The 60,948-nt window shown below is 38.2% G+C and overlaps 1 protein-coding gene across 5 annotated transcripts; it reads right to left on the reverse strand.

Moving 5' to 3' along the window:
• Window positions 1-20,800: 20,800 nt before the first annotated feature.
• Window positions 20,801-60,570, reverse strand: LGSN (lengsin, lens protein with glutamine synthetase domain). Of its 5 annotated transcripts, XM_059178348.1 has the most exons (8): window positions 60,364-60,570; window positions 60,226-60,312; window positions 47,877-48,000; window positions 36,482-36,607; window positions 35,680-35,806; window positions 34,778-34,975; window positions 28,459-28,625; window positions 20,801-22,878 (listed from the first exon to the last, which is right to left on the reverse strand). In XM_059178348.1, exons 5-8 carry the CDS (start codon window positions 35,765-35,767, stop codon window positions 21,679-21,681), a joined length of 1,653 nt encoding a protein of 550 aa, XP_059034331.1. In that variant the 5' UTR covers window positions 35,768-35,806; window positions 36,482-36,607; window positions 47,877-48,000; window positions 60,226-60,312; window positions 60,364-60,570; the 3' UTR covers window positions 20,801-21,678. The 5 variants fall into 5 exon arrangements, with proteins under 5 accessions (XP_059034331.1, XP_059034330.1, XP_059034328.1 ...); XM_059178347.1 differs by lacking the exon at window positions 36,482-36,607; XM_059178345.1 differs by lacking the exons at window positions 36,482-36,607; window positions 60,226-60,312; window positions 60,364-60,570 and having other exon boundaries at window positions 47,877-48,063.
• Between the last annotated feature and the right edge of the window lie 378 nt (window positions 60,571-60,948).

Raw genomic sequence — 60,948 nt, forward strand, 5'->3', positions numbered from 1 at the left:
GCATGCTACAGATGTAACCAAAATTTTATTCTGGTTAAAGAAAATCATAAATCATCATTTAAGAAATACAAATTTCAATTCACACGCATCATCAGATATGTTCTGGGAGTCCACTGTATTCAAAGCACTAAATATGAGTAAAATGGAAGTCAGACCATGTCATCTTTGCTCAAACCCTCAGTCTGATCCAGAGGACAGCAGAAATATTTTCAGGGGCTTATAAGGCCCCAAATGTACTGCTGCCAACATCCCCCACTTACTTGTCTGACTTTATCTGCTGCTTGTCTCCCTGCCTGCTCACATGACTACGGCCTCACCAGAGAACCTCCAGGCTGCTCCTTTGAGGACGTCGGTCAACTCAGAACCTTCCTCCAGGTACCTACTTAGCTAAAACCCTCACCTCTCTCCAGTCTTTGATTCCATCTCACCTTCAGCATGAGGCCTGCTCTGAACACCCTATCTGACACCACAGTGTGGCTCTTGGGCCCATGGAACCACCATGATTCCAATCCCCTCATCTCTGTTCTTTTTTTCTTCTCATGGTACTCGTGGCTTTCCAACATCCTGAACAACCGATTGTCTGGTTGATTGGTTTCGTGGTTGTTTCTCTCTCCTGCCCTAGAATCCAAGTTCCATAATGGAGTTGTTGTCTCTTCTATTTATGGATGTTTCCCAAGATCATACAACTGTGTCTGAAACAGAGCAAGCATCATTAACTGTCTGTTGAATAACTGAGTACAAACTGAGGACAGGAATTTTTTTTAATGAACCTTTATCCTTGCAATAAACTGTAAATTAGGTATCATTTATAACTTAACTTTCTACAGATGGCTAAACTAAGAACTTGCTAAGTTAAATGATTAACCTATATCATGCAGCTAGTAAATAACCAGGCTGAAACTCAGCTGAAAATCTTAAACATTTTCCAACATACTATACAGAATGCCAGTTTTCATTTTCAGTTCAGCAATTATTTTCTGAGTGCATAGGCCATACAAAGTCTACAGGAATTATAAAGAATCAGATATGGCACTTGTCCTCAAAGAGGTTACCGTCTGGTAGATTTTCAAATAAGAACATGCAAAGAATGGGATAGACTCCATCTGGTCATCCAGCTAAACATGCAGAATTCTTAAGCTTTTCCCTGACCCACCTATCACAGCAAATTTTGTTGTTCCTGGTTGGAAAGTTTCAGCATAAATAACACCTTCTCTGATATCCTACCTTTTATCGTCTGAGAAAATGGAAGGCCCTCTGAATTCTACTTTGTCTGGAAATGGTTTACAGCCTATAATTAGAGTATAGTTATTCTTCCATTACCTTTATCCTATTTGTTCCTCGGGTTTGGATAGAATGGGTTCTCATTTTCTAATGACATGGATTGTGGACAAGGAGAGAATAAATAATAACAAGTACAGTACTTTGGGCCAAAGTCTCAGACATCCTCCAAAACACCTAGAACTTGTCCTGGAAATGTAGCAGGAGAAATACACTAAGACAACTATGGACTGAATGAATTTGTCCCTTCAAAATTCATATGTTAAAGCAATAATCTTTGGGGTCTTTGGGAAGTAATTGGATTTAGGATAGGTCATGAGAATGGAACCTTCATGATGAGATTAGTGCCTTTAAAAGGAAAGGAGGACAGTCCTCTCTCTACAAGGGCATGCACTAAAAAGGACTATGTGTGTGCAAAATGAGATGGCAGCCATCTGCCAATCAGGAAGAGAGCACTCGTCAGGAACCAAATCTTCCGGCACCTTGATTTTTGACTTCTCGGCCTGCAGAATTGTGCAAAACTAATGAATGTCTGTTGTTTGAGCCCCCCCGTCTATGGTATTTGTTAAAGCAGCCTGAACTGACTTAGACCATGAGACATTTTTTATGTCTTAGTATGTCATAAGACATATTTTTTATGTCAGAGTAGTAGATGAAATAACTAAAAAGAAGTATCAAAAAGCTTCCCCCCATCTGCATCCCCCTCTGACTGTTAATAACGGACACTGTCAAAACAAGGATTTTCCTGCTATGGGCAGGGACGTTAACAAATATGCCTTTTAGAAAAGACACTGGACCGTTAACATGGAGATTGTCCGTACTAAATGTGAGAAAATGTTTACTCCTTTGAGTCTAGATGTTATACTTATTACCCACAAGATTCTGACCGGGTTTGTGAGTCCATAAAATCTCCTATTGTGCAAGCTAGTCTATGAGTTTTAAAAAAATGTATTTTTAATTTAGTGTGTGGCTTAAAGAAAGTAAGAGATGGAATGGAAAAGAATACCAAAGCTAGCTTGTGAAGGATACAAAACCGGGGCAAATAAAGATGTGGACAAATGGAATTTCAGATGAAAAGAATGCCAAAAGCAAAAGGAGCCACAACAGTGCAAAAACACCAAGTGAAAATTAAAAATTGTGAATAGTTCAGTTTAGCTGGGCGATGGGGTCTTTGGAGGGGAGTGGGAATGGTAGATACAGGCTAAGGAATATAAATATTGTTCTATAGGCAGCTGTGAGTCCCTGATGTTTTTTGTTTGGGGGAGTGACAATATCTGAACTATATTTCAAATACTCATCTGGGGGCACCTGGGTGGCTTAGTGGGTTAAGCCTCTGCCTTTGTCTCAGGTCATGATCTCAGGATCCTGGGATCAAGCCCCGCATCAGGCTCTCTGCTCAGCGGGGAGCCTACTTCCCCCTCTCTCTCTGCCTCCTTGTCATCTCTCTCCCTCTGTCAAATACATAAATAAAATCTTAAAAAAAAAAAAAAAAGATGATAGACACTTACTTTGTCATCAAAGAAGCAAAATAGGGGACATAAGGATGGATTTCTGCTTAGGTTACCTAAATTACACCCCTCATCAAGAATGACTAGGTGTATGCCACCCTGTTAGAACTCAAATGTTAATAGGATTTTGGATTATTCATTATCCTCTCTGAAAAGTTCTCTGGAGAACCCACCTACTGAGAAGACCTGAATCCTCCAGGCTAGAGGAATCTGTCTTTTTGTTAATTATATGAATGCAATCCTCAGAGATCTTACTCTTTTGTGTGAGTAATGAAAAACACGTTAAGCTCCCATGAACAACTGCTATTCGGATGTCAGAAGAATATGTGGGCCTCTTAGCATGCCTTAATGCATAATTGCTCTGATCCAGCCCATTCTGGGGATCTCTCAGAAATGGGGTGCGCCACTGGAGAATAAACCACATACTTAAGCTAATTATTCTACAGCTTTGATCAAATACAAATTACTTTTAATAAGCTATTCCCCATCAACATTACGATGTTATACAATGTTATAAAATGTCCTTCATCCGAGAAGTCTTTGAAATCTTCCTTTCTTTCCATGTCTTTGAAACCATTAATTTCTTAAGTTTGTTTTGCAGTATCTATTGAAACTTGAAGCTCTCACTCCATACCCTTAAGCTATTGTGTGAAGTCCACATCTTCCACTCATTCTTCCACTGGACTTACTGCCCTTGAGAACCGATTTCTATGGTTCTCACATCCCTATACCCTTGGGCCTTGGAAGTCTTCTTCTGTTCATTTGTTTGTGGATTTATGGGCCTATGGTGGTTACCAGTGATACTTCTTTAAGTAGGTCACCAGTACTATATTTTTATAAAGGGATAACGATATTATGACTCACTCATAGGTCTTGGGGACTTTGTGTGTGGGGTCCATACTAAGTAAAAAAAGGAACTTCTGCAATGGTAAAAACATGTCTTCCTTGTTCTCTCATTCTCTGAAACTAGGCTATGAGGAGAGTACATGTGATGGTTTCCTATTGCCAGATCAGGAGATATTTTAAGTCTTCTTGCCATTTATAATCATAGGCTTTACCAATGAAGCCAAAGAAATGTATCCAGCCTGCTGTTCATATTCACATAGTCTATAAGAGGCTTGAATATATTAAAACTGATACATCGGATCAAATGGGTAGCCTATTTAATAAATATCAGACTCAAATTCACTCATTATGTTTTCCTGTAATTTAAGAAACTTATAGGATTTTGGAGAAGAATAAAGAAAACTCAATATGATGAAGCCAAAATTTTATCTTTTAAGCTATTTTTGCATATCTAGGATACAAAAGTAATTCCGTGGATGATGATTGCAATATCAGTGATAATTGCACATGTTCTTGGATAGATATGTTCTTGGTTAGATCAAAGTCACTAATGATTTTAAAATAAAATGTTTCAAAACACAAAATTGCATTTTTGAAATGGCCTACATTTTTAAAAGCAGTGTAATAAGTAAGACTCAAATAAAAAACAACCTTGAAATTTCTTGTTTTTCTTAATCGATGGCAATTAAGTTTTACAACTGTTCCAGGCTTGATATGCTTCTGCTTAATTATCCTCTCCTTGCCATCCTCTCTACATGTATTATTGCTCAGAAAAAAAAAAAAAAATATGTGCCATAAAAGTAATGGCTGCCTCTTACTATCTCCCACACAAAGACTGTACTAGACACATTACATATGTTATTTCACAGTAACCCCACAAAAGTTTCGTTCTTCTTATGTCCATTTCATTGCTGAAGTTTACACATGGATAAGTGGCAGTCCCAGGATGCAAACCCAGTTCTTTTGTATCATTAGAGACTCACTTGATTGATTTATACTTACCTCAAGAGTGGTTTATCAATAAACAGGATTAAAATGGCACAAAGATTTTTCTCCTCCTTTTCTATAGTCCCTCCTATTCTTCTTCCCATCTGGAAGGTGTTTCCAGCATAAATTCCACTTCTCTGTAAACTGGAAACCCTTCCCCTCCTCAGCTGTGAACAGTACTGTCAGGAGTCCCCACGGAACTTCAAGGACACAAGCCAGTAGAAATCATTCCGCAGTTGTCAGGACAGATAAGCAATTCTCAAGTAGCTGGCTGTGTAAAATATCACTGAGGAGGTATTTCCTTATAAGCAGATTTTTGGGGACCTGCCCTCAAGTAATTCTGTTTAGTTGAGCAAGATGAGGCCAGGAATCTGTGTCTTTAATAGCCTCCCAAGGCGATTCTCATTCACAGGCAGGTCTGAGAATTATTGGTTAAATCAAAAGCAGAACTGATAGTCAATAAGTCCTTAAGGCCAAGATTAAGGACAACTCAGCTGCACACTAGAATCACTTCAGGAGGTTGTTTTGGGTTTGTGTTTTTCTTTTTTGTTTTTTTAATCTGATGTTCAGGCCCCACCCCAGACCAATCTCAGCAGGAATGTTTGGGGTGGCACCTCATCAGGGTTTTTCAAAGCTCCCCAGATAACTGCAAGGTGCAGCCAAAGAGAGAATCCCTGGGGTGGAAATAATCAGTCAGAGCCGTTTGGTTTAGTTTTCCCCCAGTTCAGCGCTCTCTCTGTGCCTTCTTCCTTTCTCTGGGCTGCAGTCATAGAGTTATCACCTGAATGATGACATATGGATATCTGTCTGCAGCTTGGGTGTAGCCCCCACAGGGAGCAGAGAACTGGGTCGGCAGCTGCCAGAGAGCCTGCCTTCCACCAGATCAGACGCTAAAGTATCCAAAGCGGAAGTGACAAACAGAAATGTATCCTAATTTCACTCCTTTGCCCAACAGATATAAACTAAGAATAAGCATTTCCTTTCACTCATGTAAAAAAATATGTGGATGATTTTCTATTTCTAACTTACTTATACGCATCCACGCACAAATGCTGAAACACACCCTCACACGCTTACTCATGGAATCTCCATTACAAACTCTTGCTTAAAACTTTGCCCCCTTGTGTATTTCAGGACTTCAGTGTGGGGAAGGAAGGTAAAAATGTTAGGAGCTCCAGGCTGGACTGGATGCAAAGTAGATGGAATTAAAATCTCAAAGGTCATTGAAGCTTAGAGGTCACAGTGCCCCAAACAGAGCCAATGTGTTTACATAGTATTTCTCCAATATCCCAAAGGATACTGTCAATAAAAGCTTTAAGATGAGTGAGCAGGAATGATTCAGGTTCCTGGGAGAAACTAGGAAGCCAGCAGCCGACTCTGACATAGCCATAAGCACCCAGGGTCAGGCAGTCAAAAGCTAATGAGGTGAAAAAGGACTGAGGACTATGCGTCATCGACACCTGCTGGCATTTTTTTCCTGGAACAAGTTTGAATATACTTTTGATACTAAAATCTACCACTACTCCTTTTTTTTTTTTCTTAATGTGTGTGAATCCAGCCCAAGGTTTTCTAAATCACCTCAGGGGTTGGGAAACTTTCTTCAGTTTCTGTCATAAGAACGTAGAACAGGATAGCGGAAGTCTGACTGGTGATTGGGAAGTAGAGAAAAATTGGAAATTACCTCCAGTTTATGTCTAAGTCAATTTAAATCAGGGGATGGGCTCAAACTCAAGCAGGACAAGCTCACAGTTTTATGAGCCAATTTGAAATGAGTTTTAAAACAAATTTAGAACCCAAAAGGCAATTTAATTCAAAATTCCTCTAGGCAGAAAACCAATGGGGCTTTAAAACATGGCAAAACGCAAATAAAAGGGCATATTCAAGGGCAAAAATATTTTACAAGTTCCAGTGACAGCACAAAAATTCTATTTAAATATGAGATAATAGGAAGATGACATCGTACAGCATAAAAAAGGGGGAAATAAAAGACTGGAAATTAGCAGATCCTGATATAATTTTTGTTTTGCCAGTAACTAACAGCCTTGGGCAAGTCATATAAAATTTTCTGGGCCTGGTTCCTCATCCTTAAAAGAAAGGTGAGGAATAACTGGTATCTGGTACCTAAACTGGTACCTAAAATGTTTGTTCTGTATCTGCTTGGAAGACTCACACTTTGGATTTTCTGAAAGGTCTACCTCATTTGATCATCATGTAAGTGAAAATCTCTTTAAAATCAAATTTGATATTTATAATTCTTCCCCTCTACCATACACTAAAACCCAATCTGAACTCACCCTATTTAAATTTAGTCTATAAAATTAATAACATTGTGCCAAAAAGGCATGAAGTTTTCAGTATTGAGAAAATATTTCCAGATCGGTTAAATATTTTCTCCTGAAATGGTTTTTTCCCAATCCCTAAAATATCCTAAATAAAAAAGAGACTATGGAATCAAGTAACTATTTCTCTCTGGCAAGAAAGAATAAAATTTTTACTAGTTGTAGATGGGATTTTCAATCAATGTTTGACAAGCATCCCATTCTCTCCCATTTTACAACTTCTTCATTCTCTGTGAATCTTTTTTCCCATCATCATCTTACCCTTAACCAACAGAAAGATTTCTTAGCCCTTGGTTTCTTCATGAGTTTGTGGTTCAGAAAATTGTATTGCCCCTTCCAGTAAGTTTTGCTCCTTTTGTCCAAATGGCCCCAATAACTGACATCCTAGAAATGCCTACCTTTATTCTTGAGAAACTCACTAACTTGCCTCATGATCTTGAAGCAAGTCTTGGAAATAAGACTTCATTCTTATCAGAAATGTTATGCCTATAGCCATATTGCCTAATGTAATAGCAACTCTCCAGTTTTAAAATAAATAAAGATACTTGATTTACCATGCAATTCATAGAAGCTAAAAGGTGAATCCTATTGTGAATCTCCATTGATTTAGAGTAAAGCACAGGGAAGCTTACCATATAATTCTGTTGTAAAATGCTATTGATTTACTGTACGATATATAGAAGCTCATGGTGTGGGTTTATCGAGAGACTCTTATTCACTGTGCAGTAGCATGAAACCAACTGAGTCACTTGATAGTGAAACCCTCTGATTTAATATGGATCCCAGAGGATTTTATTGTGTCACTCTATGGTAACAAAACTTGAAATTTCATTAATTCATTGTGAATTTCTCAGTAGCAGCCCTTCGTAGCCTGAGATATGGCTCTAACCAACCATGAACAATAGCAAACAGTGTTCTGTATGGAATTCATGAAAAAACAACCTCAGGAGAACAGTTCCTGGCATAAGATGTGTGTTGCTAATCTTCCTCCTAGGAAGAAAGATGAAAGATTTTGTTCTCACAAAAAACAGTGTTAATACCAAAGTTCATAATATAAATTTGAAAGGAGAAATAACAATGTGATCATTCGTTTTAAGATTAACTATATTTTATAAATACTTTGAGATTACTTTGAATATCTTAATTTGCCCATTTTTTTCCTATATAGAAAAGACTGTTAATTACTATTTGAACCATGTAGAACTAAATGAGGTAGCACAAAATAGATTACTAGACTGAAGATGATTTTTTTTTAAGTCTTCAGGAAAGAAAGTCTTACAAGGTTTTCAGATTTGAAAATTATATAGGAAACATAAAATGTGTAATATTATGTTTCTTGATCTCAGTGCTGTTGTTAATTCATAATATTTAATTTCTAAATTTATAGATATTCCTCACTGAGAACAATTTTTGTTTAAAAGGCTACTCTTTAGAATGAGCTTGATTTCCTTGAAATCTAATAAAATGAGCTCTTTTCAGAGAAACCTCGGTGTCAAACATTGTTTTTTGTGTGTTTTTGTCCTTTATATAAATTATTCAAATCTGTCTTTCTCTTAACCCTGCATATTTCTTCTTTGACTTAACATGAAAATTGTACTTGGTAGTAAGCAAATGAATGAATAGTCTTGCATTTCATTCCTTTGTATTGTTCAAGAAACACAGTGCGATTTGATATGCTAGAAAGATTCCTTTCAACTTCACAGGCAGATGAAAATCCATAGTATGTGGGATTTCTTCCAGAAAGTTCCACTTGCAAAAGTCGTCTTCTTCTTACATGTATATAAAATATAACCATGAAGAATAATGTTTGGAAGGCAGCTATGCTCACCACTATATCACCAACGCAGACCCCAAGAATAATGTTTGAAGGACCACTTGAATCTGATATACTATTATATTTTCTGTCAGTCAAAGACTACCTCTGATGGGGCACCTGGGTAGCACAGTGGGTTAAGCCTCTGCCTTCGGCTCAGGTCATGATCCCAGGGTCCTGGGACCAAGCCCCACATCGGGCTCTCTGCTCAGCGGGGAGCCTGCTTCCTCCTTTCTCTCTCTGCCTACTTGTCATCTCTGTCTGTCAGGTAAATAAATAAAATCTTTAAAAAAAAAAAAAAAAGGATGACTTCTGAAGTGTATTACAAGTAATAAATTAAATTTTTAAAAACCATACACTAAGAAAACAAAGAAAGGAGAGGAGAAAAAAGAGAAAAGAGAGGAGGGAAGAGGAGGGAAAAGAGGAGGGCACTCCCATAATCCTGTCCGGGAATTATTTACAATGGGAAAGAGGAAAACAAACACAGAGGCCAGAAGACATCAGGGTTAAAGCCTAAAACTGGTCTCCATATGTGCTTCCTTTTTTTTTTTTTTTTTTTAATTTTATTTATTTGACAGAGAGAGAGAAATCACAAGTAGGCAGAGAAGCAAGCAGAGAGAGAGAGGGGAGGAAGCAGGCTTCCTGCAGAGCAGAGAGCCCGATGTGGGGCTCGATCCCAAGACCCTGGGATCATGACCTGAGCCGAAGGCAGAGGCCTTAACTCGCTGAGCCACCCAGGCGCCTCCATATGTGCTTCCTTTATACAAACCTACCATAAATGTCTCTAAGAAAACTCCTTTTTTTAAACCATAGCCGCCAGCTGGGAAGGTCTCAAACCACAGGGACGGGTAAAAGGAAATCCATGTTTTCTCTGTCACAAGAAAAAATAATAATACTATGATTTGTTTGCAAATATTTACTTCATGTTTAACAAATATCAGGCACTATTTCAGGGGCTTTCCATGCATTAACTAATTTAATCCTCACGTTGACTTTTGAGATTTTATTTTGAGCCTCCTTTTACAGATGCAGAAACTGAGTACAGAAAGTTTACAAAATCTTCACAAGGATACAGAGATAATGAGAGATAGGGCTGGGACTCAAGCCAAGAGTCTAATTTCAGACTGCATCATGGAAGATTCTGCACTAGGCGGTCCCAGTAGGCATAATGACTGCACTTTGCAAATCGCACATTTGTGTATGTTTTTACGTAGAGGCTTAGATCTATTGTAGATAAATACACGTCTCTCTCTCTTTTATTCCTGTGTGTGTGTGTGTGCGTGAATCTGATATGGACAATGCATTTCAGAAATTTCAGAATCTTTTATAGGAACGTGGACAAATGCAATGTATACAATACGTTTCCTATTGTGAGTGTATATCCTGACCTAGCTGTTTCTGTCCTATGAGAAAAATGTGCTTATTATCAGAGAGAACTAAGAGGCATTGAGAGAATTAAGAGGCGTTGCATAACCCCAACTAGTACCAAACAAATGCCATGTAACTTCTTGATCATGCAAGAATTTTGCCTGCTGCAAATATCAGATAGCTTAACAAGGTTAAATGTCCTGCCAAACTTATATTCTTAATATCCTAAACCCAGTAAGTTGGGAGCCATTCAATCAGAGACTATATATATATTTTTTTAAAGATTTTATTTATTTATGATAAAGAGATAGGGAGAGAAGGAACACAAGCACAGGGCAGTTGGAGAGGGACAAGCAGGCTTCCCACTGAGCAGGGAGCCCGATGCAGGGCTCGATCCCAGGACCCTGGGATCATGACCCACGCTGAAAGCAGAGGCTTAACAACTGAGCAACCCAGGTGCCCTGAGACTATTCTTCATATAGAGTCTCTCTCCATCCTTAAAGAAGGAAGTGAGGAACTGAAGTGAGATCATTCACCTGTCAAGAAGCTTTTCACTGTCTTAGCTGCAAACGTGATTAATAGTCATCACATTGGACCTAATAGCACAGCAGATAACGTACTTTTTTGAAGCGTGTAAAAGCCTTTTTAGAGTATTAAGAAGATATCCTAGGTGTGAGAACAGCTGTTTGGCTCTGTAGCAGTTTAGAATAGCAAATGTTAGCCTCAGGGGCACGAGGAACTAGAAGCAGGGGAGTAGCTTCTCAAAAGCCACAAAGACTTCGTGTATTTTCCCCTTAGATTTGGGCCTTACGGAAATCTCCCGAACTCCTGGGCAGGTCTCGTTCTTGCAGGTCAGTGCTTTTCAAACCTGAGCTTGCAGAGAGATCGCCTAAAGCGCTTATGAAAACACACATTCCTGGGCCTGAGAGCTCGCATTTCTGGAAAGCTCGGAAATGACGCTTCTGCTGTTGCAAGGATCCCTTTGAGCAGCTCTGGGCAGCGCTGTTTTAGGGCGTCCCTGTAACCAACGTGATTCTCAAAGCTGCCTCACTATTTTTTTTTCCTTCTCTCTCATACCGTCAGGGAAGAGTAACAGCTCTGGGAACTGCAGGACTCGCAGAAACAATTACTGTGCCCTGACCAAAACAAAGTAGAAGGCCACCATGCAGGATGAGATCTCTTTGACTGGGTACATGAATATGAAAAATGAGTATCCCTGAAGTGAGAGTATCATTCTATCCCACTGTCTCTAGGAGCTCCAACTGTGGCAAGCGACCTTGCCAATCGAAGCCTTAGGTTGTTGTTTTGTACTAGAAAGAGAAGCCAAGAAGATTTGAAGTAGGCGGCCTGTGGGGTCCAATTCAGATGCTCTCTGCGGATTTCAGTCAAGACATTTCTTTATTCTCCACTCAGCTTTAGGTTTCTGTTCATCTAAGTCTTAGCAAAATTTTCAGTTAACTGTTAGAAGACCAAGTCATATGATCATTCATTTAGTGTTTTTCTTTAAAGGAATTTTTAAAGGAACATTTTTAAAAAGGATAAATGTTTATTTATAATAAATAAATATTTATTTATTATTTATTATAACATGTATTATAATAAATAATAAATAAATAAAAAGAAACATTTTTAAAGGAATATACAAAGAAATCCGGAGATCAAGAGTCGGATGCTTTTTTCTCTTTTAGAGAGAGCATGACGGGGGGCGGGGGGGCAGAGGGAGAGAGAGAATCTTAAGCAGGCTCCATGCCCAATGCAGAGCCCAACATGGGACCAGACACAGGGCTCCGCCACACAACCCTGAGATTCATGATGTGGGTTGAAATCAAGAGTCAGATGCTTCACCACCTGAGCCGCCTAGGCTTTTTAAGTTAAAAAGGTGGGCAGGAGGACGAATTATTGTAACAGGCCTCCTGCTGTGGTGAAGGAGGATATCCTTATTTTATCAACCAAAGAAACGTGGCTCAAAGAAATTAGGTTACTTGCCCAGGATCACATGCCAAAAGCATAGAAAGAAATGACAGACCAGCTGTGAACCAGTGTGTGGGATGGGATGAAACCATAGCTGACTCTGCCCAGTGGACTGTGTAGGCCCATCGGGGATGGAGGACATGACAGACTCAGAAGACCCTTTAGACCAGAAAAAGGTGAAGCAATGCTAATGTGGACAGATGAGAGGGATCAGCGGGGAGGGGGAGCCCTGACTATTTGAAGAGAAGAGACCACATGTCTCACCAGGTCTCCTGGGCTTAAACTATGGATGGCAGCAAATGACCAGTAACTTGGCGTGACAAGGAGCTCTTCTAGAAGGAGACCAGTGAAGACTGAAAGAATAATAGAGGTCTGATATGGAGATTTTTAGGCCAAAGGTCATGAGTTAAATACTGGATTTTGAGTTTAAGTTGGGGGGTTGGTGGGGAGGCATTTGAGTGGAAATGCCTTTTGAAGAATCAATTTGCCAGCCATCTGCTTGTAGATGACAACGGAAGTGATGTAACTTACCATGGACAATCACTGGGTTTTTCCCATCATCCTGCAAGGATTCCCCCTTCTCTGTGCCCCCTCCATGTTGTAATAGAGAAAATAGTCATGATTGTACATTGTCACTTCTCCCTTGCAGGCCACAGTTAACTGCATGTGTGGGCACATTGGCCAAACTGAACCAGACAATTTGGAGTCAGAACTGGAAAGTTCAGCTTCAGGCAGGGGCTTATTGAACATAAGAGATAAGAATCTGGTCTGTGGTCCCAGAGCCATTCTCCATTGCACAGAGAAAGAAACACAGAAAGCCAGGCTATGGCAAGAGAGAAAGCACAATGCTGGCATGAAGAGAAACACAGATGAGAACAGCTGTCCTGGTTTATCTGCAGTGTTTTGGTCCCTGATTAGACCCATTTCTGGGACCTCACTGCATCCAAGTTTTTATGGCCCATGAGGCATACTTCTACATCTACCAGAAAAAAAACCAAAACTCCTCTTTTATTTAATCAAGTTCAATGTGGTTGCCATTACTTCAAACTAAAACTGTTAATCAATGAAAAGTAAAACTAATAATAGATAAGATGTTACAGGGACACATTTTAGAATGAGGAGAGGACTTTTGAGAGAGAGGAGAAGGATCCTGAATAATAGCCAACAATAAATATCAGACAGACAGAAGTTCATAGGAGATTGAGAAGTGAGGAGAGAGAAGAAAACCTGGAGCCTCTTACAAGTCAAGAGAAAACCATTTCAACGAAAAGGCAGAGGTCAACTGTATCAAATTCTACCTGCCTTGCAGGCTTGAAACATAAAGGAGACATGGCCATCAGGTTTAACAAGAGGGAGGGAGGTCACTGTTGACGTGGGTGAGAGCAGTCTGTTGGTACGGACCTGTCAGGAGTAAATGACAACAGGAGATAGAAAGAGCAAGGGCGGGGCACCTGGGTGGCTCAGTCCTCAGCCTTCACCTTGGGTCATGACCCTGGAGTCTCAAGATCCAGCCCCTCATGGGGCTCCCTGCTCAGCAGGGAATCTGCTTCTCCCTCTGCCCGTCACCCCACCCGCATGCTCTCTCTCACAAATTAATAAAATCTAAAATAATTTTTAAACATTTTTTTTTAAAAGAGCAAGGGTATGTAACCTAATCAAAAAGTTGATTTAAAATTGGAAAGTAGGGCGCCTGGGTGGCTCAGTGGGTTAAGCCGCTGCCTTCGGCTCAGGTCATGATCTCAGAGTCCTGAGATCGAGTCCCACATCGGGCTCCCTGCTCAGCGGGGAGCCTGCTTCCCTCTCTCTCTCTCTCTGCCTGCCTCTCCATCTACTTGTGATTTCTCTCTGTCAAATAAATAAATAAAATCTTTAAAAAAAAAAAATAAATAAATAAAATAAAATAAAATTGGAAAGTAGGAATGGTACTTGGGATTGATTGAGTTTCTTCCCACTCCTGGGATGTGTGTGCATGTATTACACCCGTTAGAAATGTGTCAACATGTTTAAATTCTGGTGGGAAAGAAACATCAAGAATGGGCCACACAGGAGATACAGTAAAGAAGGGTAATTGGTAGCATTGGAGTCTGAGAAGGCCAGAAGAGCAGGGCCTTTAGAATATCTAAGAGATGTCTCTTACATTAGGTGACAAAGCAGGGGTGAAAAGCCAGTTCCCTGTCAGGGAATGAAGGAAGGGGAAGAGCCCAAAGCAGGTGCTGTTTCTTCTCTCCTTCCCAGCCACACTTCTTCATGTCCTGGAGACATGGATCCTGATAACCCAGTCTATCCTGGTGAGAGAAAGATTGGAGTCAGGGACATACAAACAAGATACAGACAGACTTTAGTATTACTAGATCAATGGGGTTCTCCCCTATGCTGTTTTGTTCTCTTCTGCAACACTGTCCTCAATTCATAGACATTGAAAAATACGTCTTACTCCTTCAGTGAAGTTGAAAATTCTTTGTGAGAATGAAACATGTATTGTTCAGTTTTGCACCTTTCTCTTCAGTAATTCATGGACAAAGATCTCTCCAAAACAATTTTTTAATGAGTTAAATAGAAAAACTGTTTAGGATCTAAGTCAATAACAATCTAAAATCGAGCCACCTTTTTTTCACTTCTGACACTTAAGTGTAATCATACAAGGTGAGTTGGCATGTGTTTTCTAGTAATCTCAGAAAGAAAACTCTCACTTTGGGGAATTTATTTAATTTATAGATGTTTTAGAGGCTTTTATAGTCTGATTCATGGAAATGAACCTCCAAATAAGTAACAAATTATAGCTAGGTTTTTTTTTTATCATTCCTTTCATAGCTTATTAAATATTAAACATTTCTTCTTTAGTCCTTTTCAGAACTATTTATTCCAAATCCATTGCAGAGTCATCCAGAATTTTAAAAACCTGGATTAATTTCAGGCATCACATAATGAAGCTAATGTTTCCATGGTTTCATATTTCTAATGGCTCTTGAATCTACCCTTCAGTGTCAGGAATATTATATCCTTCCAGTGCTCTTTTCTTCTCTCCCCCCGGCCCCAATATTGAGCCTGTACTTAATATCTGTTAACCTGAATATATTCAAATGCAAGTCATGTGATTGGAAATGCATTTCTACTGTTAGTATGTCTAATACATTTTTTTTTTCAATTTCCATTCATTTAAGGTCTGGTTACTTTCATGTTTAATATTAGGTTTCGTGATGAATTCCAAGCCACTGGTTCTGAATGTTTGACGGTACGCTGCCGCCCTCTAGCTTAATTTTGCGAAGTTCTCCACATGTAACAATTTATTCAGCAAATCCCTTGTATATGTCCAATCCACAGACACTCATTCATTTTCAATGAATTGCATATTGGAAGTTCTTTGTACAGCTATTAATTAAAGCCATTCATTTCTTTCCTTTCCAGATAAATGTTCAGTTAATCAACTGGATCAAATTATAAAAGAAAGAAAAGTCTTAAAGGAAAAAAAGAAACCTTCTCATCATGTGCCAGATCCTCAGTGGATTCTCTTTTCACCTTAATTTACACCTTTTCCCTTCAGGTGAGCTGACTGTTTTAAAAATCAATGTGCTTTCTTATCCTTTATTCCTTAAGCAGCCAGAGAGAAGTATCAAATCTTCTGTGCTCTCGGTGAATGCTGAACACTTGTCTGTCAAAGGATATTTCTGAAGATGGAACAAAATAATTTCAGTTCAAATTCTAAGGACTGTGCGAAACCTGTTATTTACGTTCAAAAAATTATAAAACTATTTAAGGCTTTGATTACTATTCTTCTTTAAGAATAGTTCTGAAATAGATGCTGTTATGACCTGATACTCCTTTGTGATGAGATCTTCTGGCCTGGGTAGAGGTATCTGCTATCTGTTACCTGAACAATTCCACATCTGGTTTGCTGGGATTTATTTGTTGTCGAACATATTGACTAAAACTTGGTGCAATGACGTTAAATTGAACCCATATTAACGAAAAGGGAAGGCACGTTTATTTAAGGGTCTACCTGCACTTTGGTGCCCCAAAGCCTTAACATTAAAATATGATGGGCAGCTTCATTTTCAGGGTTGTTCTCAGCTGGAACTGTGTAGGGAATGACATTTGGGTAGAACACAGAGACCGTGATGCTCCAAGGATGGAAGGCTGGATTGGATTCTCAGTTCTGCCAACACTTAACTCCTGATTCTTACCTCTCTTACACCTACAACAATGAGCATACCATGCTCCTGAAATTGTAGAGACCGTCAAATGAGGCAGCAAGTACAAGAGCACCCGGATGATGCTTGGTACACGAAGCCTAATAAAACTTTGTTTAATCGAAACCTAATATAAACATCAACTTGTTCTACTCTTCAGATTAAGACGTACTCTCTGCCTTTTATCCCTTTTCCCCTTATCCAAGTTTTCCCCTTATGTACTGTCTCTGGGTCTTTTTGCAAATTCTAGCTATTTTAAGCAGAAAAATGAATTTATTAAGAGATATTAGATAAGTCACAAAATCTGAGAGGGTCAGAAAGTCAGGTTTAGAAGCTACGCTGACCGTTGCACGAGACCCTAAGGCACTGTCACCCAAAACTGTCCCACCAACGCCACCCCAGGATGCTACCACAGGAATTCTGGCCACTGCTCCCTCCTCGGATTTACCCGAAGTAGAGTCCATGAGGGTTGAATGATTGCATCTGATTGGCAGAGTCTGCACCACGACTGCAAGAAAACCTGGAAAACTGAAGTTCTAACTTCTACCTTGGGTGACAGGAGACAAAAGGTGAGGAATTCTCAAAATAAAACGCAGTTACTGAAGGATTCAGTGTGGCCAAAAAGCATGATTACTACTCCACTCTGCTCTCTGTTTTTATGATCTAATTGTTTACTCAAGAGTTCCTAGAAATGGAGAAGCTGAGGAAGTTCATCTAATGGCAGAAATTTCAGAGCTAATAACAAATCACAAATCAGGGGGCACTAGGTGGCTCAGTCGTTAAGCGTCTGCCTTTGGCTCAGGTCCTGATCCCAGGGTCCTGGGATGGAGGCCCATATCAGGCTCCCTGCTCTGCAGGAAGCCTGCTTCTCCCTCTCCCATTCCCCCTGCCTGTATTCCCTCTCTTGCTGTCTCTCTCTCCGTCTCTCTGTTAAATAAATAAAATCTTTAAACACACACACACACACACACACACACATCATTGACTCTCAGCTATCCCCATTTCTACTTGCTACTCTCTCTGGGCACGAGAATATGTGTGACCGTATTATACTGTACAAACATAGAACTGTATTCTGCTTATCCCATATACATTGATTGATTGATTGATTGGTTGATTAAACATATATTGAATTCCAGAACATTTGCAAGGAATAAGAAATACAAACACAAATAATAATCAGATCTGTGCTCTTCATTCTTGGAACTCACATCCTACTTGGGAAATCCATCCTGCCAACTCCAGGCAATCTGAGAAACACTTTAACAGAATATATAGGCCATTTTGTACGTATGTAATGTTTGGAGACACTTTGAATAGGAAATCCAAGATTAAAGGTACTGTCCAATAATACCTATATTGCAAACATATTGGGAAGTCTATTTTGTGAAACAGGAGACTGGAGGTGAGTCAATAAACTGTTGTTCATTGCTGATAAGTTCAGACCTTAACGGTACACTTTCAATTTTTATTCATATTAAAGTTTTCAGATCTTTCATTGCCTTCAAATCATCATTTCAAGCTTCGTTATTATTCAGACACTGTAAAATGAAATTTAAGATCATAAAGTGTCCTTGAAAATAGAAACTTCTCACTATGATACTAATGTTTTAGTTTCTAGTCTTAAAACATTATAGTTTTTCATTTACATTTCTTATGTATACTCATTTAATAACCAACTTTAAATTCAGTAATCACATTTTCCCCTAAGCTTTGATTAGAACAATTATAGCAAATGAAAATAAGAAAGTAATTTCTGTAAAGAGATTCATAAAGCGTCCTTTTCAAGCCATAAAGCAGCCTTCCAAATAAATAGTTTTTTTCAGCATTAGGTCTACCAAGAAAAAAAAAAAAAAAAAGATTTTATTCTGCTGAAGATAAACAGATCCAAAACGCTTTCATTGTCTGCTCATCTTTTACTGAGTCTAGCCTGGTATGAAGGCTTAGCACACAAAATGTACCCAATAAATGCTGTTGAGTGAGTATCTGGCTCTCTTGCTGAGGCTAAAAAGGTAGAAGCATCAGTAGAAAGTCCCCCTTCGAGGGGTGCCTGGGTGGCTCCGTTGACTAAGTGTCTGCCTTTGGCTCAAGACATGATCAGGGTCTTGGGATCAAGCCCTTCTTCCTGGTCCCTCTCTCCCCACCTTACCTCTGCTTGCACACCCTCCCCTCCACCGCTGGCGTTCTCTCATTCTCTCTCAAATGAATAAATAAAAAATTTTTTAAAAACTCTCCTCTGAAATAGAAAGCTTGTGAACAGATAAATGAAATAGAAAAGACAGGTGATGGAATGTTTTACATCTACACAATATTTCTTTAGCCCCCTAACTTTGGTCCATGTTTACTTTGGGTTTACCTTACAAAACAATATGCATCAGCACGCAAGGGAAATCTCTGCAAAGATGGCCATACCAACTTATTGATTGATAACACATGACTGAATATTTTCTGTCAACTCACTACGGCACAATTAACACTGAAGGTGTTATTCCTAGTTACATAAATCCCACACACCGCCATCCTGAGTATTGTGTTGTTTTAAGTTATGCCAATAGGATGTAAGGGGGAGGGGGTTACAAACAACTTGATTAGCAGAATTTTTATAACATCTTCTATTTGTTGTGGAAAAAACAAACCAAAGCACTAGCCATGTTTCATGAAGGCCCATGCATGACCAAGTTGCCTATACAGCTCTGTTAGGCTGGGAAACAGTACAGTTTTGTTTTTTGTTTTTTGTTTTTTGTTTTTTTTAATGTGTATGGATCCCTCTAATTCAGATTCTCTCTCAAAAAGCAGAAAGACTGGGCGCCTGGGTGGCTCAGTGGGTTAAGCCGCTGCCTTCAGCTCAGGTCATGATCTCAGGGTCCTGGGATCGAGTCCCACATCGGGCTCTCTGCTCAGCGGGGAGCCTGCTTCCCTCTCTCTCTCTCTCTGCCTGCCTCTCTGCCTACTTGTGATCTCTCTCTGTCAAATAAATAAATAAAAATCTTAAAAAAAAAAAAAAAAAGGCAGAAAGACTGAGGGGCACCTGGGTGGCTCAATCAGTTAAGTGACTGCCTCTTGATTTCGGCTCAGGTCATGATCTCCAGATCCTGAGATCAAGCCCCGCATCGTCAGGCTCCATGCCCAGCAAGAGCCTGCTGAAGACTGTCCCCCCTTCTCCTTCTGCACACGAGGGCATGTTTGCTCTCTGTCTCTCTCAAAAAGAAAAAAATAAATGTGCAAAGATTGAGGAAATGGTCTTTCCCTGTTTATTCTATCTTTATTCCTTCATCTCCAAATGCCTCAAATGTTTCCCCCCACACATACATACACACACACCCAGACACACGTGCACACGCAGACACACACATGCATATACACACAGTCACAGAAGCAGGAAGGAAGGTAAGTTTTGTTACAGTAACAAAGACACAAAATCACTGTGCCTTAAAGCAGATAGTTTATTTCTCTCCCAGGTAAAAATCTGAATGTAGGCAAATCGAGTTCTGCTTCACAAGGCAGAGCTTTTTCCTTGTTACTCCACTGTAGATGGGCTCCATTCCCAAGGGCATTTCTCTAGCCACAACACCTGCAGGTTAGCCAACTGGAAGGGCAAATGCAGAAGGATAGAGAAAGGGCAGGAAACAGAGTATCTGTCCTTCAAAGAAGTTTCCCAGAGCTTCCATACAACACTTCTACTTACAGCTCTTTGGCCAGACTCTAATAACACAGCCACGCTCAGCCACAGTGGGAACTCAGAAATGTGATTTTATTTTCCATAGTGTGTGTTCCCAACTGACACATTTAGATGGTATTCCTGAGAACAGAGGGAGAATGGATATTGGCAAATAACTAGCAAGCTGTCATGGGCTTGGTTCCTCCCAACTATCCTTCCCATGACAGAATGAATGGAATTTCATACTCAGACCACTCAGGGCAAATTCCTTTCCTTCTCCACCCACCCTGCTCTACCTTTTCCTCTACCTTTAATCCACCAAGAACATTATTCTTATGTATCCAGACACACTTCTGCTCAGAGGAGCAAAGAGGGGAGCAATTAGTGAAGGACAGATTACTTTCCCTATTTAAGCTACTGGGTACTACAAATTCAAATAGGAGGATCTGAGCCAAGTCTAATCCTCTGCTTTTGTGTTTGCTATCTAAATTGAGACCACTGTCAGTTTTAATTGAACATAAAATCTCCTGTTTGATCCTAAGCAGGAGAATAGGGTTTTCATTTGCTAGTCAGTGGATTTTGGATTTCTTCCCCAAAGAGGCTAAACTTTAGTGATAATTACAATATTATCTCATTCAAATGAAGGTCTGGAACATTTAATATTCTTGGGGACATAGCGACCTCTGTGGGCAGCAGAACCAGTCATTTAAATATATATATTTAAACTGCAAACATAGCCCTGGTTATGTAGACTGTTGTTCTCACACTTCACAAAGCACTACAGGTGCCTTTGAAATCATAGCTCTGAAGAACAGAACAAAGCATGAAGAGCCCACGTATCCACCTGTGTTTTATATCTGGGGCTTTATATGGGCTATTGTTTAAAGAAAAAATTTCATGACTTTCAAATATTTGACCTCATTGTTCTCCATCAAATTTTATTTCTTATGGATTTGTTTCTTGAACACATTGTAGCCTTGAACTTCCCAGGACTTTCAGGAGCTAGTAAAGAAGGGCACAAAGAAGTTGACGTACTGGGAAACCTTCCGCTCACTTGTCATCGTGACATATTTTTGGAACCTTACGTATTTAGAAAGATCACAATGATTCTGGCAAATTTTGCTCCATAAAGCAGAGCTTCCTCCTTGTTATTCCATCTTGCATGAGCTCCATTCCCAACAGTGTTCCCCTAGCCACATTCCTGGCAGGTGAGCCAATGGGAGGGGTAATGGCAGAAGGATGGGGAAAGGGCAGGTAACAGAGTGGCTGCCCTCTATTTATCTAGATTACTGATACTGTATAAGTAAGCATTTTTGTCTCCCTGGCTGTCACAATGTATGTGTATAATTGAAATTCTTTTTTTCTTTCAGTCGTTTACATTTTGCTTTGTAATTCTTAAGACTTTTTGATTGTATGAATGTATCTGTTGCCTGAAATAACTGAATATTTCTCTCTAGGTCAACATACATAGCGGAAACGATGACTGACCAACAAGACCTGGGAAATCTGCATATTACAGCTGCACCACAACTTTATTGTTTGCTTCTACTATCAGAATCCTCTCGGCAGTCCCACTTCATCCGTCAAATATTCCATGGGTACAAAAAAAGAGCGAAAGCCTATGTAGTCCTTTTGTCGTTGATTATAAAAATCCACTCTTTTCTCCCTGGGAGATCAGCTACTTAAAAAACACATCTCCAAAAGAATAGTTAAGGGTTCTAGTCTAAATAAAATATTCTAAGAATTTATTTCTCTCAGCATCTGTTTCTTCATTTTCCAGCTCATATTTTTTCATGGCAACAAAGTAGCGAATGAAAGTTTCCCCCAGGGCCTGTCTCAGACACTGATCTTCCTCCAGTGCTACAAGAGCATCTTCCAGTTTCAAAGGGATCTCTGCAGATTTGGCCTGACAGAAGTCCGTGCTGTCATTGGGACCGGCCAGGACACCATCACTGCTTTGAAGTCCATCCAAGCCCGCAGCAACCGTCGCCGCCAGCACCAGGTATGGATTTGCAGTCGCGGAGCCCAGTTTATTTTCTATTCGGCTGCCTTTCTCACCGTGACACTTGATATTAAAAGCACAGCTGTTGTCATTGTATCCCCATGTTGTAGGCACACTCTCCTTGAGGTCTTTACTCTCCTTGGAATATCGCTTCCGGCAGCTAACAGCAGGAGCCATCAGGCAGCTGAGAGCAGCAGAGTGCTTCAAGAGCCCTGCCAACCATTTTTTCCCAGTGATCGTGAGCTCCTCGACTCCAGAATTGCTGCAAAACATATTTTTCTTCCCCCCGACATCCCAGAGACTGTGAGACAAAATTCCTGAATTGCAGAATCCGGTCTCGATGAAAAAGCTGGCGATGTAATTATATTTCCTCGCCACTTCTTTGACACCTGTTCTGAGGGTGAATGCATTATCAGCTGCACTGATGCCAAATTCAGGCAAAAAACAGATTTCCATCTGACCGGGCCTGGTAGAGGAGGAAAAACTCTCAACATTGGCTCCAGTGTGATACAAACCATCAACGAGCTCCTGGATGAAAGGCTGGTCATGATTATTTAGCAGTGTTGAAGCAGGGAAAGAGATGGTCTTTGAATTGATAATTTCGGGCACAGCAAAAATGCAAAAATCATAGATGAAGGCGGAGAGCAGGGAAAAGCCAGCGTCCTGCAGCTGGCTCAGCTGCCTTTTGGCGATGTACCGTGGGGAAGTCAAAAGAGGCTCACCAGTCACAGTGAACGTGTCACATATCACTCTGGCAGTTCTCTCAGCCCATGGCAGAACCCGGAAGGTTGAGAGCTCTGGCATCAGGACGATGTCACTATTAAAACACGTTGCTCTTATGTGATCCACTTCATCATCCTTAGGATTCGGTATCAGTTCCAGATAACCTCGGGGCATGCAGACGCCGTGGATCACTTTTTCCTGAGGAAATTAAAGATCAGAGCAATCAGGTTTTGACCCTTGAAAGCAAAGGAAAGGGTGGGGGTGGGGAGACACATTGCTCATGAGGAAAAAAAAATGTCTTTAACATCCATTGGTTAACATTAGCTTAATATCAAATACATTCTAAATATTTTATTTTTTTCAGATGTATTTATTTAGGGGAGCCTGGGTGGCTCAGTGGGTTAAGCCTCCACCTTCGGCTCAGGTATGATCTCATGGTCCTGGGATCAAGCCCCGCATCAGGCTCTCTGCTCAGCAGGGAGCCTGCTTCCCTTCCTCTCTGCCTGCCTCTCTGCCTACTTGTGATCTCTGTCTGTTAAATAAACAAATATAATCTTTTAAAAAAATGTATTTATTTATTTGAGAGAAACAGAGAGATGGTGAGGGCCAGGGCAGAGGGAATGGGAGAGAGAGCTTCCTCAAGCAGACTCCCTGCTGATGGGGAGCCCCCCACTCAGACTTGATCCCAGGACTCTGACATCATGACCTGAGCTGAAACCAAGAGTTGCCTGCTTAACCAACTGAGCCACCCAGGGGCCCCCAAATTTAAAATATTTTAAAATAAATCCCGAGTTACTTTTATAAACAACTCTTAATATTTTTAGCCTAGAAGGCTTGATATGTTTGAGATCTGAAAATAGCAGTCATTAAATAAAAGGTACAATAATAAAGGAAATGTCTTTATAGCAAATGACAAAGGTAAAGCCTTGTGAAATTGTTTGAAATGATCATAACCTAGTCCTTTTTAAAGCACTTTTTATTTTATGGCATAGTTGCTAATATCTCAGCTAAGGTTTTATTTATGGCTTATTTTGTTGTAATCCCTATAGTTAATTGAGAATCTTCAGTCCTTCCAGGAACTTAACAGTCCCTGAAACTTGGCCTGTGAGCGTGGACCTAGATCTCCAAAGCTATAGTTCCAAAACGTGTTACCGCCTTCAAGTCAGCCACGAACTGAGTGTCAACAAGTCTGACTTCTAAGCCTAACTCTTTCATTCATCACTTGGGTGAAGTTAGGCAAATCACTGGACCGAGTGAGTCGGCCTCCATGTCTGTGTAACAAACGTGTTAGGCTCAATGGTTGCTTAGGCACTTTCTAGCCATAGACCTCTTGGGGTCAGTGTATTTGGTCATTCATTTAACTTTTGCTATGTTCCAGACAACAGGGACATGATGAGGTTATAAAGTTGAGCAGACACGTTAAAACAGTTTCTAGAAATTTTGTCATAGTGATATAACAAAGCTTCATGCGTTGAAGGTTACATTAATGGTAGGGGAGAAGCTAACTGTAAGGTTTGGTTTCCATTATGTCAGTGCGTATCATGAGGTTGATAGCACATGCTAACATTCTATAAGCCAAATTGTTTCTTCTATTACCTCCAGTCCCAAAGAAATGGCTACCAAAGATAGGTGCTAACAGGGACCACACTATTGGTCCCTCTTCTGCCTTTGACCGTGAGCCCCCGCACTTTCTCACATCTGTACATATACTTTCAAATGTCGTTTGACTTGACTGATCCAAATCTGCTTTTGCCAGTAATAAAGTTGAGAAAGTCAAGCACTATTCAGTGCCTGCTTAATTTTTTCACTTCCCTCAATGACCTGTATACACACAAACACACACACACATACACATACATACACACACACACACAGAGAGGCATTGTGGAATTTCAGAGTACTTTAGTATGAAATCCTTTCGTTTGAATTTTTACTATAAGAAATAATGATATGTCCTTACTTTTCAATTTTTTAGTTTGAAAATCCATATGTTAGTTCTGTATATCCCTAAAACAAAGGGTAACATTTTATCCAGGAGATTTCCAAGAGTTCCTGCAACTGAAATCTGTGTTTGTATTCACCTGGTTGTGAACAATAGGGAAGAACTTATTACATGTCATTCTACTAGGCCTTCACAGATTTAAACAATAGGAAAAAGTTGCACTTTGTTCTTCAAACGATTTAATCTGTATTTTTCTGAGCACTCTTTTTTAACACTGTCATTTTCTTTGTTCTTTTTTGAACATTCTGAATTCAAACGACTCTTTATTAGTAGTGGGAAATATATAAATATACATAAACATGTCTTGCTCATAACAACTAATGAAGTTATCTTCACAAGTGTTTATTAAATACAAAGTATTGGGACAACTTCACACTCTAATATAGATCACCAGGGATTCAATAAAAACTCTAGCAAAATAGCTCAAATCTCTATGATAACTGAAATTTGGATCACTGTAAAGGCCACCGAAGAATTAGTTATAAATTCTGTTGCAATACATCATGTTTTGATTAGATCAAAGATAGAAAGAATCTACATTATCTGCATATAATTTAAATAAAAACTAGTCTTTTGCTAGAACAGAGACAGTTGGTTGTAAGGTTTAATCAGCTAATGTTTGGAAGGCATTTAGCACAGTGCCAGGCATATGATAAGTTTTCTTTAAAAAGTAGATACCATCTGGGGCGCCTGGGTGGTTCAGCGGGTTGAGCCTCTGCCTTCAGCTCAGGTCATGATCTCAGGGTCCTGGGATCAAGCCCCATATCGGGCTCTCTGCTCAGCAGGGAGCCTGCTTCCCCTCTCTCTCTGCCTGCCTCTCTGCCCACTTGTGATCTCTCTCTCTGTTAAATAAATAAATTTTTAAAAAAAGAAAAAGGAAAAAAGGAGGAGGAGGAGAAGGGGAAGGAGGAATACTGTAACTGGAAGTGAAGAATCAGAGGTGGACATCCCAACTCTGCCTGTAATTCCTGTGTAGTTTGAGAACACCTTCTTTAACTTTTCTGGGCCTCCCTTCACTCATGTATAAATGAAGATAGGTTATGTTACCTCCTGTATTTCCCTGCATGGTCTAACAATAACAATAATTTTTAAATTGACATTTTATTTTCCACAAATAGAAAAAGTTTTAAAATTACTTTAGAAAGACTGAAATTACTTTCACTGTTATAGGCAAATTCAAATCATGGATCCACTCTTCATTTAATGAGTTCCCCATACAGAATTGTATTTATATCAGACTCATGTTGTTTATATTGTTTTGCACAGTTGAACTTACTTTTTATGTCCATTTGCAATGAATTTCACAAAATGAATTATTTAATTTTTAATTACAAATACTCATGATGTAAATATTCAATATTACCTATACCTTCACAAGTTCCAAAATGAATTCAAAGTGTTTTGTTAAAAAATAAATAGATACTCTATAATCATTAAATAAGAATAAAATAATGACTAGGTAATGAAAGGAGAAAGTGAGTTTGTATTTGCAAATTAAGACAAAAAATAAATACAGCAAATGAAAAGAAGTATGATAAGTTATATTAAAATTCTTATGGTAGACAAACTTTTTCCCTGCATAAACTCCAGAGGAAAAAAATTGATTCTAATACATTGGACATTGAATGAGATAATGGAAGGTATTTTCAATAGTATTTCTAAAAAGAATTGCAGACATTTTCTTTTTATGTCAATTTTATCAATCCCCAGCAAGTGGAGGGAGCATATTAAATTATATTTTCATTAAAGAGTTTCTTTGAGGAACTACAATAATACTCTAAATATGTAGCTTTGAGATGCCATTAGTGGAATAAATGATTAGGATTTGACAAAAACTGAATAGCAAGCAGTTTTATATTGAGGTCTCTGTCAAGTGCCTGAGGTGTCAGTTGTGTTTTCTTATTGATTGAAAGAAATTCATATAAATTAGATTCTCGGCCTGTTCACAGGAAATTTCACATTTTCTTGTCAAAATTAACCAACATGTATTCTTACATGGATGAAGAGAAAATAATGTCTGCAAACAGGTCTAAAGGATTTCTTAAGAGACAAATTTGGGGGGGGTCCATTTCCTTTTTTTTTCATTATTATTATTAAGTAGAGTTGACATAAATATTTTATCAGTTTCAGGTGTACACCACAGTGATTTGAAAATTGTACATGTTATACCGTGCTCACCAAGATAAGTGTATTCAACGTATATCACCATACAATGTTAATACAATATTATTGGTTCTATTCCCTTTGCTGTAATCTTCATCCCTGTGATTTAATTCTAATTGGAAGTTTTGTACCGTTTAATTGCCTTCACCCATTCTGGAAATGACCAGTTTGTTCTCTGCATTCATGAGTCTGTTTCAGTTTGTTTGTTCATTTGGTTTGTTTTGTTTTGTTTTGTTCGGTTTCACATGTAAGTGAAATCATATAGTATTTGTCTTTCTTTGAATTACTTCACTTAACCTAGTACCCTCTAGCTCCATCCATGTTGTCACAAATAGCAAGATCTCATCCTTTTAATGGCTGAGAAATTTTCCATTGCATATATACACCACGTCTTCTTTATCTATTCAATTATCAATGGACATTTGGGCTGCTATCATATCTTAGCTATTATAAATAATGCTGCAATAAACATAGGGGTACATATATCTTTCGAAATTGGTGTTTTCATTTTTGCAGAGTAAATACCCAGTTATAGAATTACTGGATGGTATAGTATTTCTACTTATAATTTTTTGAGAAACCCTCATCCTGTGATTTTCCATAGTGTTTCCACCAATTTACATTCCCATCAAGAGTACACAAGGGTTTCCTTCTCTCCACATCCTTGCTAACACTTGCTATTTCTTCTCTTTTTGCTACCAGCCATTCTGACTAGTGTGAGGTAATACCTCATTGTCATTTTGATTTGCATTTCTCTGATGATGAGTGAAGTTGAGCATTTTTAAAAAACAAATTTGAACCTGTTAGAATTCTTTTAAAAAGTGTTTTTGAAGGTGCCCACTTTTTCTCAACATAAATGAGAAAATTACAATTTTATATTAAAGTGGTAAAAATAATCTATACCTTAGAAATAAAGTTAGAGGTGGCTTAATTTTTGTACTTTCATATATCATACTGACTGATGTCCCTTCCTTCTAAGAAATGTTTCAGTGACACAATAAATCGGTCATTAAAACAAATACATGACATAAACTGGAAAAAATTTTCAGAAAGTCTCAAAACATATCCAAAAATACAATATTCTCAATATCACTCTTTTCAAGAATTTAATGGTATTTATTAAGTCATCCAACAAGAATAGGATATTTTCCTATCAGAATTAGAACCTGAAAGGGGTATGTTTTTTATCTAGCAAATTGTTTCTATTTAATCTTTTTTTTTTTTTTCATTTTATATCTGCTCTTGGGTCTTCTGTTGCAATTTTCTCACATCAACCCAAATATAATCTCCATAATTGCAATAGGAGAGAAAAGATAATTCTATGGAGGGAAACTATTCAAGGCAGAAAGACTAAAATTACCAGTCTTAATTAGTTTTATATTTCTATTGGGTAAAGGAATTGCTATCTGGGCCCTGAAAGTGTGTATGTTCAGCCCCTTAGGGAGCAATAATGTGTTTTGGGAGGGACAAGGGAAAAAAAACAAAATAAATTACTGTTTTTCAGCTTTAATTACTGTATAGATTATAAGAAAATAAGAAAGAGCAGTAAGGACCATTTGCTTGCTCATGGTCATGAAATGACATTCACTCATAACTCTACCTGTAAAACTCACTTGGAAAAAGTGTGCAGGGATACTCTTAGATCTGGACACACCATGGAGGTCTGTTGCTTCAAATCGCACAAACTGAAGGTGATTTTTGGCCATCTCTTGTTTAATGTGCTTCATTCTAGAGGAGAGATGAGGTGTGGTCGGAATTTGAGTGCCGTCCCTGGTGTTATCTGTAGGATAGAAGATGGCCCTAAGTCATGACATCATGATGAATGGAAAAGCAAAAGGAGACTACAGAGAGTGACTCTGTCATCATGATTGTTAATAAAATCATCCTATACTCGTCCTTGACTTACAGGTAGAGATCTTACCTTTCTTACCCTGCCTTTACCATAGTCCCAAGAACACAGTCTCTAAACAGCCTAAGCGATTATTTATAAAGCACTTGGGGTTAAGCAAAAATTAACATTATTTGAATAAGCATAGAGCAATATCATATGCAAATACTTACTGAAAATGTCTTTGCTCATGGAAATTAGGATACATTTGCATAACGTGACAGCTTAGGCACCATACAAGTCTGTGTACAGATAACTATCACTGAAAAGACTAAGCTTCTTGCACTAACTGGTACTACTTAAAGGTTCCCGTATGATTCAAGGCAAAATTGTTTGGTTCTGTTTACCTTGTGCAGATTTGCATTTTTTTGTTTTTGTTTTGTTTGCCAAAAGGGATTTATGGCATCTGAATCTAAGACATCTACATGTCTCTGTCAAATTTAAACTTAAAAATCAGTATAAATGAGCAAACGAAATTGTTTTTCAAGGATGAGACTGTAAGAGATGAAAAATCTAGACTGAAAACCAGAAACCTAAATATATATATATATATATTTAAGATAGACTGTAAATTCTAAAACTTCAGAGCTAGAAGAGAGTTTGGCAATAAATCACCTAAGCCAACCAGTTTGCTAGCTTGCAAGCAAATTGCACCCAGAGAGGTGCAGTGAGGTAGTCCAAATCACTCTCAGTTCATTGTCAAAAATCGAAGTTACAAACCAAACCTCTTAACTCCCAGTGGGTGGCTCATTACCAGAAAATGAATGAATATATCCAAAGCATTTAAAAGGTCAGGCACGTAGTACACACCACAAATGTTAGCTACCATCCAAACTTTCAGAAGAGGTAGCAGACTGTAGAGATTCAGCATAAACACCAAAGCCATCTGCCTCCCTCAGAATCCTGCCTGTACCCTAGACACTTCCTTACTTCTCTGAGCCTGGGTTTTCTCATTGATACAATATTATCCATTTTATAGGCTTGTTGTGATGATTAAACAAGTTATTTAACAGTTCCTGGCAGACATTGAGCACCATGTAAGTGCTTCTTAAATACGTAAAGTGAACACAATTACTCTAGCCTTGGTAATGGTACCATGATCATGCCTGAATCTGAATATCCATCAATCTGTCACATTACTGATGCTGAGCACCTATAATTTTAAAGTGATACCTGAATATCCTTTTCTGAGATATAATTGGCTTTAAAAATAAACATAAAGATTGACAGTTTAAAAACAGAGATTAAGTAGATTTTAAGTACATGAAGCATGAGGAAAACAAATTACTGGTTCCACCTATACAAATATATTAGAGATAATGTCCTGTCACTGATACATTTGGCTACTCTGAGACTCCTGAGGCTTTATAACTACCTTCCATTTAACACAAACAATTAAGCTGTAGCAATTTCAATGTTTCATGCTAAATTAGCAGTTGCTGTCTTCCCAACCTATCCTGAAGTATTGGGTGTTCTGCTGAAGTTGAACAATTCTCTTTAAAGAAAATACAATTTATACGCATTTTAAAATATGAAAGATTTCAGACAGGCAGTATTCTAAAAATAATAAAGAATTACATACAAGCTATAAATATTTTAACAACATAAAAAAAATCAGTAAGCGTCTCCTACTAAAGGAACAAAGTCATTTTATTGGCTCACTAGTAATACGATCACAGACAGTCTCATTAGTTCTTTGCTTTATCTGTATCTTCTAATGTTTCTACAATAAATATGCATTCTTTTAAAATAAGGAAAATATGCGTCCACTCAAGATGGATTGTTTAGTTACTATGTACTATTTATATCAGACATATATCTAGGAAGAAGCCAGAAAAAGCCCTTTCCTCATAGAGCTTTATATTATTGAATGGAAGAGCTATAGACAATACATACACCATCAAATGCAAAGGCAGTATATTTTGCCATTGTTAAAAGTGCTGAAAATAAATAAATATAATCATCTGGAGTATTGATTCTATGAGACTTAATCACAATATAAACAGGTCTAACCTCTGATTCACTTGAAGATTGTCAAGTTGCACTATAGCTGGACAGTAAGTACATGAATTAGTTTGCTAGGGCTGCCACAATAAATACCACAGACCGGGTGACTTAAACAGAAATTTATCTTCTTACAGTTCCAGAGGGTAGAAGTCAAAGGTCCAAGTGTCAACAGTGTTGGTTTCTTCTGAGAGTTTCTCTCATTGGCTAGTAAATTGCTTTCTTCTTCACATGATCTTCCCTCTGTGCGTGTTCTAACCTTCTCTTCATAAAAGAATACCAGTCATGCTGGATTTGGGCCCATGCTATAGACCTCATTTAACATTAATTACTTCTCTTAAAACTCTACCTCCAAATACAAACACCATGTGAGGCATGAGGGAATAAGACTCAAATTTAGGAGAGACACAATTCAACCCATAATAATATAGCATCCCATTTCCATTTTCTTCAGAGTTCTCATCACCACCCACCATATTGTAAAATCATGTGCTTATTTTCTGGGCTTCCCCACTCGCATGTCAGTTCAAGGATATCAGGAGAAAAGGAGCTCAACTTTACTCGTGGCTACATCCCCAGTACCTGCAGCCATATAGACATATCATAGATGCTCAATGACTATTTCTTTAACAAGGGGGTGTGTGGGTAAATTAATTAGTTAATACACCCTGGGTGATTTGACCTTGTCTAATTAAGTGGAATTGGTATCACATATTTCGGTTAGTATATTAAGTACCATCTTTCACCAAATTCTTTCACCAAATATGAGAACTCTATCCAATCTAATTTCATTTTCAAGGAATCAACTAATCTTACTGAATCATTGTCTGAATTTCTTTTCTTCAAATAAATCATACTTGTTAGTTACAATTAAACCTTTGGGTCAGACTTTCCCAGATGCACATGATGAATAGCGGGCAGGTAATTGCTAGTTCAGGGAGTCATTTGTTTTTCTTACAGTATGGTTCCTGGGAGGTGTTCTCCTTTCCCACCCCCTCAGAGAACCAATAAATTAAATCAGTCTGCTTTTACAGAGAAAATTTTCCTACTGTGAGTGTTTATGGGGAAAAAAATAAGAAAACACTAACCAAAAGAAGTTAAAAGTTAAAATAAAACCTCAAAGTTCTATAGCAATTAGAAGGCCTTGGAGAAATGTTGTCTGTGTTCAAGTGACAATAGGACCTATTTCAGTCATAGAGAACAAGCCATGGTCACTTATAAAAGGCAGATTAAATAGGCATTTGAGCTTTCAGAAATATCAACTCAAAAAGAGAAAAGTGCATTCAAGAATATACTCTGCAACACATTGAGTTTATGGAATGCCTGGGATGATCCGCCAAACTCCTTTCCCAGAGCCTGCCTTCCTTCATCCACGTGGCTAGTCTGAGAGACACCCTCTTAGAGCAAGTGTGACCCCAGTCTCCAGCCATACCATGTTCGCCCAGCTGGCAGAATAACCAAGTAAAAGCAGTAACAAAAGCAAAAACAAAAAAAAAGTGGGGAGGGGGAGCTTTTCTTTGGAAAAAAAAATTTTTTTTAAGTCAAAGCGGTATCACAAAGAAGAAAACACAATGTCAAAATTTTAACACTGATTGAGGAGTATATTTTCATATTTATCTTTAAATTCTGTATTGGTAACTTTTTTGAAGCTATCAACTTGTTGGTGCTGTGGGCCTGTAAAAAGCTTAATCTAGCCTGGGGCAAAAGGAGGAAGCTTCTGAACAAACCAAGTCAGGTTAATAATGATACCCATTATCTCAGTCACAGTCAGTCGGTGCAAAGAGAGCTCACCACATGAGTTCGTTCTTCAGATTCTTTTGATATAAAACTAAGAAATGGTCAATTTCATCTATTTTATGGCTGAGTCTATATAAAACAAGGGTCACAAATGGCAGAAGAACCAAGGTGCTCTGGAGATACTTTTTACCAGTTGTCCCAGTGTTTGAAAACATTTCTAATAGTCAACACCTATAGATCTGAAAATTTTGTACAAAAATCTTGAGCTCAAGCTTCTCTTAAAGAAACTAAATTTGGTAACCCTGGTTGTTTCTCCAGAGTGACCACTGGCTAGAGCTCTGAGGCGGCCTGAAATGGGGCATGTATCCTCTAATCCATGGATTGGCAAACGTTTTCTCTAAAGAGCCAGATAATAAATATTTGCACTTTTGTAAGCCATTTGGTATCTGTCGCATCTTCTCAACTGTGCCATTGTGACACGAAAGCAGTCATAGACAATACATAAACTTTATTTACCAAAAACAGCCAGCAGACGGAATCCGGCCTGTGGGCCAGTCGTCAACCTCTGCGATAGTTTCTCACAAACCAGCCTCATTGACTGGTTCCTTAGACGAGCCATCTCCGTCATTCGCATTATTTACCTGGCCCCTGTGGCGTTTGGATTGGGAGCATCTGATGCTAGGCTGTCAGTGCTCATCTCCATTTCATGGAGAATTTCACAAAGCCAACGCACACCGAAGCGCACAGATGAGAGACGCTGTGGTAGGCACAACAGCCCACAAAGATGTTCACATCATAAACCCTGAAACCTGTAGAATATGTCAAACTGCAGGCCCTAAGGACTTTGCAAATGCAAATAAGGCTATAACCCTTAAAATCGGGATATATTGTCTTGGATTATCCAGAGTTCTTAAACGCAGCAAACTTTCTCCAGCTGTAGGCAGAAAAGAGGTGTGAAGGGAGGAGAATTTCAAGAGGTTCCAAACATTAAGTATTTGAGGGATTGTCTTGGTCCTGAGACACCAGACCAGAGCAAGGTTTCCAGGAGCTAAGTGCCACCCCAGTGGACAGTCAGCAATCCTACAACCCCAACAAACTGGATTCTCCCAACAATCTGAGCACTCCCTAGAGTCTCTGGATAAGAACCCAGATGGCCAACACCTTGACTTCAGCCTTGCAAAAATCTGAATCAGAGAAACCAGCTGAGACATCCCAGTTGACATATGGAATCCTGACAGCATTCACTTCCCAGGCTCTAGCTCCTCCTGAAGCCCTGGGTGTCATAAAGAAGTTAACCTTGCCAAAGGAGACCTCTTTACCCTTAGCTCCTGGAAGATAATCTGGAATGTCCTGCCTGACAAGAGAGCCTTAGTTTACCTGGGGCTTCTGGGCCACACTAGAAAATCTAATAAGGTCATTTATTCTGGGAGCTTTGGGTCATGTGATATCAGCTTGACTCCCAAGGAAGCCAGACACTGAGGTCAGCCACATGAAACCCCACTATGGAGTCCCCCACCCAAAAAAAACCCCACTCTGCACACCAAAACTCAGGCAAGCATCCCATGGTTGTCAATACTCCACATATATTGTCACATATCACTGCCAAAAGAGTGGTGCTGTCCATGACACCACTGAGAGAAGACAAATGGAAGCTCTATGCTTACAACTTTCCTGTACTCTCCCTGCTGGGTCTCTTCCCTTGGCTGATTTTCATCTGTATTCTTTCACTGTAATAAACCATAACCTTGAGTATAAGACCTTTCAGTGACTTCTGTGAGTCCTTATAGCAAACTATCAAAACTAGGGTTAGTCTTGGGGAGTCCCCTAACTTGCACTTGGTGTCACTAGTGAGGGGAGCCTGGCGGACACTGTCCTTCTAAGTTCACACGCTGCTATATTTCTGTCTTTCCAAACCTTGTTTATTCAACCCTTTCATGATGGATTCCCTTATGGAATAAATACCTCATTTTAACTAGTGTCTCTTAACTTGGATCCCAGAGATTTTTGACCAATACACTGATAGGCCAAATTGTTGTATTACTATTAATAAGCAAGAAACTTAAAATAACAAAATTTCACTTTTAGAAAAGACTAGAAAGATCATCCATGGCAACCCTTCCATTTTCTAGATGAGCAGCCTAGTAGTTAAAGAAAACTACATAGCCACTTATAAACAATAGGTGTATAAATTCTTCTGACTCCCAGATGACCATTCCTCAATCCATGCCACAATAACATTAATTTAAATACAAATTTAGGATTAGTGGCTAGAATCTCAAGTCAGTTTGTTTTTGCACCCTTACCGGTATGGTTGGAGTTTGTGTTAAATTCACGACAAGGAGCACTGGCTGCAATTTTGAGGGGTGATGGTTTTATCCCTGTTGTCTGATTCTCGGAGTCCTTGTCATCTTGTGGCCGATAGGAGTCTGCGGAGCCAGCTCCCACAACTGGTTTGCTCACATCCTCCAACTTGTGGCACACCATTTGGTTTCTGATCCTTTCTTTAATAAAGAATGGAAAAATGTTAAAGCACACTGCCTTTGTTTTCAACTGTCTTTTAACATGAGAAAATAATTTATTCCTGGGCAGTGACATACCAAATGAAGGGCAGTGGGAATGACCTGCACTGGTCGTGGGCCATAAAGTGGTGTGTTGTCTGTAGAAAATTTAAACTCTGGTTGCTTTTTACCATTACCATGCACTGGCCATTCCTATTATCCCTGCCTTGGAACACCACTGTTCCTGGATTAAGTCTCTTGTTGTTTGATTATCTCCTAGTTTCAGCACTGTTTCAGAATCTATTAAGTTTAGTTGGAATTCCAACATGTGATACGAAAACTTGTTCCACATCTTTACTATGGTCTCCCAAATCCTTAGTAATGATCTTTACACTCGGTCTTGGAGCAGAAATATGCTTCCCTTCTTCCATATATGTTCCTTCTGTTGTGTTCTTTCTTTTTTTTTCCCCTTCACCACCATCCTACTTCTGCTCCCTTTCAATTCTGAATATTTTGATTGGCTAATTTTATATATTTATGTTATACCTTGACATTTGCTATCTTTTATGTTGTCTATGTAGAAATAAATTTTAGGTCTTTGTTTTTGCTTCTCCCTTTGATGAAAAGAAAATGTTTTATGAAAAGGAGAACAAAATAGAGATTGTTATTGGCATCATATTCCTGAGAGATCATAATAGCTAAGATACCTTTTGAGTTGGATATATCCATTTCTCCTACTTCAGTTGAGAAAACATGTTTCGTGACTTTCTTTCTTGTTCTTCTTAATTTACTCATCCTGCTGGCTTCAGTCTCATTACTTTCATCTCTCGTATCCTGTAATAATTCATAGACAAAAAGGCAAATAACAGATCTTGCATGCAACTAAATTTGCATGTCAAGAAAGTATGACAATTGGAGAGCTAAGTTTTCAAGTGCATATGAAAGACTTTGATAATGAACAAAAAAAAAAAGACTTTGATAATGAGGTAAATTTTGTCACCTTCACGTGCTCTTGAATAATTCAAAATTAAGAAGCCCAATATTCTCCTTATAGTCAGGATATTCTGCATTCCTTTTATATATGGTATAGTAGTGTCATTAAATAAATTGTCCAATAAGTGAAGATTTCTATTCTTTTTTTTTTTTTTTTTACTCTGGGATATTTTATATTATCAATTCCTAAAAATATTTTACCAAATCCATTTCAGCTGCAAAGTCTTTTTTTTATGAATTCCATCTTTTTTAGAATCTCTAACCTTTTGACCAGAAGCACCAGTACCTGAAGAATTTAATTTTATTCTTTTTTCTTACCCCATCCTTAGTATATCAATATTTACTTTACTTCAAAAAAGCAGTTGCATTCATAAAATATTATTTTGCATATGTAAAACAAGTGTTATACTCAAACAGTTTTATAGCCTAGGAAAATCTAAAAGATATTTTAAAACGAAACAATCTAACTTTTAAAATCTAGTTCTAATCCTTGACAAAATTCCTTGGTAGACAGACCTGTCAAGGACTATTCCCAGCAAGGAGCTGGGCAGTGAAGCAGGAGCGGAGAGTGAAGAGCAGAGACATCTCTGCACCAACAGTGGGCAGAATCACCCCTGACGTCCCAGAACACAAAAGCTAACACTGAAAAAAAAAAAAAAAAAAAAAAGAATAAGAAAAGCTGACACTGGTATTTTTATGTTTTTTTTACAAACTCTCATTGTAGTTTGAAGACAGCAGAAGAAAGGGGAAGGGGCAGGGTCAAAACTATAGTCTAAAATGTTTTGAGCTATTATCTTTTTGAAGAGCAGATTCTGAAAGACTCCATATCTTAGAGCAACTTCTAAATACATGTCCAGAGTGGTTTCTGGGGAACAGCTGTACTCATTTGTCAATATCAATTCAGCCTCCGAAAGCTAAAAGGAGAAAAAATAATTTAACTGGTATTTACGTGTAATTAGGACACTTTGTTATTATTGTTACTATGCTTAAAAAGATATATTTCATAGGACAAAATCTTTTTTGTCATTTTAAAATCTCACATCTTAGAAAATTGTGGTCCTTTTTACTCCAAATAATTTTATATTTGGATGGTGTGATATTTATTGTGAGATATAGTAGTTCATTTTTTTCAAGCAGTTTATTATTTTATTTAAATATTTTTCCAGGGGCACCTGGGTGGCTCAGTGCGTTAAGCCTCTGCCTTCAGCTCAGGTCATGATCCCAGGGTCCTGGGATGGAGTCCCGCCTCAGGCTCTCTGCTCAGCAGGGAGCCTGCTTCCCTTTCTCTCTCTGCCTGCCTCTCTGCCTACTTGTGATCTCTCTTTCTGTGTGTGTCAAATAAATAAATAAAATCTTTTTTAAAAAAATAAATATTTTTCCAATACACTTCTGATAGAATTCTGAAAGTGATTTGCTCACCTATTGTACATAGTTACCATTTCTAAAATGACCTTGCCAGAAATATACATTAAGTATTTGCATTTTTTGTGTCTTTACAAATACATGACTCTAACTTTATTAAGATGTCTTGTTTAAGGGTGCCTAGGTGGCGCAGTCAGTTAAGATTCTGACTCCTGGTTTTGGCTTGGGTCTCATGGGTCCTGAGATGGAGCACAGCACTGGGCTCAGCAGGGAGTCTACTTGAAGATTCTCTCCCTCTAGTCTCCCCACCTCTTGCACACACACTTGTGCTCTCTCACTCTTTCTCAAAAAAAAAAAAAAAAAAAAAAAAAGTCTTTAAAAAAGAAGAAGAAGTCTTGTTTAGAAATGAAATACTTGGGGCGCCTGGGTGGCTCAGTGGGTTAAGCCACTGCCTTCGGCTCAGGTCATGATCTCGAGGTCCTGGGATCAAGTCCCGCATGGGGCTCTCTGCTCAGCAGGGGGCCTGCTTCCCTTCATCTCTCTCTGCCTGCCTCTCTGCCTGCTTGTGATCTCTCTCTCTGTCAAATAAATAAATAAAATCTTAAAAAAAAAAAAAAAAAAAAAAAAAAAGAAATGAAATACTTGGTCAGGTATATAAAAATGAAAGGAAATTAAACAGATTAACATTTGTGTTTGTTTTACCCGTTGGGGATCCTCTCACATACAGATTAAAGGAATCAGATGAAACAGACTTGAAGATTTCTCTCAGCTTTAAAGTCTAACCTGTAATTGAATAACAATGTGCTAAAACTGAGCACTTTGTCAGGCACATTTCTCAGCATAACCCTAAATAGAATCTCTATTTTACAAATGAGAAAAGTGAGACCCAGAATGACTTGCCCAAGGCCACAGCGTGAAGGAGAGATGCAGTTTACAAATAGGTCTTCCGGTTTCAAAATGCTGTTCTACTTCCTAAATGCCAGAGATTTAGAGTTTACAGGAAGTTCATTTTAATAACATTCACCTGCTTTCATAGAAACCAGATCAAAAAGGAAAGTTTAAGAAAAAAACAAAGACAATTCAAATTCACCTAGTTACTAACCTGAGATGTTCATCAATAAAAGCCCAAGAACTAAGTCATAATACATTGCCTCTGACTCTGTAATAGATGTTCAGAAGAATTTTTTTTCAAACGAAGAATACATTTAGTTCAGTCCTTTGAATTTTTTTTTATATACAAGAATGATCAAAGTATAGACACAGTTCTAACAGCGGAACCTAATTTATTGTATCCCTGAGTTACCCTGCCCCCAGTAGAATGTTTTCATTCTCCTAAATCTTTTGGTTATATTTGGTTACAATATGATAATGTTTCAGTAAAAAAGCCTACTAGCCAAGATTCACGAAGTTTGGGTTCTGACTTTTCCACTAAGTAGCAAGTACTTCTGGAGCCTTGTTCTTTTTATCTGTAGACACTGCTATAAATATAAATATACCCAGCAAATATATTCATGTTTTATAAGTATTTTCATTACCAGGCAATACTTTATATGTCATTTAATATAACAACATCAAGAGAACATTTATAATTACCTATATTTTGCCAAAGCAGATATAGGTCCACAGAGGTTAAGTTATTTATTTAAGGTCATATGACTGTCAAGGAAGAATGGGAATTCTTTAAGGAGGTTCCCACATCATTATTACCAGAATCAGAGGAAATTTCACTTCTGTTAGTGGATGGATCCGGGAAAGGCCCAAATGCCCAAGAGGATTAGTAGGATAGTCACAGAAGAGAGTTGGGAGGAACCTTAAAGGACTCTTATCAGCACCTTTTTACTGACTAGAAAGCTTTCATCAGGGGCGCCTGGGTGGCTCAGTGGGTTAAGCTGCTGCCTTCAGCTCAGGTAATGATCTTAGGGTCCTGGGATCGAGTCCTGCATCGGGCTCTCTGCTCAGCAGAGAGCTTGCTTTTCTCTCTCTCTCTCTCTCTGCCTGCCTCTCTGCCTACTTGTGATCTCTCTCTGTCAAATAAATAAATAAAATCTTTAAAAAAAATTTTTTTTCACCATTTCTCACGCATTCAGTAATATAGTTCCAATTTACAAATCTCTTGCTTGCATCATTATGTTGGACAAGCAGTGCCTTATGTATAGTAAGTACTAAACAAATGTTCATCCTGATTATTATTACCTAAGCACCATGCATTACTGGGGATCTCTGTTGGGGACATACCTCATTCTAGGTTACCACATGGGCCCCTGACTCATGGGCGATGGCTCTTACTGAGTCAGAACCTAATCCTTTACCTGAACAGCTCTAGATTCTGAACAATAAACTAGGAGAACCTCTCAGAGAGGTTAGGGTATATCAAACAGTCTGAGGGTTCTCAGAGAGGGTACTGTGACTGATATGTTCATGCTCGGACCCTAGTATTATTATTAAACAGGCACAGTATTTTATAAAGAGTCTTTACACAGCCAGGGAAACTAGGGCAAGCTTAAAAAGAAGAAGGGACACTTAAGCTGAAGATAGAGGTGAAGTAAACCAGGTTGGAAGAACCGGAAGCATAAGCACAGTTATGCAATTTTATTTTGATCGCATGGCATAAATATGCAGATCTAATTCATGCTTAATTTAAACAATCTCAAAATTCTACTACAGCAGGTTGATCCCGACTTGATTTGACATTTCCAACAGAGAAGCTTTTCCTGCTTCAGAAATGTTTCTGCTCTTACTCCATTAGATGACTCCTTTGTCTCATACATGGGCCTGGCCTTAAAGAATGTTTCATATCACAAGAATTTTCATTATTCAAGTTTTTCTCATCACATTGTTTCTTTTAAAGTTATTTTATGGTTTAATACAAGTTTGTCATTTTGCAATTCAACGCAGTGGTTTGATCAAATTAACTAAAAAAGGCTTCATCTAAAGGGATCCTTCCAACCATTAAATTTAGACCCTAATTTGACCTAACAAGTTTCCTTTCAATGTATTAACTGGTGTTATTCAGAATCTAAATATCACTGATTTTATTCATTTGTTTTTAATTTTCTCTAACAGCTACCTTTTTACTATCAATACTTTAAAAACCTTTGTTTTGACCTCTGTATGTTGGCTACAGTCTGAAAATATAATCATTAAAGCATTTACCAAACACTCGGATTGGGTGCTTGACAGAGAAGGCAACCCAAAAAAAATCTCATAAAGCTTTAACCTCTGTTAGAAATAATGGTGAAAAATGATCAATGATTACCAGGTGTAAAAGAATATGAACGTGCCTTCAGTTTCCCTAATGTGTGCTCTTCAAAGAAAAATGGAGGAAAACGTATTCAAATATTTACAGAAGAGATCCTTGAAAGAACACATCGCAAACTCTCATCGACTAATCTAAAAATATCCATACCTGTTAACTACTAGTTCTACTTCTGGCAATTTGTTCTAAGACTATAATACAAAATATATAAAGTTATATGCATGTCCAATACCGCCTTTGTTATAGTAAAAACTTGAAAGCAGCACACATTGAAGTGGGAAGGGCTAAATGCATTATGGTAATTCTGTCCAATGAATTCACCATTTAAAAATGAGTGATTCCATTCCCTATCCATGTCACCTGGATTACCAGGATGGTTACACCAAACTGTCCTCCCTCTGTTCCCCACTTCTCCCCATCCTCCAGACTACTGCCCACAGTGCTTCTCTAAATCACAGTTTGGGTCTTATAATTTCTCTGCTTGGGATGCTTCCACAATTTTGCATCACCTTCAGGAAAAATTCAAATTAGTATTCTCTGAGGCCCTGCCAAGGCCAGTCTCACCAATCCCTGCACACTTTCATGCACAAACTTCATCTCCATCCATGCAAAACTAGTGTGCAAGAAGACCCACACTCTTCTTCTTTCCTAGGTTCTTATCAATTTTCTAGTCTGTCCCAGGGAAACAGTTATCTACTCCTCTTGTCACAGCTCAAAATTAACCCCTTAGACAATTTGCTATAGCCACTCCATTCAAAGAAGTTCAATATTCTCAAATTCCCAGTGAAAGTAGATCCCTTATTGAATTTTGTAATCTATTCAAAATAATTCATAATTATTGTCTTCTTCATCACAAGTGATGAACGTTTAGCCTCCTCCAAGAGATCTTACTTAGTGCTTTGTAAAATAATTCTCAGAATCCTTATCATTAACTCTTCATTTGTATACTTTTTTCTCTACGCCAAAAGGCAGTGATTACTTTAAACTAAGAACTATGGTTCCTTAAGTGCCAAGAATGTATTTAGGCATCCTTCTAGAATTAGGAATCATTGCAGCCCAAAATACAAGGAACTACTTACAGCCCCAATATCCACTTGGGCAATGTAGAATAGAGATGAGGTTGATCTGACTATGGTTACGGCTCTGGGGATGGAGAAATGAGCTTACTACAGATAGATTTGGGAGGTGGATTTGGCAGTTCGGTGATTGACTTGATATGGGAAGTGCAAGAGACAGAGGGTCAAAGGTGACAGCCAGGTGTCTGACAAGGGAACCCAGAAAGAGGAGGAGACCTGAGGGAAGAGTTACTGGCTTCTGTTCTAAGTACATGGAATCTACAATAACTATATCATCTGAAGTCATCCAGCAAGCAGTGGCCATATGGGTCAGAATCCAAAAGATGATATGAAAAGTAAAAAGCACAACCCTGAAAGTGGTTGGAATCATTAAGAGAAAGAGCAGAGCTTGAGAAAATAAGAGGACTGAGACAGAAACAATAATGTGTGCTAAGTAAACATAGGAATGGAATCCCAAAAAAGCAGTCAGAGAAAAAAATGACCAGAAGGTGAAAGAAAAAGTTGGACAGAGTGGTTTCATTGATAGCAAAAGATAAAAGCTGCATTAAAAGAAGGAAACACCAATAGGCCTGCTACTGAAATTACAAACAAGGTTGCTATTAAGACTAGTCCGTTGTGTTTTGCAACCCAGGTCCCTAGGGGCATTGGAAAAGGCAGGTTCAGTGAAAGAATGTGAGCAGCAGCCAGATGGCTGTGAGTTGAGGAGAAACGAGAGGTGCTTAGTCCAGGGTCGGCATCTGATAAGCACGCTAGAGTCGTTCTCTACAGTCAAAGGAGACAGTCAGGATATACAGCTGAAAAGTAAGAAGAGATGGAGACAAACACAACGACCCCTGGAAAAGTGCACAGGGGTCTGCCCAAGAAAAATTTATGTTGCTTTTAGGAAGATCAGACTTACACATGTTTAAATGCTCAGTGAAAGGAGTTAATAGAGGTGTTGAAAAGAAAAAGGTTTTTAAAAAGGTCCTTGAAAGGGCAGAAAAGACGGAAACTAGAATTGAAATGAAGGGATTCACTTTAATGTACCCTCCTCCACAAGAGGAAGAAAAAAAGAGGGAATATTAGAAGGAGAGAAGAGAAAAATTAAGGAGGAAAGGAAAATTAGGTGAAGGAGATGATGGAAGGAATTTCAGATGACAGAACAAAGACTCAGGACAATTAAGTTTACCTAGTAAGTGGCAGAATCTGAAAGTGAAACTAATTTTAAACCCTTGATCTTTCTTATCTATTCTTAGCCAGTTGCAGAACTTCCAATTTTCTCTGCTAGGAGATGCTCAGACAGTTTACATATGGAAGACTAAATATTTAAAGAGAATGCAAATGGTTTGCCATCGTCATAGCAGAGAATGTTAAAAAAAAAAAAAAAAAAAACTCAAAGAACAAAACTGTTCAGTGCCCCACAGAAACCGGAGATTTTTAAGTTATAGTGGCATCAAATCTGCACAGGTAAACTATTTTTCTTCCAGCAAAGCTCTTTCAGAGAAGTGAAAAACACAGGATAGAGGTTTTGTAAGGATACAAACTTAGGAAGACAATGGCAAAAATAAGTTGAAGATACTTGCAAGAAAGACTAAAATAATGAGATATGGAATCCAAGATTGATGGAATAGAAAACGAGATCAAGAAAGACCGACAAGGGATTGGAGATCCCTAGAAGGTAGCATTTTAGATGTATCATTGAGCTAAATATATTGGTTAGAATAAACTTGGAATCAAGAAATACTTTCTAATAAATGAAAGGCAACCAATGTTGAAAGATAAGACCAGAAGGAAATTTTGACTCACATCTCTCCTTCATAAATGATTCAGAATGAAATATCTTTGACTGTCCAATTAAACCTGATGATAATTCAGTAGGCTGAACACTTTCCCAGACAAAATATTACATGGACTCCCTCAGTTTTGTGAGGAGCTGAAAGAAGAGAAGCTCTGCTGGTGACAAGCTGCTCCACAAGGACTTTGTCCCTTTACCCCATTAATTCCACCTTTCTTTGAAGATTTTTTCACTGTATTTATTCTCAAAGCCACACCTTATCTTCAAGGTTATGATTACTCCCTTTAAGACCCACGAATTATAGAGAAACAAAGCTCTGAATCTCACTTCCATTCCCAGCCATTCCCAGCAAAATATGCAACAGCAGCAGCAAGCCTGGAGCAAATCTCGCTTCTGGGAGTAAGGCAATGCAAAATCTGCAACAGAACATTCCATATGAGACAAGTGTACTTAGCCGATAGTTTCAGAGAGGGAAAAATGACTTTATAAACATCTAACACCATGTCATTTTCACAATAGGAAGCTAAATAATAAACAGAGCTAAAATAATAAAGGATCAAGAATTTGGCTATTACCTGAACTTGGTGCTAGCACTGGCTTTCTTTTTTACTGAAAAAGAGATCTCTGTATTTTCCAGAGAAATGAAGATTTTCTCTCAAAAATATCTATGTAAATAAGATCAAAGTATTTTTTGAAGGCTTTGTGATGGGCAGAAAAGCAACAAATATGCTTCAAAAATGAGAGAAGATTTGTAGAAAAATTTAATATACATGTAGTATATATTTATGGTGATGATTTCTATAATATGGTATGAAATAAGATCCAAGAACATTATAGAACTGTCAGCAAAGATACCAGCTAATAGGCTGCTGCAGATAAAAATATTGGGCCCATAAAACGGGTGCCTGGGTGGCTCAGTGGGTTAAGCCTCTGCCCTCAGCTCAGGTCATGAATTCAGGGTCCTGGGACTGAACCCCGCATTGGGTTCTGCTCAGTGGGGAGCCTACTCTCACCCCACCCCCGCTTGCCTCTCTGCCTACTTGTGATCTCTCTCTCTTGTCAAATAAATAAATAAAAATCTTTAAAAAAAAAATTGGGTCTCCTCAAAAAGAATATTTTAAATGTGACAGCAGAAGGTGTTCCATCTTTTAAAAAAATATGATGTGCTTAGGGCTAAGAATACTAAATATAGTTCTAGTTACTGTCCCCAGGAAAACATTAATGGGCTAGAAGTGGATCAATATGTGTTTATTTATATAAATGTACACCACCTAAAATAGTTATTACCATACAGAAAGGCAAATAAAATTCTACTGTGTAAAAGAAGGTGCAAAACTCTACAAGGCTATAAAAATGAAAACTTAGGGGAGAGATTACTGGTATCCACAACATAATGAAGTATATATGACAAGAAACTCTTGTTAATCACTATGTTCTAAGCATTGAACACACATTAATTCATTTAATCTCTCCACAAAATCTCTTGCGGTCAGTACTATTAATGTCCAAATGAAGCACAGAGAAATCCAATGATTTGTCCCATCTCACCCAGCCAGTAGGTAGTAGAGCCAAGACTAAAATACAGGCATTCTGGTTTCAAGGAAAATACTCTTAACCACTGCACATGAATGAAGCACAGACCTAATTTTTAACATCAAGAGAGGTGCTTAAAGGGAGATAGATTTGAGGTAAATAAAAACAAATATAAAATGAACTAAAAACCTTGGAATCTAAAAACAAAACTGGATTTTAAGAAACCAAACACATTTAAAATATAAAAATAGAATCAGGAGGTCTTTATAGAGTTCCACAGACAAGCATAAAGCAGGGACCATTTGGGTAAGCTGAGGTAGGAAAAACCCTAGCCTTGAGTCCTACTTCTAGAAAGTCAGTCCCAGCCTCCCACAGAGCTGCACTTAACAACACAGCGCACATGCGTACGCGCGCGCGCACACACACGTACACACACACAGATGATACAGGCTACAGAGCAGAATGAACCTCTGGTCTCACCCAGATGGAATCCGTTCTTCCTGCAATATGGAAACATCACCTCTATGCGTCTACCTGTGCAGATTTTTTCCTTTGCGTCTACCTCCCAGATACTGAGGCACGAGCATCAGCCCCAGGGCAGAGAACAGATCTTCCCCAAATCGCTTGGTGACTCACACAGCTCAATACCACACACAAGGCTTTACTGATAAATAGATTTTAATTATCACGATGTGCTGCCATTTCCTTCAATTTGCGACTTCATACATGCATAGGGTCTACTTTGGGGAATACGAATGTGGTTTTGATCTATTTTCTGTTTACTACGGCTAAGAATTTGGCTGAATCCATGACTTTATGACATTGTTTTGAATAGAGAATCTCAGTAAAATATTCTTTAGGGAAATGCCAAATCTAAGACTAGGAACTATTCATTTTCACTGAAGCTTCTACCGAGGAATTTGTTCAGGTTGGGGGAGTAATCACCCTGGGATATTTTTTCAACCATACAACCTGCCCTTTTGATTCATCAAGCCTTTGCTCAGCTGCTGCGTTTTTTGCAGTTAACCTCATGCTGCTGCTGCTCACGTTACCAGAGCATCTGGCATGGAACAAAACCATTCTCCTTTCCAGATATTAGTTAACTAGAAATGGAATGTCACACACCACCTCCCTCCCACCTCCCAAAGTCTTTCCCTTCCTGAGAATACAACCCTACACAGGGCAACACAGGGGCTATTCAATGGAGAGTTGGGTCAATCAAGACTCACTTTTATTATATCTCTTAAATATAATGTTCCATCCCAGTTATCAAGGAACTTCTTCCCAAGAGACAGGGTTTGTCTCTTGCTGTGAAAATTGTGTCCTTTCAAATCATACTGCTAGTTTTTCTACTCTCCCATCAACATTGGTCTAGACTGGTCTTGGGAGATTGTGACTCTTAAAGATTTTCACAAAATCTGGGTCGCCTGGAATCCTTGGCTAAAACTATAGGAGGTGGAGATAGGAAACACAATTTTGACATAGGCTCACCAGTAGTAAAACCTAGACCAAGAAGACTTTGAATAGTTAGACACCAGTATCTCAAGACGGTACAGGGGCACCTGGGTGCTCAGTGGGTTAAGACTCTGCCTGCAGCTCAGGTCATGATCCCAGGGTCCTGGGATTGAGCCCCACATCCGGCTCTCTGCTCAGTGGAGAGTCTGCTTCCCTTCCTCTCTCTCTGCCTGCCTCTCAGCCTACTTGTGATCTCTGTCAAATAAAGAAATAAAATCTAAAAAAAAAAAAAAAAAGTACTAATGTACATACTAGTTACTTTCTCTAAGCCATCATTTGAAGCTACAAATTTACTTTCAGATAAATTCGTTCTATGAAACAAACACATCTGTCATTTGATACCTCTGACAATGACAGGACACTGCTTGCTGAGCCACAGCTATTCCCAGTGAGTCCCTTCTTTACCTACTGTTACCCAATTTCCTTATGGAAAGTACATCTGTTGTCTCCATCTCAAAGCCTGCTGCCCATACTCATTATACATAGCAGTGACCCCATTCTTCCTTAATCTTCTAGATGTCTTCTCCACTAGATGGAGGGGTAGGGATCAGGTCTGTTCTCTTTCTGCCACTATTTTAAACACAGGGCGTTGGTCTACCACTGTGCTTTGCACATAATAGTTTTGCTTCTTGTATTTTATTTTCTTAATTTCATCTAAAGAAAACCCACATCCTCCCAGATTTGACCACAGCGTGCCTCACAGTCTGCATTTCAGTCTTGCAGAATGATCTGCCAGAAATATAAGAGAAGATGTTGGGTACATATACATTAAAACTAGGAAGAAATGCTACATGTTGACAACTGAGTGTTTTAATATATTCAAGAGCAGATGAGAGGCCATCACTATTTAAAATGCCGTGAGTTTCAATTATAATTTGAAAATGGGTTCTCACCTTTAGCCACTTAACCTCAAACCATTTTTAATACAGTGAGACAAAAGCTTTGAGAAAAACAAAGATCATGCTCTTGATAACAACCAAAATAGGCATAAAAGAATTTTATAGCATCCTTATGCTTCTGAAACCCAGTGCCTAATGAAGTTATTTTCAATGGTCTTTCAAACTAAGTGAGCTGTTCTAACGCAAATTCTGGATTTCACTTTTATTATATTTATAAACTCAATGCTTAGTAGAGTTTCTTCGCAAACTTCTCCAAAGCAGACATAAAGCAAGTATAATCATGCTGTCCTTATTCATACTGGCACTCAAAAATAGTTGACACAGAATAATAAAAAGCTTTGCTGTCAGTATTTTGGTAAATAGCATTTTAACTATTAACTTCATACCTCCTGCAGAAGGTCCCCTTCATCATTCATCTCACACTTTTTTATTTAAGTCGACTTTGGAAACCACAATATCCCCAACAAATGCATTCAACATGTATTTATATGTATACCTGAACCAAACACTGCGGATGATGAATTCCATGGAGGCTCTTTCCAGAGGGGTCTGGCACGTAATAAAAGATAAACACTGGACTCTGATGTGTCACGCCCAAGGCACAGTATGCTGGAAATGCACTAGAAGAGTCAAATGACAAATGTTCATTTATGCCTGAATCCCTACAAACAAAGGACATTACAATGCTTAAAACTGTGTTGATTTTGACTTTTTCTCCAACATACTGCATTTTGTTATGTAACAATTGTATTCTAGAATGAATCTATTGTTAGACTTAGATGATGACACATTTATTAGACAACTATGCAATCACAGTCCACAGACAAAACACAAATGGAAAAATACAACTGTCAGTGACCCAGATTTGTACCAATGGCAAAGACCCGCTCATTTGTAATTCACATTTTTCTTTTCCTTTTTTTTCCTAGGGTTCCTTCTTGCCTCTAAATTAATTCTGGTCCTTCGTTACATAATCACAGCCATCTCTCTTTAGCCTTTCTAATTCTACAAATATTAGTCTCTGACAAAACCCAGGCCCTCCCAGCTGGCCACAAGGATCATAGAACCATCTACAGGTTGCCCCATGTGGTCCCAGGAACAACCTCAACTCAGTTGGAAGGAACAGGGAATGCTTTCTAAAAGAGAATTTGAAATTATGCTTCTGCTGCCTTCAATTGTCACTTGGAATTGGTGGGGGAGGGTAGAGGGTTTTTCTAAATCAAATCAAATCCTCTCTAAGTATTTTCCATGTATGAGTGTACACTCTCCATAGCTGATCACGTCCACCCTGGACTTTGCCCAGCTTAGCACTCCAGCCCATCAGCCAGGCCTGATTCTCTTGTTCTATTTCCACAGTGGCATAGTTATTATTTTTGTTTGTTGTAATCAACTCCACTCTTTCCTTTGTATCTTTGCTCATCTTTCCCCCGTCTCCATCTTTGGGTCTCTTTTTTACCTTACAAATTTCAGTATCTTCTCAGTTCACCCTCTGTGTCTACTTCTAATCAAACCATAATACAGAATTAAACACACTGTTTACAGTACTGCTATACTGCTGAGAAATTTTGTTCTTTGTTCTTAATTACAAAACTTAGTATCTAAAAAGCTTTTTGTTTCTCTCTTAAAGATTAAAAAATCAAATTGGACCTGTTTAATTACTTTCAGTTGATTTTTTGTAATTTCATCCAAATCTAAATGTTGATTTTCTTTAAAAAGTTCAATAAATCAGGACAAAGTAAAAAAAGTATATAGCTGAAGTTTGCAGGTAATCAATATTATTTATATAAAATACAACACCCTGGGGCGCCTGGGTGGCTCAGTTGGTTGGACGACTGCCTTCGGCTCAGGTCATGATCCTGGAGTCCCGGGATCGAGTCCCACATCGGGCTCCCAGCTCCATGGGGAGTCTGCTTCTCCCTCTGACCTTCTCCTCGCTCATGTTCTCTCTCACTGTCTCTCTCTCAAATAAATAAATAAAATCTTAAAAAAAAAAAAATACAACACCCTACATACCGTTTTTACCCATAACCATACCCTCTTTCTTTAACCTCCTTAATTCATAATTCCCATTCTAATAAGTAAGATGAAATTAAAATTTTGTTGTATCATAAAACAGGGAGTTGGTACATTTCTGAAAAATAGGGCAGATCAATAGTTAAGTCTAACTAAGTTGTTAGAACTCCTTTATTATTCATTTGTAAGAGTTTTCATGTCACATGCAGAGCAGTTTTATCTGCACAATAATGGCATGAGCTGCATACCATAAGTCAGTGAGATCTCAATTCAGAGATTCTAATTTCTGGTGACAACTTATTCATTGAGCATCTATCCAATTCTATTGTACTCACTAGACTTCTACCACATCATCTCCACTCTCCCAGTCAAATTGTTTTTTTTTTTTTAATTTTTTATTTTTTATAAACATCTATTTTTATCCCCAGGGGTACAGGTCTGTGAATCGCCAGGTTTACACACTTCACAACACTCACCAAAGCACATACCCTCCCCAATGTTCATAATCCCACCCCCCAGCAACCCTCAGTTTGTTTTGTGAGATTAAGAGTCACTTATGGTTTGTCTCCCTCCCAATCCCATCCAGTCAAATAGTTTTTAGACATTCCTCACTCAAAACCTCAAGATAAGCTACTTGAACAAGTCCCCTCCACGACTTCTTCCACCAGTCTAATTCTATATTTACTAAAATTAATTGTAGTTATTTTCAAAATTACTTACCCAAATTGTACTAGTTATTGCAAATGCGCAGTTTAATTAAAACTAACTCAAAGGAAGATGTTTCACATTGCTTCAAAACTAAGATGAATGCTTTAAAAGGACTTGAAAATGGTATGTCTTAGTTTTCTATGTTTTAACAAAAATACCATTGACTAGGTAGTTTATAAATGATAGAAATAGATTTCTTACAGTTCAAGAGGCTAGGAAGTCCAAGATCAAGACACCAGCAGATTCAGTGTCTGGTAAAATAGCAGTCTTTTCAGTGTGCCCTCACATAGAGCTTTCTGGAGTCTCCTTCACAAGGGTGCAAATCCCATTCATGAAAGATTCAGTAAATAGCAGTACATGTCTAATAAAAATGGTTGCTAAATTCTGTTTAAGTAATATGCCTGTAAAAAGTTAAGATAATTTATTAAAGTATTTTATAAGATAAATTATAAGATAATTTATTAAAGAGTTTTCTTTTGGTTTGTCTTAAGATCTTAATCACTAAATAAAAAAATAATCTTATATTATTCTTACATGATGCACTATTATAACAGTTTATATGAGAGACAATATGAGATTCAAATCAATGAATGTATTGATCCAAAACAAAATATTGATCCAGAAGCAATAGATTGGTTGATAAGTGTATAATTACATGACTTAGGTTAAAAGAATGTCTTTAAATAAGTACTCCTTTTTAGGATACTTTACTTCAGCTGACTTTCCTGGTTAACCAACCAATTTTTTACTTGATTGTTTAAGATAAAGATATCTTTATCTTTATAACTTTTTATCTGTATCTTTATAAACTTTTCTTTAAAAAGTGGATGAGACCATTTGGAGAGAGATCTCAGATGTAATACTTGCATTTACTTTTGTTTGTTCAAAAAGAAAAAGAAAATCTAACCAAAGATCATAAGCGAAAAAGAAAATAGAGATGGGGACAACAGAAAAAAGATATGAGTGGTAGAAAGCACATGGACATGATACGCTCTAGTTCCATCCTTGGAACTAGAGCGTATCATGCTTAGCGAAATAAGTCAAGCAGAGAAAGACAACTATCATATGATCTCCCTGATATGAAGAAGTGGTGATGCAACATGGGAGATTAAGTGGGTAGGAGAAGAAGAAATGAAACAAGATGGGATTGGGAGGGAGACAAACCATAAGTGACTCTTAATCTCACAAAACAAACTGAGGGTTGCTGGGGGGAGGGGGTTTGGGAGAAGGGGGTGGGATTATGGACATTGGGGAGGGTATGTGCTTTGGTGAGTGCTGTGAAGTGTGTAACCTGGTGATTCACAGACCTGTACCCCTGGGGATAAAAATACATGTTTATAAAAAATAAAAAATTAAAAAAAAAAAAAAAAGAAAAAGAAAGCACATGGACAAATTGTAACAAACTTTTAACAAACCTCCAAAAGCTAATCCTAAGTAATCAATGAAAAAAGTCAAGAAACAATGCAATGTGCATTGTACAACTTTTCAGAAAGAAGAAAAAAAAAAGCAAGGAAATGAAAGAATAAAAACAAAGGGACTAAAAAAAGAAGAAGAAATGACCACTCTAGGAGGTTTGACATACGAATATTAAGAGTTTCAGAAAAAGGAAATAGAGAAAAATAGAGGGGAAGGTATCTTCAAAAATAGTCATTGCCCAGAATTGAAGGGTATGAGTTTCCAGAATGAAAGGGTACACTGGAAAATTAGCTAAATGGATTAAAATTCATACAGATCAAGGCTCGTTATAAAATTTTAAAACTCTAACACATACAATGTATTTCTTCATACAAGGGACCCCAGACTTCTTAATAGCAGCACTGGAAGCTGGGAAACAATGAAGACAAGACTTCAAAATTCTGTGGAAAAATACCTAACCCATCATCCTATACTGAGTCAAAACTATTGATTGAATGAGCAAAATCGAGATATGTTTCACATACCACTCATATACCCTTTCTCGGAAAACTAATGATGCATATGATTTTCCAAAACAGGAAACCAATACGGAAGAAAACCCGAACTCCAAGTAACAGTAGATCCAGCATGGGGGAGAATAAAGGGAAACTGATAAAGTAAAATCTCAGAATGACACCTGAATACCAAGAGTAAAGTACTGTCAGATATCTTCACAACAAAGGCTCAAGAAATAATTTTCAAAAAGGACAAATTCATTAAAAACCTCTTGTGTCTGAATAGGGAATAATTGAAACTGAATTTTTAATGTATACATAGAATCCTTACACATAAGCAACCGGGGGTGGGTGGGGGGAGACAATTAATAACCTCACAGAAAAGAAAAAATGATATGGGCCAGAAAAAATAATGTTGTAATAATACCACATGGCTCAACTGTGGACAGCTTTACATATTCATGGTAATGTAAATACTAAATATGGATCCTAATAACATTTCAGTGTTTTATTACAACAACTGTGGAATTGGAAGTGTGCATGTGTATTTAGGGAGGATCAAGGAAAGAGAGCTAAATGCTCGTTTATCCAATGTGAGAAGTCCATAGTTAATGCCAAAAAACTAAAGATGAGTAAATAGTAAGAAAAGTGCAATTTTTAGAGATACTGAGTTAAAACAAAAAGATCCAGCTAAAGAAATTGGGACTTGACATCTTGGGAAGGGAAACAGAAGTGGGATGAGGAACTGTTTGACTCTTTAAACCATGGCATATGTGTCTTTAATAAACTGAAAATTAGTGTGTTGGGGAGATGAATTGTTAATATTCTCTCTTCAAAAAGCAGTTCTTGCAATTGTGTTTACTTGATTTTTTTCTTTCTTTCTTTCTTTTTCTTTGGTGGGGGAGGGGGGTTAAGAGGTCTCATGTAATTTCATTATGTCCAGTTAGTCACTTTATCTTTTTGCATAACTTTATAGAGTGTTTATCATATCATCGAGTATTTTGCCTGACTTTATATCTCCCACCTAAGCTGTGAATTCTAGAGGGTTTCGATTCTATTTTATAACTCGAGCACCTGGAACACTGCCTATTTCATAATAAGAGATCAATATACTTTTGTTGAATGAATGAATGGGGTATGAGAAACACTGAATTTACTACCTACGGAAAAAAAACACCACACTTCTGTTATGAGAATTAAGTATATATCGCCAAAAAACCGTCTCTTATGCTTTTCTAAATCAAAATTTTGCGATGACTTAGTCTCAAGTGAGAACCTCCATTCTCCAGTCTTTCACTGTAACTACTGAAGTTATCATGAGTGCTTCATTTCCATTAGATAAAGGACTAAAAACATCCGTTGTCAGACATCTTCCCCAGAAGTGACAATTTGTATTCATGATTATGATTATGTTTTAGGTAAAGTCAAAGCCCTTCATACAGTTTACATGCCAAACATTTGAGTGTTCTCTGACCAGGTTGCTACTTTAGAAAATAACATATATTATTTCAGGTTTATTGAGAATCATTATGGCGGTGTTCAGTTAAGGACGATTCACAAACTGAATGCCACATTCCCACCACATTGCCTCCTAGATAGTAGACAGAGTTAAGGATAAGCTGTACCTCTACTTAAATCTAGATGACTTATGAATAATTTTTTTCTACAAATTAGATTTGTAATCTATGTACAAAATATTTTTAAAAATAAAGAATTAGACTCTAATAGGACACAATCTCATTTGAAAAATTTGATTTCCATTGTGTGCTGGCTGTTATGAAAGATGGTAGGTGATAATCTAAATGGTATATATCTCAAGTCCATGGGTGTATTTTATGCTATTATCACAAACAAATTTCTGAAAGCATCATACATTTTAAAGTAATATGTCTTTAATTAAGCAAATATACTTTAGAAAAAAAAATTAAAAAAAAAAAAACCTTCCAAGGATACCTTTTTCATTGGCCCACTAATTGAGCTTCTTCAATAAAAGCCTTTTTGCCTAGATAGTGGGTTTCAATCTCTTTACTTTGGAACTGTGATCTAGACGAAGCTGGAGTATCCACGTGCTTCCTCTACTAGAGTTGTAAAAGCTTGTAATTATGACAAAACCTTTAGGAATTTTACAAATGTTTAACACTGTTGCAATATTATAAGAGATAAAATAAGTACCCTTACATAGTTCTCTGTGTGTACAGGTGAACGTCTAAGTGCTTCACAGATACTAACTCATTTGATCTCCCCAAAATTAATGAGGTACTTCACAGATACTAACTCATTTGATCTCCCCAAAATTAATGAGGTACTATTATTACCCCCATTTTACAGATGAAGTAACTGAGGCACAGAAATCCCATGTATCTTGCTGAAGCCCCGCAGCTTAGGTGGCATGGCCAGGATCTGAACTCTAATAGCCTGACCCCCAAAATCCACACTCTTAACCACAAAGGCAAGATGGGAAGGCACTCAAGCTTAAAAAAACACAGAACCCAAGAAAGCATAAATATATGCATATATATAAAGTGAGGAAACTCTAATTACCTTTGTCCCTTTGCAATTATGCAAGCCTATCAGGAGCCATAGAGCTTAAGGGAAACTCTGCTGGTATCCCCTATTTCACTCACACATGTTCATGTGTATATATTTTAAGTCACGTTAGGAAATTCTCGGGGTTTTGCACGTCCATTTATTCACCCCCTTATTTGATACAGCCTAGCACCTGCGTGGTGAAGAGCTGCCATCACAGGCAACTCCGTAGGCAGCTACCATGATCACTTGTTGTGCTTGGAAAAATGGTATATAGCCAAATCTGTGATATTAGCATGAGATACATTAAAGCTCTTACTGTTGTGAAAATCAGTGTCCCAGAAACCAAATGTTAAGAAAGCGTTGAAGAGATCGATGGGAAGAAACAGTGAATTGTTCTAAGTCCATATTGAACATTTCTCATTCACAAGCACGTGTTCAATACCTACTATATTCAGGGACTGCATCAGGCAAATGACTACAGACCCTGAGCCATGAATCCACGATTCAAGTCTTTCCGCTGCCCGTCTTCTGAGACTACATATGGGAAGACTGTTCAACGCGAGCACTTCTCTTGCCAAAAAGAGGTAATCTAATTGAGTGGATCAAGAGGACAGTGGCTGGGGCACCTGGGTGGCTCAGTGGGTTAAACTGCTGCCTTTGGCTCAGGTCATGATCTCAGGGTCCTGGGATCGAGTTCCGTGTCAGGCTCTCTGCTCGGCAGGGAGCCTGCTTCCTCCTCTCTCTCTCTGCCTGCCTCTCTGCCTACTTGTGATCTCTCTCTGTCAAATAAATAAATAAAATCTTAAAAAAAAAAAAGAGGACAGTGGCTAAAATGATTAACGGAATGATGGGATTCATTGTATGAGAACAGATTGCAGCAGCTCAAGTTTACTGAGTACCACCAAGGGGAAACAGTGGGTTGTTCACCACTAAGTTACTGCCTTCTGATGAATTATTTAGCAGGACTGGAAGAGAAAAGGATGCAAATTGAGTACAAGATTAAATCCATTCTTTCACTGAAGAAGAAAAGCGGGAGAAAATGAAACCACAAGAATTCTGGTTTTATTTCATGTTTATGTGTATTATATGTTACAAAATAATGCATGAGAACCCAAAGTTCTCAGCACTGACTGCTAAAGAAATAGGATAAAACATGTCCAAAGTGACTAAGGGCCTAACTGATTTGTGAGAATAATAAATGAATACGAAGAAGAGAATTGTCTTTCTAAACATCTCCCCTCAGACAAAAATCATAGTTTTGGGTCAGCGGGAGGCCTTGACAACAGGGACAGAAGGATACTCCCACTTTTTCTTTCTCCAGATTTGTGGTCGTTCTAGAAATTGGTTGGGTTTGCTCCTCGTTCACATGTACCCAGTTGTGACGGGCAAGCAGAGAACCTGCCATTGACACCCTCAGTTGCGGAGAGTGTGACCAAACATTGTGAAGACTAATATTTGGGTTCTCTCAGTAGTTCTAGAACTCCTGATCACAACAGCTTCTGGTAATTCCCTCCACCTACCCAAACGTCTCCTCTCCCCAGTTCTGCCCAGAAACAGCACATTTTCTAAGGAAACAGGAGATCTGTTTACAGGATTGAGATTTTAAGTCTATCATTAAAAATTACTTTGGGTAGGGCTGAGTAGGGGATCAGTGATTTCATGAATAAGCAGAAACACACATGGGGTTGGGGGGCTTCTGGGGGGCTCAGTCAGTTAGGCAGCTAACTCTTGATTTTGGCTCAGTTCATGATCTTAGAGTCCTGGGACTGGGCCCCACACTGTGTCCACATCTACACTCAGCACGAGTCTGCTTGAAGATCTCTCCCTCCCTCTCCCTCTGCCCCTTCCCTGGCTTATACTCTCTCTCTCTCTTCCTCCCCCTCTCTCTCTCTTCTCTCTTTCTCAAATAAATAAATAAATCTTAAAACACACACAGGAAGGGAATGGGGGATTTTTGTTGTTGCTTTTTCATGTGTTCTGGAAAGGGAATTTCTCCTATCATCTGACCCTTCTATAAATTCCATTAAGTAATAAGTACAAAACAGTGCTACTCCCTGAAAAAAGGACCTGACAACTACATAGAGTTGATAACGTAAAAAACTAGTTCAATATCATTTTAATACAGCATTCTCAATTATTATTCATATATTTAGCCAAACTCTGTAAAGTTAAATCAAGTGAATCATGAATGTAGGAGGAGCATGAAATCTGAGTCCCAAGGCGCATAAGGAGCTTGCAGTCACATGTAATGAGTTAAAAATTACCCCAAAACAGCCAGATCTCTATTTAAAAAAACAAGGGGAGTGTCACAGAATACACTGTTATGACACCATTAATATAATGACTTTGCTAGTTGGTGTTATCCATGTTTTCTTCTCTTACTAATGGGAGAGTGCTCAAATACTGGGACAGTGCTCAGAAATGATTGGAAATTCCATGACCTTTCATTTATGTAAATATGTCAATCAGCATTTACCATATTTAACAATAGAATAGTAATGAACCTAGTATATGTTAAGATAAATAATATATTTTATTCTCCAAAGCATAAAAATGTAACAGAAGCTTGACACCATTTTACATTTTTGCAAATCTTTTTAATATCTAGAAGTCAAAAATCACTAGAATCTCATCTTGGCTTTTGCATTCATTCCGTTGCTGTACCGTATGCCATGCAGCCTCTGGGCAACTCCACTGTACGTTGTGAGAGAATGAGTGTGAAAAGAACAAATAACATCTGAAGATGGAAATAACTTTGACTTCATAGTCTTCTCAAAGGGTCTGGGGGCTCCTGGGAGACCCTGCACCACACTGAGAACTCCTGTTGTAGTGGAACAGCCAGCAGATTAAAGACCAGAGCTCCAGATGAAGCCTTGTTCCTTAAAGACACATCACCTAATTTTCTTGATCTCGGTTCCTTTGCAAAATGAGGATGGGGTAAGATGATTTCTCAGATCCTTCCCAACTCTAATATTCCATGATTATGTAATACAATAAAGAAAAGGAGACCCACCCAGGGTACCCTACATTTATTTGAGGGGGGGAGTGCCCTACACTTATTTGTGCTCCCTGTGGTATATTCCAAGTTTTATATAAGCCCTTCGCTTCCGGGCTGTAATTGTTGTGCTGGAAAACTGACCTCACACATTAATTCCAACTAAGCATCTAGCATAACTGGCCCAGTTAAGAATTGTAAAGTTTCTGTGTGTAGAGTATCGGGAATAATAAAACAGAATAAAAATTTAAATGATGGCATTCCTAAACACAAGGTGGGATCTAAAACAAATATAGAACATTGGAAAAACTGGTGAAATACAAGTAAATTCTCTAATTAATAGTATTGTGCCAAGATTAATTTTTTTAGTTTTGGTAAATGTTCTATGGTTACATAAGATACAAACTTAAGAAGAATGTAGAAGAGCCTACTGGAACTCTGTACTATTTTTGAAACTTTTTTGTAAGTTTTAAATTGTCTCAAAAAATAAGCAAGATGGCATGGAGGGCACTGTGATATTACTGTAACTGAGCTGAGGGGAGGGGTAGAGAGGACCTTCCCATCCCTCCAGAGCAGCTGTCAGCTTCTCAGGCCCTCACTGTCTCCTAATCATTTTTTCAGAATCCAAAAGAGAAAGGAAGTAGCCCAGATATCTCAGAACATGATGTGAGACCCCATATAGGAATTAAACTTAAAGAAAAAAAATGATTAAAACTGGGGCAATTTAAATGTTGTCATCAGGGAATATTAAAAGTACAAATATTCAATTTGCTTCTTGCTTGATCAATTCAATTAGATTCTTAATAAGCATTGTTCACTCATAGCCCATTATGGATATCAGTGCTGTTTTGTTTCATTTCGTTTACTGCCCAGAATCTAGAACCCTTCCTGTGTCGGGGAAAAAGACATATTTGAGAGTCTTTGTGGAAACAGAATAATTCTCACTACAGAGGCTGAAAATATCAGATTCTCACATTTCTTACCCTACAGTTAACCTTCATGCACCTCATCTAGGGACAGGGATTTGTCCTCTACTCAGCCAATCAAGCAGAGCCACTAGGATTTTCAGTCAAAAGCTACTGGGCAATGGAGCAGGGACAGGGAAGACTTCTTTTTGGACATGATAGCAGCAGCTGAAAGATCCAGTTTCCGGAGGCAGAAGGGGCAGGATTTGGTGTCCCATGAGTGATTTAGGGACAAGCCACATCACCCAGTGCTCAGTGGTGCAAATACCCTTGTAGGGTCAATTTGGTGCCAATCTTCCAGCTATAGCCTGTTTCTCTCCATTTCCTGGGGCCAGTATCATCTCCCTCGGTGACTCGGAAAGCTGTCTGATGTCTTTACAAGTTTGTTTTTTGTTTAAACGTATCAGAGTTGACTTCCATTACTAAGTCCCCTACCTGATACATACTCATTTAGGCAACTCTAGAATTCATTCACTCCAAAGTACAGAGTTACTGTGGTAGGCAGAATTCTAAAGATGGGCCCCCAAGATTTCCATCATCAGGTTATTCAATTGAATACTAATCTAGGTACTGCTATAATGAAATTTTGTTAATGCAATTAAAATTCCAAATCACAGATTTTTAAGATATGGAGATTATCCAAATGGGTAATCGAATCCCATCAGCCCTTTAAAAGCAGAGAATTTTCTCTGGCCAGCAGCAGAAGGGAAAGTCAGAATGGAAAGCACCAGAAAGATTCAAGACACCATTCATTGCTCACTGATGATAGAAGAGACCACTTGACAAGAAATGTGAGCTGCCCCCAGCTGAGCTCTAGCAAGAAGATGGGAGCCTGAATCCTACAAATGAAAGTCAAATTTAGCCAAAAATTCTAAAAAAGCTTGGAAGTAGATTCTTCTCCAAAGCCTCCATTTGAGGGCCCAGCCTGGCTGACATGCTGGTGTTGGTGTGTGTCTCCTTAAAAGCAGAGAGTCCAGCCAAAAGCATTTTGACCTCTCACTTACAGAACTATGAGATAATTATAGACATTGTTTTAGTCTCTAAAATTTGTGGTAATTTAGTGTACAGCAGTAGAAAACAAATATAGTTACGAAAAAAGGACGAAGGATTCTGAGTGACTCAAACTTCTCAACAGAAAAGCTATAATGTAGAAGAAAATGTAATGGTGCTTTTGAAGTTCTGAGGGAAAGAAATCTAAAATCTCCTACCCAGTCAGACTATGGAGAACGTGTGATGATGTACTAAGACATTCAAAAAACATAGCATTCTTCATTTTTGTCCTTCTGTCTCAAAAGACTAGCCGAGAATGTACTCTACCACAATGAAAGTAAACTAAAAGTAAGAAACAATGTAGTTCAGAAACAGAGGATCTCAAAGATGGGCAGGGGAACAGAGTTCCCAAATGTACCCATGACCCAAAGGGAAACCGTTTCAGATGGAAGCACATCTGAAGATCTGGGAGACAGTCTTCAAAAGGATGAGCCTTGTAAGAATATCTGGTGGGTCTGAATGTATTAAGAGATTCAGACTATTGATTGAGTGTAGGGTTAATTTAATAATTAGCTCACAGAGAGATAAGCAAACGAAAGAAGTAAACTGTAATTCACCCCAGTGAAAACAAAGAGCTGTGGTAAAGGAAAAATGATGATAGTATAATAGTTGGCTAAGCAATCAATAACTCTCGCATTCATGATAATACAAAAACACATAATACTATAAACTTACCAATGTGATTATATTAGAAAGATAGAAGACTAAAAGTACACACTACTGTCAGTATTCCGATTCAAAGTCCTGCGTGTTCATCAAAACCTAAAAAATAAAAAATAAAAAAAAAAAAAAAAAAAAAAAACAAAAAAAAACCCACGATGGTCCTCTGTAGCAACTGGCTTAAAGGGAATCCAACCATCATCTGTAACTTTGCTTCTATGAGAAAATATATTCCAGATCCTAATCAAGAAACTTGCAAATAAACTTTTGGAACATATACCATTATCCCACAAAAATAAAGACAACCCTTTAAAGAGTTATTATATCAGCAGTCAAGAGATGAAACCTAGGCTCATCCCTCTTTCCTCTTTCTTTCCTCTTTAACATGTTTTAATAAGGTGGGGCGGGGCGGTTAGCTAAGTTATAAGGTTTTGAATGTTGTTCAAATATGCAATTTTAGAGTGCACTAGCATTCTTCATCATCGTCCTTCTTTCTCAAGAGACTAGCCGAGAATGTACTTTACCCCAATGAAAGTAAACTAAAAGTAAGAAATGATGTAGTTCAGAAGCAGAGGATCTCAAGCATGGGCAGGGGTACAGAATTTCCCAAATGTACCCAAGGCCCAAAGGGAAACCGCTTCAGATGGAAGCACATCTGAAACTGCTTCAGTTTATTCTGTAATCCATTTTTCCATAAGTTCATTCACTTTTTTCATTCATAAACTAATTCTTTTTCTC

This window comes from Mustela lutreola, chromosome 6, assembly GCF_030435805.1.
Source record: "Mustela lutreola isolate mMusLut2 chromosome 6, mMusLut2.pri, whole genome shotgun sequence".
In the NCBI taxonomy this organism is placed as follows: Eukaryota; Metazoa; Chordata; class Mammalia; order Carnivora; family Mustelidae; genus Mustela; species Mustela lutreola.

Coding starts and splice junctions, on each gene's coding strand:
- LGSN (XM_059178345.1), bottom strand. CDS start 48,059: ATGTCCTTTGTTTGTAGGGATTCAGGCATAAATGAACATTTGTCATTT. Junction 28,626..34,777: donor CACAAACTCCAACCATACCG/GTAAGGGTGCAA, acceptor TCTATCCTACAG/ATAACACCAGGGACGGCACT. Junction 22,879..28,458: donor TCCCTGCACACTTTTTCCAA/GTGAGTTTTACA, acceptor TAATTTCCTCAG/GAAAAAGTGATCCACGGCGT.